This window comes from Durio zibethinus, chromosome 4, assembly GCF_047325235.1.
Source record: "Durio zibethinus cultivar Kanyao isolate XHJ-2024 chromosome 4, ASM4732523v1, whole genome shotgun sequence".
Taxonomy (NCBI): domain Eukaryota; kingdom Viridiplantae; phylum Streptophyta; class Magnoliopsida; order Malvales; family Malvaceae; genus Durio; species Durio zibethinus.
The window spans coordinates 15,791,232-15,863,320 of record NC_143165.1 but is presented as its reverse complement, the minus strand read 5'-3'; the positions used below and the strand labels follow the sequence as shown (position 1 = coordinate 15,863,320).

The 72,089-nt window shown below is 30.1% G+C and overlaps 2 protein-coding genes and 4 pseudogenes across 4 annotated transcripts; 1 reads left to right on the top strand and 5 right to left on the bottom strand.

Annotated features, from left to right (window-relative positions):
- The first annotated feature begins 7,148 nt into the window (after positions 1–7,148).
- On the top strand, positions 7,149–8,935 carry LOC111288691 (S-protein homolog 5-like). Its single transcript, XM_022879675.2, has one exon. It carries the CDS (start codon positions 8,486–8,488, stop codon positions 8,906–8,908), a length of 423 nt encoding a protein of 140 aa, XP_022735410.1. The 5' UTR covers positions 7,149–8,485; the 3' UTR covers positions 8,909–8,935.
- Positions 8,936–18,628: 9,693 nt separating this feature from the next.
- Positions 18,629–20,480, bottom strand: LOC111288949 (elongation factor 1-alpha pseudogene; annotated as a pseudogene).
- Positions 20,481–24,558: 4,078 nt separating this feature from the next.
- On the bottom strand, positions 24,559–29,278 carry LOC149519251 (elongation factor 1-alpha pseudogene; annotated as a pseudogene).
- On the bottom strand, positions 27,323–27,846 carry LOC149519252 (7-dehydrocholesterol reductase pseudogene; annotated as a pseudogene).
- A 20,817-nt stretch (positions 29,279–50,095) lies between the features above and the next one.
- LOC149519250 (S-protein homolog 5-like) lies at positions 50,096–53,026 on the bottom strand. 2 transcript variants are annotated; one of them, XM_089759780.1, is made up of 3 exons: positions 52,889–53,026; positions 52,445–52,502; positions 50,096–50,804 (listed from the first exon to the last, which is right to left on the bottom strand). In XM_089759780.1, exons 2-3 carry the CDS (start codon positions 52,453–52,455, stop codon positions 50,327–50,329), a joined length of 489 nt encoding a protein of 162 aa, XP_089615906.1. In that variant the 5' UTR covers positions 52,456–52,502; positions 52,889–53,026; the 3' UTR covers positions 50,096–50,326. The 2 variants fall into 2 exon arrangements, with proteins under 2 accessions (XP_089615906.1, XP_089615907.1); XM_089759781.1 differs by having other exon boundaries at positions 50,097–50,811.
- On the bottom strand, positions 53,027–57,281 carry LOC111288948 (uncharacterized; annotated as a pseudogene). The gene is made up of 7 exons (XR_016341886.1): positions 57,217–57,281; positions 56,980–57,105; positions 56,477–56,565; positions 54,632–55,844; positions 54,221–54,311; positions 54,019–54,079; positions 53,027–53,871 (listed from the first exon to the last, which is right to left on the bottom strand). The product of XR_016341886.1 is annotated as an uncharacterized LOC111288948 (transcript).
- Between the last annotated feature and the right edge of the window lie 14,808 nt (positions 57,282–72,089).

The following is a 72,089-nucleotide window of genomic DNA, read 5'->3' as shown; positions in this document are numbered from 1 at the left end:
ACGTTTTTAACATTGACTAAAAGTTTTTTTTTTTTTTTTTAAATTACGGGACATATTTAGATTAAACGATGGTGAAATAGATAAGATACCTTGATTTGTCTATTTCAAATTCTTCAAGTTTTAAGATATTCCATTTTTTTAACCTACTGAATGTAAATAACTGATAACCAGTCAAAAAGAACTAAGAAACACATAATTTAGCAAAATAAATATAAATAAATACTTCAAACAACAAAATAATTGGTAAGCACCCATAAGTAAGAAATTTTATTACATAGGCAATAAAAAGAAAAAAAATACATTTAAACAATTAAAAAAAACACAAAATGAAAAACAAAGAAAAATAACGAACGTCAGGCAATCAATAAGCACTCATTTGAAGTAGTTAAATAAAATGCCTCCCTTTTTTTATACCCAACAAAGACCATCAAATGCTGGAACAACCTTTAAAAAATATCAATATTAAATGAAAAAATAAATATTGAAAAAAAACAACTACATGAATCAACAATCGACAATAAATGAAATACAATAACAATGAGAATAGAGTCATTCTATACAATCAAATGATTATTAGTCAAAATAACATAAAAATGCAACACATGAAATGCTAAGATAAAATGTCCTTTATGAATTAAAAAAAAAAACCCAAAATAAATATTAAATAGACATATCAAAATGGAATAACACTAACAGAAATCATAAATGCAAAAAAATGAGAAAAGGGACGAAACCAAACCTAGAAGAAAAAAAAAAGGAAAAACTGAAGTTGAGAATGATTTAAGATGAGACAGATAAACCCACTAGTATCTATACTTAATATTAAAAGTTATCCCCTTTTTCTAATTTAATGTACACCTCATCTTTGTCCTAAAAAATAATTGGAATTTTGGAACTCATTCTCCAGACGCTTCATCTGCTTTGTCAGTGGGTTACGTCTTACCCATGTTATGGTCCATCTCTCTTAAACTACTGAAGTCATACATTGTAGCTATTCTTTGAAATTGAGATGCATCGTTTCTTTTCTTTCTTCTGGTGAGCTTGTGTTTGTTCTTTTTTGATCACTTTAGCTTTTTAGTTTAGGGCGTTTGTATCTTCTGGGCTCTTGATTAGTTTAGATCGTAAGGATGGAATTCAGACACAAGAAAGTTGGGTTTTAAGTGATGGGAATGTTAGGAAAAAATTGACTTTGCTTATCACAATTTACCAAACCAAAATATTCACTATAGTCAAATATTTGAGGTTGTCCCAGGTCCACGTATCAGTATAGCAAGCTCATGCTGATCACATTGCAAGCTTTAGTAAAAAAAATGTAACCTGGCCCATTGTCAAGTTTTCAAGGCTCTTGGGAATGGAAAATTTTTCACTCTTCATTTCTTTTTTTTTTTTTTTTGGTATATATAAAAATTCATTATATTTGAAGTAATTTGTTTAATATATATAAGTTTTAACTTTGGTGTTGTTTATAGCTTTGGGGTTGTGCTAATAGAACTGTTGACAGCCATTGATACCTTTACAATTTCATATAGCTTGGCTAATTACTTTGTTTCTTTCGTAGAAGAGAACCGCTTATAGGACAATCATAGATAGTAAAGTTCTCAGAAAAGGAAGTAGAGAAAAAAATTCAAGCATTTACAGCACTTGCATTCAAGTGTGTTGGGAAGAAAGGAAATGAGAGACTAACAATGAAAGTGGTAGCCTCTAAGCACTACTCTGTTATCTTACTTATGGTCATAAGTGGAAAACAACATGTGATCGTCTGTTTTTTTTTCCCCTCAATTTAGATAAAGCTGTCACTGTTGTTAAGCCTTAAAGTCTCTAGGTCAATTGTTAAGTCTTTTAGTTCTTGATCTTCCAAAGAATTTACTTACTGGATCTATTCCATCATCATTTGTTTCGCTAAGGAATTTAACAAGTCTTGACATTTCTTCAAACAATTTAAGGGATTAATTCCTCGACGCATCGGGGCCCTTTCGAAGCTACGAAGTCTGAATCTTTTAAACAATAGTTAATGTTTTCAATACCTTCTCAACTCGATGATCTTGATAGCGTAGTTGACTTTGATCTCAACAGCAATGGTTTGTTAGGGTCGGTGCCATGAAATCTTAGAGGGCTAAGGAATTTGTAGAGAAATGGTCTTCAAGAACAATGGTCACCGTGGATCCCTGCTCGCTAATTTATTCCCTGCTCCAAATCAGTTGCAGGTTATAATTTCGTATAGTTAAAATAAGCTCGCAGCATAACGTAGGCCCGCCAACTAATATTTATAAGTTATAACAACTCCATCACATTTTTTAGCTAAAGTTCATAGTTAGCAAAAAATAGATTTCAACGGTATGATTTACAGTAAATACTTTCTCGACATAGAAACAAATAATAATCTCTTGCTCTAACATGAGAATGGACAAGAACTTACAAAGTAAAATTGATAAAATTACCCATAACCACTACAGAAAAATTAATTTCAAAAACAAAAGAACATGAAACCTCCATTTGAACCTCATTGCAACAAAAATTAAAAGAAAAAAAATAGCATTTATCTGTTTGGATTTTAAATCCTAACATTTATAATTTCTTTTTTTATTTCCAAACTGCATCTTTCACACAAAAAAAAAGTAGCCAATACCAAACCATGCCAACTAAAAAACATATTTTCCGATAAATAAACATCTTCAAAATCACAATCGAAATAGGAAAGGACAAAAATGGTCAGCAAGGATATCAAGACTGTTAGAGGAGCAGGCTTGGCAAAATTGTAATTAGTCAGTTAAGAATTATGAACCGTCAAGTTACTGCAATTCTACTGAACCTTTGTAATTATCAAAAATAGGAATTTCAGTAGTTTAAATAAGACATGTTGTAACATGATGAGATTGATGAATGAAAATATCACAAAATTTTGCTTCTATTCTCTCTGTTTCTCTCTCATTCTTTAATCTATTTCTTCTAGCTTCTCATTCTCGGATCTATTTCTTCTATCTTCTTCTTTTTAGTAATTTGATTTCATCAGTCACAGCTAATCAGTGACAGTCGATAATAATTGCTTTTCTTATATTTAAATTATGTGGGACGAAGGAAGCTTTGTTAATAACGATTTTTTTTTAATATTTACGTGTAATATAGAGAAAAGAAATCATTGAGGCAGCAATTAATAATTTAAATGAATGATATAATTTCATGTTTCGACCATTAGATTTGGCCTCAAAGGTTCCAAAGTGGTTAATTAATCTTAGTGACATCAAAGCCTTCAAAAGGCCTCCTTACTATTAGATTTACACTAATATCTTTTGGACAATTGGGTTTACCCTAATATTTAAATTAAACATTCCTTCAAAAAATATTTAAATTAAACATGATGAGTGACTAATATTGAAGATTTTGTCCATAAGGTCATGACTTAATAGTTCTTGAAAATTTGAAATCTTGAATTTAAGTCTCATCAAGCCTCAAATTTGATAATTTATATATTTATATCGTATAAAATATTAAAATTTATGTATTCATATAATGTTTTACGTAAAAATTGCATATAATAATTCATATCGACACGAAAATATGAAATTTTTTTTATCAAATCCATATATATAGTCATTACTAAAATTTTAAAATATGACATTTTTTTTTTGTCAAATCCATATATATAGTCATTACTAAAATTTTAAACCATATCACATTTCTGTCTTTTTTATTTATCGTGTTTATATCATGTCATCATATCATGTTTTAGACTATCAAATCTATCAAATATGTATTTAGTCCAATTTTACGTTGAATTTGTTTAGTTATCGTTGGTTAGTTTATTTGTATGATTTAATTTTGTGATTTCTTTTGTAGATGGAATACTTAATTATGATGAAAACTTCTCTAATACTTATACGTCATGTTTGATACATAGGACGATGGATAGGATAGACTGATAATCATTTTATGTTATATTTAATTTATATCTAAAGAAAGAGATAGGATTGTAAAGAAAATTAATCATCTTTTTGGTATATGATAATTCAATCCTCCCAAAATGGAGAGGATTATTTTTAATCAATAGGATCGAATTTATATGTCCTATTATATCCTTAAATATTATATCAATAATTTAAATTATAAAAAACTATGAGGAAGGATAATTTTGACTAATAAATAAATTATCATATCTTAATATTTACATACATCAAACACATGATAGGATGACATTATTTAATTTAATCTTATTTATAATATCATCTTATCTTATTCTATCACAATTTTATGTACCAAAAAAATCCTATAATCTCTTATATACCTAAATTTTTAGACCATAAACAACATAGTTTAGCAAACCCATTTTCACCAGTAAATACAAAAAATTTCTATCTTGAAATTAAGAGATTTACTTGGAGTTTTTGAAAGGAAGGTTAAGATTTATAGTAGGAAGCATCAATTTTCGAAAGGTAAACAATTGTTAGAACCTATGATCCAATGAGGTAATGTTTACTTTCATTTTTTTTTGTGATATTTGCATAACTTTTATAATATTTAATTGCTTACTCTTATTTTTATATTTATTACATGGTATTTATTTTTGCATGAATTTATATGACTAATATTATATTTGTATGATTCATATTATATTTTCATGATAATTTATTTGCTTAATATTTTATTTGCATGGTTAATATATTTGTTTGATTTATTAATATATTTGCACGATTATTAATTTATTTGCATGATTATCAATTTATTTGCATGATTATCAGTTTGTTTATTTGTGTGATTGCATGACTATTATATATTTAATTGCATATTTATTTGCATGATTTATATTGTTATTTGTATTATTATACATTTAATTTATGTTTATATGCATGATTTATATTATTATTAGCATAATTATATATTTAATTGCATGTTTTACATTGTTAATTGTATGATTATATATTTAGTTGCATGTCTATTTGCATGATTATTAATTTATTTATTTGTGTGATTGTATGATTATTAATATACCTATTTGCATGATTATTTATTTATTATTATTATTATTGCATGATTGATTTATATTATTATTTGTATTATTATATATCTAATTGTATGTTTATTTGCATAATTTATATTATTATTTATATGATTATATATTTAATTGCACGATTATTAATTTATTTATTTGCGTGACTGTATGATTATTAATATATTTATTTGCATAGTTATTTATTTATTTATTATTATTGCATGATTTTATAGTTATTGCATGATTAATATTACATATGAATGATATTTAATTGCATGTTTTGATATTTATTGTGTGCATAATTGCATGATTGCACATACTATATTTGTATGATTATATTTGATTCCAAGATTATAAATTTGCATGAATGGTTATTAATATATTTGTATAGTATTTTATATTTTCATGATATTATATATTTATATGATTGTTATTATTGCATGATAATTAATATATTTGCATGACATTCTTGCATGAATATTTTAGCATAATCTAAGCATGATATTATTATATGATATTTGGTATGATTTATAATATATTTGCATGATAATTTTTGGATGGTATGATTTAATATTTATTGCATGATTGCATGATTACTTGATATTTTTTATAGAATTTTTGTATCACCATGTTTTGTAATTAAATAAAAGGATTGTAATTGATTTATTTGCATGATAAAAACCATCTTTGATTAAGGTTTAGGCAAGATAGCATATAATTAATGTGCTACCAATTTTGAGCATAAAAGAGTGCTAATACCTTTCTTGCATGTAACTGACTTCCGAATTTTAGTTTTCATGATATAGACCAGAATTTATTCTTTTTAGGGACCCTTAATTTACACTTATGACAACTTTAAAAATGATAGATTCACATAGGTGACCAATCGTACCTAGCTAAAAAGGATTTGTAGTAACTTCATAGTTTTTATGTTTAAAGGGTAGGTTTTCCCAACCTAGATTTTATGACAGTTTGACAACTACACTGAAAACATTAGAGAGTCAAGCGATTAGTTAATCATATGCTATCTTAAGCCATGCTTTGTTGGTTTTATTATGTAATTATTTGTGATTTTCATATTACGAACTTATTTGTTAGTGTTTTCTTGTTTTGTAGATTTTAATTTTTTATGTGCATTAATTTATTTGATTATTTGGTATGTCCCTTTATACACACCATATTTTCTAATGAAATCAAAGCCCACTAATATTATCACCCATTCAACTTAATTTTTTGAAAGAAAAAATCAATAATTTTAATGTAGTTGGAAGGGCATTATAGTAATTTTTTCAATGATAGTAAGAGGGTTTTTTGTAATTTTGTTTAGAGGGCATTATAGTAACTTTAGCTAATTATGGTAACAGGGGTATTTCAATAATTATGATGGGGCAATTATAGTAATTTTAATTGATTATAAATGGAAAGGGCATTACAATCAATTTACACATGTATCATTCAATTGTCACGTAATTAGAAAGACAATTATGATCATTTCTAAAGGAATTATTTTATTATTGTATAAATGTTAAACTTTACTATGTATTTATAAAAGGGCATCTTCATAGTTATGGCAAGAGGATTATAGTAATTTTAATCAATTATGGTATAATGAGTATTTTCATAATTATGTTAGGACAAGTATTACAGTAATTTTGGTCAATTATGATAGCAATGGTATTTTAGTAATTATGACAGAAGTGATAGAATAGTAATTTTGATTATTTATAGTATGAGGGACATTATAGTAATTTAGATGAAATAATAAGTAGATAGAGAAGGGTATTTTTGTAATTTTCATAAGGGATGACATAAAATGCCATGTGTCAACAAATTATAAAACAATTCAAAAGGTATTAATGTGATTTTGGTGGGGGTTTATTTTTAATTATAGTTATAGATACTAAACAAAATACTCGTGCATTGCTGCCAGTAAAATATTTTGTCATCTGTATTCATCATATATTTTTTACAAAATTGATCTAATTAAAAAAAAAAAAACGAATGATAAAAAGCAAATGGAAATGATATGTGGATATCTTAATTGGTCTAATTTTTTTATATAAATTTATCAAATAAAAAATAAATACTAAAAACATTGAAAAAGGTAAATAGGAAAAGTTAAAAAATTAAAATGAGAAAAAAAGCTCATAGAGGGATTAAGTTTAAAATATTAATTTATTAAATTAAGGTAAAAAGTTTTATTAATATAATACATACATGTATAAAATTAAATAAATAATAAAATATATTTTTTATATATACCTCAAAATAACTTAAAATAAAGCACCATAAATATATTCAACCCAAGCTTGTTTCTTTTTAAAAAAATTCAACTTGTCTCAAGGTATATTATTTGAAAACAAAATGACAAAATACCCAATCGATTCGTCTTAAGGTAAAGTATTATAAAAATGTATAAGATTTAAAAAAAAAAGTAAAAGTAAATAAAAAAAGAGTAAAGAGATTAAAAAGAAGAAAATAGCTCGACACATGACATCCCATCAGTATCAGTGAGACAAAAAAGAATCTAAAATATAAAAGTTTTGATTAAATATAAAAAATGTAAAATAATCGAAAAAAAACATGAAACATACCTTAAATATCAAATAGATCTCATAAAAAATAAATTTAAAATCATAAAAAAATTTTTAAAAAAAGTATGGTGTATAGTGGCTTCCATTTAAAAAATAAAATTTATAAAAAAATATTTACTAAACATTTTTAAAAAATTGAACAAAAAAGAATATAAAAGGTGCCACATGGCATAAATTTTAATTATGTACTGTTGATCGAATATGAGCAAACTGTTGACCATACATGACCGAAATTTATGTTATGAACAAGATCAGAAAAGTGAAAAATAAGAAAATAAAAAAAAAAAGTGCTCATAAGGGTGCTACATTGACACCCCATATTGAGTTTAAGTTAGTAAGACAAAAAGAATTCAAAATTTAAAATAATATTTATCAAATATGTAAAAATAAAAAAATAGAAATAAGACAAACATATAATATACCCTTAATATCAATTGGGTCTCATAAAAAATAATTTTAAATTTTTTTAAAAAAAGCAAAAAAAAAAGGCATGGTATAAAGTGGCTCCTATATTTTAAAAAAGCTTTGAAAAATATTTATTAAATATAAAAATATTGCAAAAAAAAAAAGAAAAAGAAAATTCAATCCCCACTATCATTATCCCCTATCCAATAAAAAAAATTATACTAGAATCTTGACATATGAATACTTTGAATTATATTCATGCATGATAAAAGAGGGAATTAACTGAAATGAGATAAGTTCAAAATTAAATGACACTACTGAGCAAAGAATCACATCCTGTCAACCAGCATTAAATTGCCATTAAGATACCCCTCATATGGTTCCAACAAAAGATCCCATATTTGCTTTTACTACCAAATTATTGGATACTATTTTTGGCTGATAGCCCTCAAATATATATGACTCTGTCGAGGTCTCCACGTATTTTACTTCAACAGAAAACATGAATCCTTCATCACAAAACTTGTTGCTGATCAGCTGCTTGCTGTCTCTAACACTGCTTTTCATCGCAAGCGAAGCAATTTTCTTGCCTCGCAAAGCGCATGTAATAATCTCTAACGATTTGAACACAGGCTCAGACCTCACCATCCATTGCAAATCATATGACGATGACCTAGGCGTCTGGGTTCTTCCTCCCAACAAAGACTACGAGTTCACGTTTCGCCCAATCATCTTGGGCAGCACCCTGTATTACTGCAGCATGCAATGGAACGGAGGCTTCCATTGGTTCGATATTTACGACCAAAAAAGGGATAGACCTCTTTGTAGTCGTTGCTTGTGGAAGGTAAGGCCTAATGGTCCTTGCATGTTTAATTATGAAACTACCAACTATGATATTTGTTACCCTTGGAAAGAGGATGCATAATCATTGTCACTTTTTACAATAAAGATTTAGCTCTTGAAATAAATTCGGCACATCTCAAATTCATTGTGTGCTATAACTTGGATTTAATTAGTGAAGTTATTTGCTCTTCATCTTGTTTATTTATATATTTTTTATTAAGATTGCTTTTCTTAAAGAATATATATGGCTAATTAACACCAATTATATCCATCTATATGCCCTGTTTTATATATATATATATCATAGACGAAAAATATATTTCAAACGGTCTATGCAGACAATACAATATTAATATATATATATATATATATATCTACATAAAGTTTTTATTAAATCTTTTAAGGTTTGTTGATCCAATTAATTTATACAACCACTTTTAAAAAATAGTATTTATCTGTTTGGATTTTAAATCCTAATATTTATAATTTTTTTTTTATTTCTGCATCTTTCATAAAATAAAATAAAAAAAGAAGTAGCTAATACTAAACCATGCCAACTAAAAAACACAGTTTCCGATAGATAAACATCTTCAAAATCACAATTGAAATATTTCGTCAATAATTTCTGTCGAAAATAGTTTTTTATGGAATTTACATTTTTTTCCGACCAAAGTATTTGTCGATGTGATGACATTGGTTAGTGAAATTGAGGGACAAAAAGAAATGGAATTATATGGAGGATGTGAAGGTGGTTGTGAAATAATTGAGCTTAAAGGAGTTGTAGCTGTGAAATGAAATGATCACATGCATAAACACCGGACGGTTCGAGGAAAGGACAAAAATGATCCAAGGATATCAAGACTTTTAGAGGAGCTTGCTTGGCAAAATTGTAATTAGTCAGTTAAGAATTATGAACCGTCAATTTACTGCAATTCTACTGAACCTTTGCAATTAGCAAGTAGAGGAATTTCAGTAGTTTAAATAAGACATGTTGTAACATGATGAGATTGATGAATGAAAATATCACAAAATTTTGATTCTATTCTCTCTGTTTCTCTCTAATTCTTTAATCTATTTCTTCTAGCTTCTCATTCTCTGATCTATTTCTTCTATCTTCTTCTTTTTATTAATTTAATTTCATCAGTCACAGCTAATCTATGACAGTCGATAATAATTGCTTTTCTTATAATTAAATTATGTGTGACAAAGAAAACTTTGTTAGTAACGATTTTTTTAAATATTTGCGTGTAATATATAGATAAAAAAATCATTGAGGCAGCAATTAATAATTTAAAATGAATGATATAATTTCATGTTTCGACCATTAGATTTGGCCTCAGAGTTTCCAAAGTGGTTAATTAATCTTAGTGACATCAAAGCCTTCAAAAGACCTCCTTGCTAGATTTATAATAATATCTTTTGGACCATTAGGTTTACCCTAATATTTAAATTAAACATTCCTTAAAAAAATATTTAAATTAAACATGATGAGTGACTAATATTGAAGATTTTGTCGATAAGGTCATGACTTAATAGTTCTTGAAATTTTGAAATCTTGAATTTAAGTCTCATCAAGTCTTAGATTTGATAATTCATGTGTTAATATCATATAAAATATTAAAATTTATATTTTTGTATTGTGTTTTAAATGAAATTATATATCACAAATCATATCGATATGAAAATATGAAATATATTTGTTATTAAACTCATATATATAGTTATTACTAAAATTTTAAATCATGTCACCTTTATGTCGTTTTAATTTATCGTGTTCATATCGTGTCATCATATTATATTTTAAATAATTAAATCCACCAAATATGTATCTCGTCCAATTTTATGTTGAATTTATTTAGTTATCATTGGTTAGTTTATTTGTATGTTTTAATTTTGTGATTTCTTATGTAGATGTAATACTTGATTATGATGGTAACTTCTCTAATACTTGTAGATCATGTTTGATACATAAAATGATAGATATGATAAAATGATAATAATTTTATATTATGTTTGATTTGTATATGAAGAAAGGAATAGAATAATAAGGAAGATTGATCATCCTTTTGATATATGATGATTCAATCTTCTGAAAGTGAATAGGATTATGTTTAATCAATTGGATCGAACTTTCATGTTTTATTATATTCTTAAAAGTTATACCAATAATTTAAATTATATAAATTTTGAAAAAAGATAATTTTGATCAATAAATAAATTATCCTATCATAATATTTGCACACATCAAACACAAAATATAATGACATTATTTAACTAAATCTTATTTATAATATCATCATATCTTATCCTATCATGATTTTTTGTACCAAACAAATCTTGTAATCTCTTATATACCTAAACTTTTAGACCACAGACAACATAGTTTAGCAAACTTAGTTTCACCAGTAAAGACAAAAAATTTCAATCTTTCAACCAACAAGACTCAGTTGTAATACACAGACACATTAGAAAAAGGCAATAAAAGATTATATTTCCATAAACCCAAACCACTTTGAATCGAACCTTCTTGCCATAGTGCTTTCTAGCCTAGAGTTATCACTATCCAAACACCATCGGCTATACACTCAGCACCCTCTGACCATCACAAGCCCACTTTCACTCCTACTGCCAACACTTAACCCTCTATCCATCGTTGGGCACAACCACTATTCTTGCGTAAATAATCAATGCCTAAAAACAGAGTCACAATGCACAGAATTCAACAAAAACACCCACAAAATAACCACATGCAGTCATCAACATGAAGTAATGAATAGCATTCATGCAATATTAAATCAACTGTAGAAATTTTATTTTGTCTAGGGATTTTTTTAAATTCATTGGGTTTTGATTTTTTATTTTGATTGTGCAAGTGAGTTTAATTGAAAAAGTGAATTTTGGACCCAAAGATCAAGCCCTAAATTTTATTTGTGTTTTAATTTTTTTTTAGTTTAATTTTTATTTTTTTAGTCAAAAGAGTCAAAGTCAATTGGTAAAAAAAATAAAAAAAGCAGTAAAAAATAAAAAAGAAAAAAGAAAATGTAGGATTTTGCATGGAAAATCTGGATTTAATTCAACTCTTGGATTCTATCTTAGATTTCAACTTTAATGCTTGAATAATTTTGAAAAGACTTAAGGCTCAATCTATTGAAAAAGAAAAGATTGCAAAGAGAATAAAATTTGAAAAGAAATCCTAGATTCGGTTGAATTAATTTCTTTCAAAACGAAAGGAATTCAATCCCTATATAAGGACTTTGAATCTAAGATCAAAAGGGGGGCCTCACAGCAATTGCTTTCAAGATCAAACAGAGGTGACTAAAAAGAGAGAAAATTTGAGCAAAGTTTTGAATCATTAAGGGAAAAAGCAATTAAGCAAAAAAAATTTGTAAGAAGATCTAATTAGAGTTTTTGAAAGGAATGCTAAGATTTATAGTAAGAAGCATTAGTTTTTTAAAGGTAAAAAATTGTTGGAACCTGTGATCCATTGAAGTAATGTTTGTTTTCATTTTTATTTTTTTTGTGATTTTTGCATAACTTTTATAATATTTAATTACTTACTCTTATTTTTATATTTATTACATGGTATTTATTTTTGCATGAATTTGTATGACTAATATTATATTTGCATGATTCATATTATACTTGCATGATAATTTATTTGCTTAATATTTAATTTTCATTATTAATATATTTGTGTGATTTATTAATATATTTTCATGATTATCAATTTATTTATTTGTGTGATTACATGATTATTATATATTTAATTGCATGTTTATTTGCATGATTTATATTATTATATATTTAATTGCATGTTTATTTGCATGATTTATATTGTTATTAGTATGATTATATATTTAATTGCATGTTTTACATTGTTAATTACATGATTTTATATTTACTTGCATGTCTATTTGCATGATTATTAATTTATTTATTTGTGTGATTGTATGATTAGTAATGTACTTATTTGCCTGGTTATTTATTTATTTATTATTGCATATTGATTTATATTATTATTTGTATTATTATATATTTAATTTTCTATTTATTTGCATGATTTATATTATTATTTGCATGATTATATATTTAATTGCATGATTATTAATTTATTTATTTGTGTGATTGTATGATTATTAATATATTTATTTGCATAGTTATTTATTTGTTTATTGCATGATTTTATAGTTATTACATGATATGATATTAATGTTATTGCATGATTAATATAATATATGACTAATATTTAAATACATGTTTCTATATTTATTGTGTGCATAATTGCATGATTATACATAATATATTTGTATGATTATATCTGATTCCATGATTATATATTTACATGAATGGTTATTAATATATTTGTATGGTATTTTATATTTGCATGATAATATGTTTGCATGATATTATATAGTTATATGATTGTTATTATTGCATAATAATTAATATATTTACATAACATTCTTGCACGAATATTTTAACATGATCTAGGCATGATATTATTACATGATATTTGGTATGATTTATAATATATTTGCATAATAATTTTTGCATTGTATGATTTAATATTTATTGCATGATTGCTTGATATTTTTTATAGAATTTTTGTATCACCATGTTTTGTAAATAAATAAAAGGATTGGAATTGATTTATTTGCATCATAAAAACCATCTTTGATTAAGGCTTAGACAAGATAACATATAATTAATATAGTACTAATTTTGAGTTTAAAGGGGTCTAATACTTTTCTTGCATGTAACCGACTCCCGAACCTTAGTTCTAATGATGTAGACTAAAACCTATTCTTTTTAGGAACCTTTAGTTTACACTTAGGACAATCTTAAAGATAATAGATTCACATTAGTGGCCAATCACACCTAGCTAAAAAGGATTGGTGGCAACTCCATAATTTTTGTGTTTAATGGATAAGTTTTTCCAACCTAAACTTTATGATAGTTTGCTGACTCCACTAGAGATATTAGAGAGTCAAGCCATTAGTTAGTATATGTTATCATAAGCCTTGCTTTATTGGTTTTATTATTTAATTATTTATGATTTTCATATTACCAACTTATTTGTTATGTTTTATTGTTTTGTAGATTTTAATTTTTTATGTGCATTAATTTATTTAATTATTTGGTATGTCTTTTTATACACACCACATTTGCATTCATGCATAAGCTTTATACTCGAGCTTTAACCTTTATTGGGTGGGAGCAAGTATCTATACTTTTGTGAGGTGATAACATCTGTGTGAGCTAGCGAAAACTCCCACTCAAATTGAATCATTTCTATGGTGAGGATTGGAATGCCTTATTAGTCTATAATGGACGATGATGTACAATTTGGGAGCCTTTAGATTATCAAGTCTTTAAACCTAGCATATACATGAACCTTAAGAATCAAAACCTAGGTTAGAGCCCTGCTTTCCTTTTATTAGAAAAAACCTAAATCAGACACATGATGGGACAGTTATTATTCTTGTAAATTTGTGTTATTCCTTGTATATATTTTTGCACACTAACCTTTTATATTGTTCTTTGTGTATATTATGCTATTCCTTGTATATGTTAACTAACATTTTTCTCTACTTTATTTTGCATGCATGAATCATTAGATTTACATAATGAGTGATTGCCATAAAACAATCTTAACAAAGAGAATCTTAATTACATCCATAGAGAACCTATCAAAGTTTCCTATAAGCCTGAGAATGAAGTCCAAGGAATCTTAGCTTAAAGAAGGTGATTATTTACCAATCAATTATGTAACTACTCTACTTGCCAAAATCCATCTCAATCTCAAATCAAATGATCTTAGCGATTTGGTTAGTATTTGGAACCAATGGAGTGTCATTACCAATGAGACTTTCCAGAAGAATTTTAGGGACCTTGCATTACTTCTTTCAGTCCCTATGGATGATCAGCTTATTGGGGCCATGGTTCAATTTTGGGACCCTTCATATTATTACTTTATGTTCAATAAGGTTGACATGGTGCCAACTATTGAAGAATATTCAACTTTCGTTCACTTGGATCTCCCTAATCCTAATAAGGTATGTTGGAAAAATAAAAAGACTGGTTACCATAAAAAGCTTACTCAAATAATGGCAGTAGATGTCCAAACTATTGATGAGTGGGTAAAAGGAAAAGGTGAAAATATTGGTATTCCTTGGTCTGTTATTTGTGACTTTATATACAAATATTTTGGCACTAAAAAAGGAATAGATTTGATGGGATCGGCTCCATATGGGATAATGATATTTTCAAAAGTAATTAGTTATAGTGATGTTGCAGTGGTGAATTTCTTTCATCAACTTGGTTACCAAATCAACCTTATTCTTGTAATTTGGCTGAGACTATTAGATCTTTAAATTCTTGTCACCAAAAAAAATAGGGTTGTTTTACAATATGTGTTCAATTGTTAACCATTTGGATGAAAAATCATATCGAAAATAATGATGGTAAATTTCATGAGCCATATTTCACTAAACACTCTTATTAAGAAATTTTGTGAAAATGAATGGTCTACACAAAAATCTAAGAAAACATGGATCTTATTTCTATGCAAGCTTACTAGCCAAGATGTAATATGGAAAACTCTTTGGATGCCTTATGGACCAGTATTATGTGGTTGTGAAGATAAGCTTTGGGTTCCTCTTTTAGGTCTTTGGGTGTAGTGAGTTATTTTTTCATCATGGTGCAAAGACAATATGGCTATGAATAGTTTATCCTAGCCATTTCTAGACTTAGGAAAATGGAGTTCTCATATGTTGAAATTGATCACTCTATAAAGATAGCCAAAGCCCTGCAAGCTTGGAATTTACCTCAAAAGAAAGATAGAAGGAGATGCTCAAATGAGGTTACCCCTGAGTACTTTGTGTGGCCTATTAAGCGAGGTAAAGATATTAAAATTCTTGAAGAAACAACTCTAAACGGCCCAATTAAGTCACCACCTCTTAATCCCCTATTGGCAATGGAAACTCTTAAAAGAAATTTCCAAGTTGAAAAATATGAATTGGAGCTTGAAAATAAAAGCTTAAAAAGGGAGTTAAAGGGAAGAATGGACAAAAAAGTTCAAGCACTTAGACAAGAAAGGGATGAAAGGAAGAATCTTTTTTCTAATCTCAACATCACATTGTCATCCACCAATCATGAGTTAGCCCAACTTTTGAAAGACAATGGACAGTTGCAAACAAAGATGAAAGAAAGAGATGAAGCATTCACCGAAGCACAAAAGCACATCCAAATGCTCAGTGGAGTAATGGTCAAAATTGGAACACAAATTGGTGTTGTTAGTGAAGAATGTGAGTAAACAAAGGAAGCATATGTGAGAAAGCATAATTACTTTGAGTGCCTACTTGATCAAATCACTGTGGCTACTTACAAAGCCAAGAACATAGTAGAAAAAGTTAACAAATAGAAGACAAAGGTGCCACTAGTGAAAGCACATGGCCAAAAGCTACTAGCTTTCCTTAATAAAGTGCAAGGCCAATATCAACAAATTAGGGATTTCTTTCCATAATAAACTTTATATTTTTCATGGATGTAATATTGGATTTGGTTGGAATTAACTTTCAATTCAATAAAAATTTTTTTTGTTAACAATTATTATGTGGTAAATCCTCATTATTTCATTCATGCATTCATGCATTCATATATTCATACATAAACATCTCTCCAAAATGTATGACAATAAGTCATCATAATTCTTAAAAGTTATGGAAAATCAAGATTCAAGGATAGCTCAATCTTCAAACAATCTAAGGTGGTACAACACTAGATATCAAGCAAAAATCATGCAAGAATAAAACATTCTTTGCCTCTAAAAGCTAAAGAAAGCATAAGAAGAACTTAAGGGGCAATTGGAAACTATTATTGAATTGTTCAAAAACATGAGTAAGGGGAAGAAAGTGGTGGAAGTGGTAGTGATACAAAATGAGACTGATCTATTATATCCCCTTGGTTTTAGCCTATATTCAACACATACATTCTATAAAGCCTAACACCAAATGTTATTCACTGTAACTTATCCTTATGTGCAAACTAACATGCTAATAACTACTACTCATGCTCCCATTTTCTTTATTAATGACATCAAGACATCTGATCCTACACAAGTTTCAAATCTTAATGATCTAAAGGAACAAAAAAACTGAAAGATAGGCTCTATTGAAACTAAAGAAAGTTTTGGTTCTTAAAAGATAGATCTCATAGAAGAAAGGCTTGGAGCCATTGAAGGGATAGATTTTATAGGTCAATGGATGCTACTGGACTCTACCTGGTTCCTGATATCGTGATTCCACCAAAGTTTAAAGTACTTGAGTTCAAGAATTATGATGAGACCAAATGTCCTATTACACATGTTATGATGTATTGTCGCAAGATGGTTGCATATGCTCATAATGAAAAGTTGCTCATCCATGTTTTTCAGACAATCTTACTAGTTCAGCTGCTAGGTGGTATGTGCAACTGGATAGATCTTGCATTCGTAGATGGAGAGAATTTGCAAGGGCTTTCATTGCACTATACAAACACATTATAGATCTGGCACCAGATCGCATGTCTCTACAAAGCATGCAAAAAAAGGATACTAAAAGTTTCAAAAAATATTCCCATAGATAGAGAGATATTGCTGTTTAAGTTCAACCACACCTCACTAAAAAAGAGACTATAAACCTATTTGTCAATACTTTTAAGGCTCCTTAATATGAAATGATGATTGGAAATGTCACAAAAAATTTCAATGATATGGTAATTTCTAGAGAGATCATTAAAAATGCCATCAAGAATGGAAACCTAGAATGTGATGATGCAAAAAAAGGGGCTATACTAAAAAAGAAAGAATGAGATACTCAAGCTATAATTCATGAGGGGTAACAGGTTGAAGGCTTCATCCCATATTCTCTTTACCTAATGTACTAACTTTACTACCCAACCATCAATAATGTCTCCCTAAGTCCTTATACTCATCAACCAATCATACAATTACCCAACTCTCGACCAGTTGCTCAACCTAAAAATTAGATGAAAAAAGAAAGAGCTTCTATAGATCCAATTCCTATAACATACACTAAGCTACTCCCTCAACTAATTGAGAACTATTTGGCCGCACCAATTCATTTAAAACCTATGAAACCTCCCTACCCCAAGTGTTATGATGCTAATGCTACTTGTGACTATCAACTTGGGATTCCTGATTCTCATAATATATAGATCCATAGACCTACCGCTAGACTTGGAATGAAAAGAAGTCACCATCAATTTTTTTGGTTAGGTTTGATTAGCCTCCTAACTGAAGCATATCTATAAAATAGAGGTTAGGGTCAAAAGTCGATTGCACACGGGAAAGGTTGTAGCACCCTCACAACGCCCATCTAAAGGTTGACACCAGTTTGATTTCGAACTATCCAAGCCTTGAATTATTAATTTTATTACATAAAAAAGCCAATAAAACCTCAAAAAAAACTTATATTTTTTTTACTATATTTTATTATTTTTTGTTTTTTTATTGAAAAGATTTTTATTTAAATATTTTTTTATTATTTTTTATTATTTGGAAAACTTTATTTGAAAAAGGTTTTTTATTTATTTCATAAATAAGTATAAAAAATCATAATAATAAGTAATGTATTTTTTAATTTAAAATAAGAAATAATAAATAAAAATAAACAAAATAAGAAAAATAGAATCAAAATAGAAAATGGAGTGAAAAAAGGAAAGAAAATACCTAGTGATCGGATAGAGTTGTGTAACGAATGGCGTGTGAATCCTATTCGAGTTCGCGCGAAAACTTTAAACTTCAACATAATAGTTCATCCTGTGTTCCAAGGTTCACAGGCTGGTTGACAAGATACACCCCTGGTGACGTGTACATGGAGGGAACTCAAACCAAGCATCCCCAACAAATATAGAACCCAGCTCCGTCACGTGCAATATCCATTATGTTCCAATAACCAGCTTTCTACTAAAAGAACTTTGTAACATACACAAGCATCAAGTTGTATTCACAAGCCTAGAATCATAAACTTTTCCATTGACTTCATCCTGTTTTATACAATAAGTGACAGCAAGAACTACCCAAGACATCCACCCAAATCTGCAAGTTGTAAAGACTTTGATGCCAAAGTTTTTTTCAATTCGTGGATACGGCTCCATATCCCAATAGATTCCCAGATGACCAATAAAACTTCCAAAGATGTGTGCCGAAAATATTTCTCCCTAAATGATCACACACAACCATGGGGTTGAATATCCCAAACCACCAAAGACTAAGATAGGTAACCAATGGCACCAAATATGCTGCCATACCATTTGCCTTGTAAATAGGTATGTTTCTGTTGGGAGACGTTAGGTCTTTTTTCTCCACACTCTTGATCACACCAACAGCAACAGTCTGTCTCATGTCCCTCACGGCAAATAGCCCAAGTGGGGGGTATTCAGAGAAGGTCTCCACAACCATGGGTTTGGTGGGAATCATTTTAACAAATCTAGCATCGCCATCCTTCGAGAACTTGGGCTCCTTCTCAAGCTCCTTACCAGATCGTCTATCAATCTTGGTCAGGAGCCCAGCAAACTTGACAGCAATGTGAGAGGTGTGGCAATCAAAGACAGGAGCATAACCATTTCCAATCAGCCCTGGGTGGTTCATGATAATGACTTGGGAAGTGAAGTTGGCCGCCTTTTTGGTAGGATCATCCTTGGAGTTTGAGGCAACATATCCTCGCTTGAGATCCTTGACAGCAACATTCTTAACATTGAAGCCAATATTGTCACCAGAAAGTGCCTCCTGAAGAGCCTCATGGTGCATCTCAACGGACTTAACTTCAGTGGTCAATCCAGAGGGACCAAACATATCCACCAAACCAGGCTTGTGGATACCAGTTTCAACACAACCCACTGGAACAGTTCCAATACCTCCAATCTTATAGACATCCTGAAGTGGGAGATGGAGTGGCTTGTCGGACGGTCTCTTGGGCTCATTGATCTAGTCTGGTGCTTCAAGGATTGTTGGACCCTTGTACCAGTCAAGGTTGGTAGACCTCTCAATCATGTTGTCACCCTCAAAACCAGAGGTGGGGACGGATGGAATTTTTTCAGGGTTGTAACCAACCTTCTTCAAGTAGGAAGAAACTTCCTTCACAATTTCATCATACCTTGCCTTTGAGTATTTAGGAGTTGTGGCATCCATCTTGTTGCAGCAGCAAATCATTTGCTTGACACCAAGAGTGAAGGCAATGAGAGCATGCTCACGGGTCTGTCCATCCTTAGAAATACCAGCTTCAAAACCTCCAGTGGTGGAGTCAATCATAAAGACAGCACAGTCAGCCTGAGAGCTACCATTAATCATATTCTTAATAAAGTCATGATGTCCAGGGGCATCAATAACAGTGTAGTAGTACTTGGTTGTCTCGAACTTCCACAAGGCAATATCAATGGTAATACCACGCTCACGCTCAGCCTTCAACTTATCAAGCATCCAGGCGTACTTGAAATATCTCTTGTTCATCTCAGCAGCTTCCTTCTCAAACATCTCGATCACACGCTTGCCAATGCCTCCAAAGCTTGTAGATCAAGTGACCAGTTGTGGTTAACTTTCCAGAGTCAACATGGCCAATGACCACAATGTTAATGTGAACTTTCTCCTTACCCATAGCAAATTTTTTACAGAAATAACTTGAAAATTCAGGAGCTGATAAATCAACAGAGGTGAGGAGAAAGTGTTCTTCTGCCTGTTTTTTTTTATGGAATCCTAGGTATAGATTTCTAGGTATTATATATGGGGCTATCTGTGCTGGCAATCGGGTGTGGATTCCTCTTTTTTTGCCCCTCCCTCTTGATTCTTTGCATGAATTATGCCAAAACAAATTTGTAACCGAATCACCCAGAATCATGCTCCAACGGATATGTGATTAAGTCACTGAGAATCATGCTTTAACGGATCCAATATCGAATCACAAATTTCCTTCCTTTTTTTTTTAAATAATAATAATAATACTATAGGACATTGTTATATTAATATACTATACTCTAATATAATATAATAGTAATAATAATAATAATATTATTATAATAATATAATATAATATGATAATACTAATGAAAATAGCCTTATTAACCCCGGACATATATGGGTGTCTACAGCTGTCCTTTTTTGCATGTTCTTATCAAACAGGGATGATGTAAAGACCTAAACACTCATTCTGTTCGAGTCAAATTAGCAAGTAAAAATGATCAGGACAAAACCACGAGTCAAGAATGAAATAATCAAGATCAAGTCGAAGTCGAAAATAAATTACCAGGATGAAACCACGAGTCATAAGAAATGATCTGGACTGAGCTAAGATTCGGTGATCGGGATGAAACCACGAGTCAAAAACAAATAGCCAAGATTAAGTCGAAGTAAAAAATAAATGATTGAGACGGAACCACGAGTCAAAAAGAATGATCTGGACTAAGCCAAGATCAAGTGACTGGGACAAAACTATAAGTCAAAAATGAGGTGACCAAGACTAAGTCGAGGTCGAAAATAAATGACTAGGATAGAACTACGAGTCATAAGAAATGATTTGGACTAACCCAAGATCAAGTGAACGAGACGAAACCACAAATAAAAAATGAGGTGATCAGGAATCAAGATCGAAAATAAATGATCGAGATGAAACCATGAGTCATAAGAAATGATCTAGACTAAGCTAAGATCAAGTGACTGGGATGAAATCATAAGTCAAAAATGAGGTGACTAGGACCGAGTTGAGGTCGAAAATAAATGATCAGTATAGAACCATGAGTCATAAGGAATGATCTAGACTAAGCCAAGATCAAGTAATCAGGACGAAAGCACGAATCAAAAATGAGGTGACCAGGATCGATCAAGGTCAAAAATAAATTATCGAGACAAAACCACGAGTCATAAGGAATGATCTAGACTAAGCTAAGATCAAGTGATCATGACGAAACCACGAGTCAAAAATGAGATGACTAGAACCGAGTCGAGGTTAAAAATAAATTATTGGGATGAAATCATGAGTCATAAAGAATGATCAGGATTGAGCCAAGATTAAGTGACCAAGACAAAATCACAAGTCAAAAATAAGGCGACCAGGACCGAGTCATGGTCGAAAATAAATGATCGAGATGAAACTATGAGTCATAAGGAATGATTTGGAGTAAGCTAAGATAAAGTGACCGAGATGAAATCACGAGTCAAAAATGAAGTTTGAAATTTCACTCTAAATTCGAAGATTCACAATTTATACAAAAGTTGAAAAGATCCCAAAATTGCAAGGATTTAAAATTTATAAAAGTTTTCAGATTCCCAAGAATGGAAAATTCGCAAGATGCAAAATATGCAAGAATTTTCAGGTTCGCAAGAAAGAAAGATTCGTAAAACTTCAAGTTTCACAAAGATGCAAGATTCGCAAGGATTTTCAGGTTCATAAGAAAGAAATATTCGTAAGACTTAAGTTTCGTAAAGGTTTCATAATAGAATTAAAGTATTCAAAAAGATAAAGTGACCAAGACTAAGTTGAGGTCAAGAATGAATAACTAGAATTATGCCGCAAGTCTAAAAATGACCTAGCCTAAGCCAAGACTAAACAACTGGGATAATGCCATAAGTCTGAAAATGATCCGAACTGAGCCGAGATTAGAAATGAGTGATGTGTGAAGATGCAATGATACAAATACATGTCATATCTAGGATGCAAGTGCAAACACAATGTATCAATGCCATGAAATTTCAATTGTGGTAGCAAAGTTCTCAAGACTCCACCAATCCTTCTTAGCTTTTCAGTATTAATAATCTCAAAGTAGATTTTATTAACTGATCCATGTCATTCTTCTCATCTAGTCACAACTCATAGTCGTATCTATCACTGAATTCATCATTGGGTCACCTTGTTTGCCTCTTTCTAAATCATTTTCTCATGCTTCTTTCTATTCATCTCATCCTAAATTTCTTTCAAAAGAATGGAAAACTCTTTATGAAAAATGTCATTCATTTATTTGCCATCATTCAAATCAGTTACAGACATGATGCATTTTCTTGGTTCATTCAAAGAATGTTCATTTGGTGAAGGGTAAAAAAATGAATCTTTATTGTTGAAAGAATAGAAGGTAAGGTTAAAAATAACTTAAGGGTGAACAAAGGTAAAATGCTATGATTTATTCAAATAGGACATTAATCCCAAAATAATGATTGCTCAAATAATTTTAAACTCAAACTTAGAATCATCCTTCATAAAACACATTCCATTAAAATCTTCAATCTTGAGCTAATCATCATCCTTATTTAGAGGACCTTCACATGAAGTTATTTTTTTCAAGTTTTTATCTTCATTAAAACTGCCCTTTCGAGTTTTCAATTTAAGTCTTTCTTTTTCCTCCTTTGCGTCTTTTCTTTTTCTTTTTCTTTTATTTTTTTATTTTTTCTCCTTTTTTTGTTTTTTACTTTTTTTACCTTTTTTTTTTTTCGCTTTTTGCTTTTCTTTCTTCTTTTTTCATTATTTCATTACTCTTTCCTCCTTTATTCATTAATGACACTTTGATCAAAGCTTCACACAATCCAATGGCAAACTTACCCCTATTCAATTCATGATTCTTCAAATCAATATTCACATTTGATCAAAATAGACTTTTAAAGGACATAACATAGGGTAGGGTAAAAAGGTGCCAAAGAAAAGGATAAAACAAACCTAAATTGTATTTAAAAGTTAATTAAACCAAGGATTATTTCTTCATGTGGAGCACTTTGACATTTTACCCCATTAATTTTTTCTTTTCCCATTCTCTTTCTTTGTTTTTTCTTTGTTTTTTTTTTTTTTTGTAGAGACATTAGCACTTTGCCCCATCAATTTTTTTTCTTTTTTTTTTTGGTGGAGCACATTAGCATCTTACCTTTTCAATTTTTCTATTTTTTTTATCAGAAAAACTTGATCATAAAAGGGTTTTACCCTTAAGGATGAACAAATTTCTCAAACTTTGCCCTTAAGGTGGGGGTGATCCTTGATTAGGGTTCTTTAAAAAAAATTTTAAAAGGCTTAAATGAGGTAGCAAGGGATGATTTTTTCTCTTTTTTTTTTTTGTTTGGAAGGATAGAAAAAAGATGATCATTTCTCATTTCAAACATGAATACCCTTAATGGAGAATCTTTACTGATTAAGAGTAGACTTGTGAATGAGTAAAAATCATATGTTGCATTACTTTTGAAATTTTTCCCCTAATTTATCTTCATATTCAGTAGTCCTAATGAATTAATAATCTTCATCTATCAATCAAACCATCATGAATGATATTTTCGAAATTGAATCCTGAATTATCATCTTGATTGTTTAAACATTCATTATTTAAAATTAAAGAATGGATATGGGAAAAGGTATGATAAGGTAAAAGTAAATAATGGTGATTCACACAAAAAAAAAAAGTCGTGAAAATGCATCAAGCATGTCACTTTATTAAAATGATGAAAAATAAGATGAAATCCAAGTATATAAAAGAAGATCCACATTCTCAAAAGATCCAAAATGATAGGCAATTCCAATCAACCTTCTAAAGTCATGCCCTTAGATGATTGAGCAAAGAGTCTTTATGGCTATTCAGCTCTTTCAATTCATTGAAGCTCATCAAGTCTGCTCGAATCAAACTTTGCACTTTATGCTTGAAAGTAGGGTAAGTTTCTATGGAGTGACCCGTATTCCCGATATGATAGTCATATATGGCATTAATATTGAACTATTTGGGATACAGTGGCTTCAATGGTTCCAAAAAGATTAGGGATACCAGGTCATTCTTAACCAATTTTAAAAATAACTCAATATAGGTTATGAAAATAAGATCAATAAAAGTTCTCTCATGGTTGCCCTTAGATATTTCTGAACCACTCGCTTGATTGTTAGGCCTTGAAACTAGTGTAGTAATAGGATTAGGCTCACATGCATGTGCTTGAAAAGTTTGTTGATAAAGACTTAGAGTGATGTTGTTCATGGTTGGGATATAAGGCTGGTAAAGAACAGGATGAACATATAGTGGATATAGGACAATAACTTCTGGATTGCTGCCCCTCAAAACTCACTACTTGGGATTCATTTTCTTCTTCCTTAGGCATCTTACCCTTCTTGGCATTGTCAATCTTTTTTTCTTCAAACTTGCCACTCTTGATGGCATTTTCAATAATCTCTCCTGAAATCATCATGTCAACAAAATTTGTAGTCGCATTCCCTATCATCTTCTCCTAGTATGGCGACTTGAGAGTGCTTATAAATAGCACTATTATTTTTTCTCTATTAAAAAGGGTTGTACTTGAGCAGCTATATCTTGCCACCTTTGGGCATGTTTGTTGAAAGACTTAGATGGTTTTTTCTCTATACCTTGTAATGAAAGGCGATCAGAGGCCATATCTATGATGTGACAGTATTGGTTGATGAAAGATCGAGTCAAATCCTTTCATGACTTAATGGGAGTCCTATCCAACTGGACATACCAACTTGTAGTAGACCCGGTTAAGCTATCCTAAAATACATGCATTAGCAGTTTCTCATTGCTAACATGTGTTGCCATCTTACAATAATACATTGTGATATGCATAATGGGGCACTTGGTACCGTCATACTTCTCAAATTTTGATACCTTGAATTTCAAAGAAATCACAACATCTAAAACTAGGCAAAGGTTGGCAACGTCCATGGATCCATAAAAATCAATGCCCTCTATAGCCCGCAGTCTTTCCCTAATCATGCTCATAGCTTGATCAGTCTTAGAGTCTTCTAGGGGTACAACTATCTGTAGCTTTTCTTTTTTTTTAGTCTTATCTATTTTGAGAATTTGGATTGGCTCATCTGCTTTGTCAGTGAAGACAAGATTGGTATAGCTTTAAACATTCCCTTGATTAAAATTTGGCAACATATTTTGTTGTTAATGAAAGCTTAGAATGGTCTGAGTCTGATGTGAACTAAAACCTAGAGGATATGCTAATTTAATAGCTTCTTAAGAGATATCTTCTTCTATTGCCTTTCCTCTATTTCCCTTTTCTAAAGCCTTTAGGATTTTGCTCAATTTTTCTTCAAGTATCTCTTGGGCATTTTATATTTTTTCAAGCCAATTTACGTTGTCTTGCTCCATTTTTCTGACTCTAGCTCGAGTGTAATACTAGTGTTGATCTATCCTTGAACCTTAATTTTCCATAATTATGCGCAAATTTAGAATGATGTTTATGGATTTATGAGATTATGCATGAGAATGAATGTAATGATTACATGAATAATGCATACACAATAAAGAAGTTAGTAAGCATGATATTTAACCTACATGTTTGTGTATGAATATGCACAAGAAAAGAAATAAAAAAAAAAAGACAAGAAAATCGATTAGTTATCATAATAAAAAATAAAGCAAGCAAAATAACAACATGACCTTAGATTTAGGTAAACTATAAAGGGTGGAAGAACATGGCTCTATCTATGGTTAGGCTCTTAAAGTTAACTATATGTGACTTGGGTTAATTATAAAAGGTTCCCAAATTATTCCTTACATCATGGTCCATCATAGACTAGTAAAGCATCCCAATCTTCACCCATCATAGGCTATAAGCGGAAAGGTTTCAATCTGGGTGGGAGTGTTTCACAGACCTATGCGGATGCATGAAATCTCATAAGGGCATAAGTACTTCATTCCCTCCAAAAGGTAAAGCCCAGGTAGAGAGCTTATGTTATGCACATATAAATGAATGACAGATATAAATAATAAATAGATAATTAGGCAAATATAAGCAGTGAAAAATAAATAGGTATACATAATGAAAAGGAAAATAAATAATAATGTAGATATAAGCAATAAAAGGAAATAAAATAATTTCAAACTTATTAAGTAAGGCTTGAATAATAAGAAATCATCTACTGGCTTGACTCTTAATATCCCCAGTGGAGTCACCAAACTATCATAATGTATAGATTCATGGACCAATCGCTAGATTTGGAATGAAAGGGAGTCGCCATCAATCTGTTTTGGTTAGGTGTGATTGGTCACCTGATTGAAGCGAATCTGTAAAACAGAGGTTAGGTTCAAAAGTTGATTACGCATTGGAAGGTTGTAACACCCCTACAACGTTCACCTAAAGGATGGCACCAGTTAGATTTTGAATTATCCAAGCATTGAATTATTAATTTTATTACATAAAAAAGACAGTAAAACCTCAAAAAAAATTTATATTTTTTGTTGTTTTATTGAAAAGATTTTTATTTAAAGATTTTTTATTATTTTTTTATTATTTGGAAAACTTTATTTGAAAAAGGTTTTCTATTTATTTCATAAATAAGTACAAAAAAATCATAATAATAAGTAATGTATTTTTAATTTAAAATAATAAATAATAAATAAAAATAAACAAAATAAGAAAAATAGAATCAAAATAGAAAATGGAGTGAAAAAAAAAATACCTGGCGATCGGATGGAGTTGTGTAACGAATGACGTGCGAATCCTATTTGAGTTCACGCGAAAACTTTAAACTTCAACAAAATAGTTCACAAGCTGGTTGACAAGATACACCCCTGGTGACGTGTACATGGAAGGAACTCAAACCAAGCATCCCCAACAAATATAGAACCCAGCTCGGTCACGTGCAGTATCCATTATGTTCCAATAACCAGCTTTTTACTAAAAGAACTTTGTAACATACACAAGCATCAATGCTGTACGCACCTGGAATTAGAAACTTTTCCATTGACTTCATCCTGCTTTATGCAATAAGTGACAGCAAGAACTACCCAAGACATCAACCAAATGTGCAAGTTGTAAGGACTTTGATGCCAAAGTTTTTTTTCAATTCGTGGATACGGCTCCATATCCCAATAGATTCCCAGATGACCAATAAAACTTCCAAAGATGAGTGCCGAAAATATTTCTCCCTAAATGATCACACACAATCGTGGGTTGAATATCCCAAACCACCAAAGACTAAGATAGGTAACCAATGGCACCAAATATGCTGCCATACCATTTGCCTTGAAAATAGGTACATTCTTGTTAGGAGACGTTGGGTCCTTTTTCTTCACTCTTGATCACACCAACAGCAACAGTCTGTCTCATGTTCCTCACGGCAACTCGCCCAAGTGGGGGGTATTCAGAGAAGGTCTCCACAACCGTGGGTTTGGTGGGAATCATCTTAACAAAACCAGCATCACCATCCTTCAAGAACTTGGGCTCCTTCTCAAGCTCCTTACCAGATCGCCTATCAATCTTGGTCAAGAGCTCAGCAAACTTGATAGCAATGTGAGAGGCGTGGCAATCAAGGACATAAGCATAACCATTTCCAATCTGCCTTGGGTGGTTCATGATAATGACTTGGGAACTGAAGTTGGTCGCCTCCTTGGTAGGATCATCCTTAGAGTTTGAGGCAACATATCCTCGCTTGAGATCCTTGACAGCAACATTCTTAACATTGAAGCCAACATTGTCACCAAGAAGAGCCTCCTGAAGAGCCTCATGGTGCGTTTCAATGAACTTAACTTCAGTGGTCAATCCAGAGGGACCAAACGTAACCACCATACCAGGCTTGAGGATACCAGTTTCAACACGACCCACTGAAACAGTTCCAATACCTCCAATCTTGTAGACATCCTGAAGTGGGAGACAGAGTGGCTTGTCGGACGGTCTCTTAGGCTCATTGATCTAGTCTGGTGCTTCAAGAATGGTTGGACCCTTGTACCAGTCAAGGTTGGTGGACCTCTCAATCATGTTGTCTCCCTCAAAACCAAAGGTGGGGACGGATGGAATTTTTTCAGAGTTGTAACCAACCTTTTTCAAGTAGGAAGAAACTTCCTTTACAATTTCATCATACCTTGCCTTCGAGTATTTGGGAGTTATGGCATCCATCTTATTGCAACAGCAAATCATTTGCTTGACACCAAGAGTGAAGGCAAGGAGAGCATGCTCATGGGTCTGTCCATCCTTAGAAATACCAGCTTCAAAACCTCCAGTGGTGGAGTCAATCATAAGGATAGCACAGTCAGACTGAGAGGTACCAGTAATCATATTCATGATAAAGTCACGATGTCCAGGGGCATCAATAACAGTGCAATAGTACTTGATTGTCTCAAACTTCCACAAGGCAATATCAATGGTAATACCATGCTCACGCTCAACCTTCAACTTATCAAGCATCCGGGCATACTTGAAAGATCTTTTGTTCATCTCAGCAGCTTCCTTGTCAAACTTCTTGATCACATGTTTGCCAATGCCTCTAAGCTTGTAGATCAAGTGACCAGTTGTGGTTGACTTTCCAGAGTCAACATGGCCAATGACCACAATGTTAATGTGAACCTTCTCCTTACCCATAGCAAATTTTTTGAAGAAATAACTTGAAAATTCAGGAGCTGATAAATCGGCAGAGGTGAGGAGAGAGTGTTCTTCTGCCTGTTCTTTTTATGGAATCCTGGGTATAGGTTTCTAGATATCGTATATGGTGCTATCTGTGCTGGCATTCGGGTGTGGATTCCTCTTTTTTTCCCTCTCCCCCTTGATTCTTTGCATGAATTATACGAAAACAGATCTGTAACCAAATCACCCAGAATCATGCTCCAACGAATCTGATATCGAATCACCAATTTCCTTCTTTCTTTTTTTTAAATAATAATAATAATAATAATACTATAATACATTGTTATATTAATATACTTTACTCTAATATAATATAATAATAATATAATAATAAAGTAATATAATATGATAATACTAATAAAAATAGCCTTATTGACCCCGAACACATATGAGTGCCTACACTGATCATTCTACAAAAAACTACACAGCTTTAAAGTATAAAGTGCAAAGTTTGGTCAAAAATGGATTGGTGAATTTTGATCAAGAAGCAGGGACATGTGTCATCAAAAACCCTTTGCTTAACGACACTGAGGCATAATTTTGAAAGAGTATTTATAAATGCCCGTCATCTTTGGAACTTTAATGATAATACAAGTTTGAAAATTTTAAGTCTTTTGTGTTAATCTTTTATTTATCTTTCATTATTTCAATAAAGTGACAAATTTATTTTCATTACATTTCCTCATTTGTTGCATTACTTTTATATATACACCTTTCATATTTCACCCATTTCTATGTTCTAAATAATGAATGTTCAAACAATCATGACAATAATTCATTATTTAATTTTGAAAGCATCATTCATATCGATGGAATTTATAAGTTGAGACTCTTAATCTATTGAGATCATTGAAGTAAGAAAAGACAGGTTTCATGAAATGAAACTAACATGCGATTTTGCTCATTCATAGATAAAAGTGTTGTAGTGTGTGATTTTTTATGATGGCTCGCTCACAAGTTGCTCTTAGTCAATAAATATTCTTCATTAAGAGTATTTATATTTAAAATGAGAAATGGTCATCTTTCTTCTACCCTTCACACAAGGAATAAAATTACCTATTTGCTATCCCATTTGAGTCTACTAAATTTTTTTGGAAGAAACCTTATCCAATGATCACCTTTCACACTAGGGGCAAAGTTTGAAAAAGGCTTAAGCACAAAGAGAATAACAAAGAAAAAAAAAGTGAAGTTCCCTAATGACTTTGAGGGGAAAAAAAAAACTCTTCATGCTTAGATTTTTCTTGAAAAAGGATAAAACATGCAAATTGAAAAATTATGACAAAAAAGAAAAAAAAAAGAAAAAGAGAGAATCGATCAAGAATGGGGCCAAAAACCAAGCTGCTTCATATGATAATAAATGATCCTTTGGTTCATAACCCTTCGAATTAATTTTGAGCCTACTTTATCCATTTATTTCATAACCTCTCACCCTAGCATATGTTACATCCTTTAAAAGTCCATTTTGATAAATGTGAATGCCCAAAGTGGAAAATTATGAATTAAACTAAAATAAACTTGTAATGAAAATGTTAAAAATTTTGATCAAAATGTCACTGATAGATTAAAGGAAAAGGTAAAATATGAAGAAAAGGATGTGCAAAACAAAAAAAAAAAAACTTAAACTGAAAACCCAAAAGGGTAGTTTAAGTAACAAAAAAGAAACTTGGAAAAATAGCCTTAATGAAGATCCTCAAGAAATAGGATCATGTTTAAATTGATAAAATACCAAAAATATCAACGGAATGAGCTTTTGAAAAAGAATTCAAAATTAATTTACCTAAAATTGTTTGAATATTTATTATTTTAGATGTTGCGTACTCTTCCCAACATTTATCTTAAAGATTCATTCTGAAATGATTTCTTTACCTATTTATTCTTTATCATACTTGTTCTTATATTGAATACCATTTCTTTGATTTTTCTTATTCTTCACCATTTATTTATTCCCATAATGAATTAAAGAAATGTGATGGATTACATTTCAAATTGAATTGAAACAATGATGAATGAATAAATGACCGTTATGAAAGATCCTTGCAGTATTTCAAATAAATTGAAAATGATTGGGGCATATTGAAAATAAAATGTGAAAAATGAAAGAAGTTTAAAATGATGTTGATCTTTATGGCTTACAAATGAAAAGAAACATTCCAAATGTTGAGATCAAATGATGAAGCTAATGAAGAAGAGTTTTAGATCATAAATCAGTTGGTACATTTTCTGGCTAGTTCTAAAGAAGTTGAAGAAAAACATGATGAAAGGCTGAAAAAAAGACATGAAAAAGAGTCTTAAGATCCCATTAAAAGAAGGAAACTTTAAATTTAGATGATAAAATGGATGAGACTACTTAATGATGCATGATAGCTCTTGTTGAAAACCACAAGTATTGAAGAGTTAAAGAAAGTGAAAAGATAAATCAAGAGTTTTGAGAAACCTCTGATTTACCATAATTGAAAAAATAAATGAATTGCATAGCATACATTGCATTCGCCACATGCATTACATGCATGCATCCTACTGAAAATATTGCAGTCATTCATGGCATTCATCATACATATTTAAAAAACAAAGAAGAAAGTTTAAAGTTGGAAATTGGGTAGGAATTTTGCATTCATGCATTGTACTCACTACAGTCATTACATGTTGCACATATCATTGCATTTATTGCACTCATGCACTTCTTGTTTAAAAAAGAAAGATCAAAGTTTAAGTTAGGATGGAATTTTGAAAAATCTTTGGCTCATTCATTCATTGTATGCATACATTGAGCTCATCATATTCATCCCACGCATCATGCATATTTGAAAAGAAGAAAAATTAAAATTTGACTTTTGAAATTGAATTTGAGAATTGTGGAGAATTTTTTCATTCATTGCATGCATTCATTGCATATTTTTAGAAAGTATGAAGGAAAAACTAGATGAAGAAACAATTTTGAGAAAAGACATTGGAAGACAATAAATGATGATTCAGATGATATGCAAAAACTTCATTTAAAGTAAGATTTCTTTTAAGTTTCAATGCCTCTATCAAGGAAGAGCTTTTTCAAAGGTAAGAATAATCTCATTTTATTTTTCAAAAGTTCCAAAGCCTAGGGGAACATTTCACTTTTTCAAAGTTCTAAAGCCTCAATTGTAAGGAGCATTTTATATTTTCAAAGTTCCAAAGTCTCAGTTGTGGGGGAGCATTTTACTTTTCCAAAGTTTCAAAGCCTTAGTTGTGGGAGAGCATTTTATTTTCCTAAAGTTTCATTGCCTCAGTTATGGGGGAGCATTTTATTTTTCAAAAGTTTTAAAGCCTCAGTTATAGGGGTGCATTTTAATTTTCAAAATTTTTAAAGCTTTAGTTGTGGGGGAGCATTTTATTTTTCAAAAGTTCCAAAGCCTCAGCTACGGGAAAGCATTTTATTTTTCAAAGTTTCAAAGCCTCAAATATGGGGAAGTATTTTATTTTTCAAAAATTTCAAAGCCTCAGTTGTGGGGGAGCATTTTTCAAAAAACAAAAGTTTCAAACCTATAAGGAGAAGCCTTTTCAATTTTCTTTTTTGATTTTTCTTAACCCAAATAAAATGGATGACTTTTGTCTTTGTACAATTCTTATTTTACTAAAAATGTACAAATATTGACAATTATAGATACCCTATTTTGTCTGAGGATTTTTAGAAATTCATTGGGCTTCGATTTTTTATTTTGATTATGTAATTGGGTTTAATCAGAAAAGTGAATTTTAGACACAAAGATTAAGCCATAAATTTTATTTGTGTTTTAATTTTTTAGTTTAATTTTTGTTTCTTTTAGTCAAAAGAGTCAAAGTCAATTGGTAAAAAAAATAAAAAATGAGTAAAGAAGAAAATATGGGATTTTGCATGGAAAATCTTTGATTCAATTCAACTCTTGGATTCTATCTCAGATTTCAACTTTAATGGTTGAATAATTTTGGAAAGACTTGGCACTCAATCTATTGAAAAAGGAAAGATTACAAAGAGAATAAAATTTAGAGAGAAATCTTAGATTCAGTTGAATTAATTTCTTTCAAATCGAAAAAAATTCAATCCCTATAAAAGAACCTTGAATCTAATATCAAAAGGGGGGCCTCACAGCAATTGATTTCAAGATCAAACATTGGTGATTGAAAATGAGTTTTTGGAAGGAAGGCTAACATTTATAGTAGAAGACATTAGTTTTTGAAAAGTTGTTGGAACATGTGATCCATTAAGGTAATATTTGCTTTTTTTTTTTATTTTTGCATAACTTTTTTAATATTTAATTGTTTACTCTTATTTTTATATTTATTACATGGTTTTTATTTTTGCATGAATTTTTATGACTAATATTATATTTGTATGATTCATATTACATTTGCATGATAATTTATTTGCTTAATATTTTATTTGCATGATTAATATATTTGTGTGATTTATTAATATATTTGCGTGATTATTAATTTATTTGTATCATTATCAATTTATTTATTTGTGTAACTGCATGATTATTATTATTGTACATTTAATTCCATGTTTATTTTCATGATTTATTTTATTATTTGTATTATTAAATATTTAATTTATGTTTATTTGCTTAATTATATATTTAATTACATTTTTTACATTGTTAATTGCATGATTATATATTTAATTACATGTCTATTTGCATGATTAGTAATTTATTTATTTGTGTGATTTTATGATTATTAATGTACTTATTTGCATGATTATTTATTTATTATTATTATTGCATGATTGATTTATATTATTATTTGTATTATTATATATCTAATTGTATGTTTATTTGCATGACTGTATTTTTAATTGCATGTTTAATTACATGATTATTAATTTATTTATTTGTGTGATTGTATGATTATTAATATATTTATTTGCATGGTTATTTATTTATTTATTATTATTGTATTATTTTATATTTATTGCATGATATGGTATTCTATGTTATAACATGATTAATATTATATATGAATGATATTTAATTGCATGTTTCTATATTTATTGTATGCATAATTGCAAGATTGTACATAATATATTTGTATGATTATATTTAATTCCATGATTATACATTTTCATGAATGATTATTAATATATTTGTATAGCATTTTATATTTGTGTGATAATTATATTTGCATGACATTCTTACATGAATATTTTAGCATGATCTATGCATGATATTATTACATAATATTTGGTATGATTTAGAATATATTTGTATGATAATTTTTGCATGGTATGATTTAATATTTATTGCATGATTGCTTGATTTTTTTATAGAATTTTTGTATCACCATATTTTGTACATAAATAAAAGGATTGGAACTATTTTATTTGCATGATAAAAACCATCTTTGATTAAGGCTTGGGCAAAATAACATATAATTAATGTGGTACCAAATTTGGGCATAAATATTTGCTAATACCTTCCTTGCATATAACTGACTCTCAAATCTTAGTTCTAATGATGTAGATGATAACATATTCTTTTTACGACCCTTAGTTTACACTTAGGATAACTTTAAAGGGGATAGATTCATATAAGTGATCGATCACACCTAGCTAAAAAGGATTGATGGCAATTCCATAATTTTTGTGTTTAATGGGTAGGTTTTCCCAACCTAAATGTTATGACACCAACAAAATAATCACAAAAGCAATTGCATATCATGGATTAGAAGTTGGCAGTAATGTTTTAGTTTGGGGATTGTTAGGTCTTTAAATCAGTGTTTAGTTAAGTTAGAAAAAAAAAAAGGTTGCTTTGGGTATAAACAGTTGTGGTTGATGGTGGCTTACAATGGTGAATGGATTTTAGGAAATCCAAAAAAATGGGAGTGAAACACAGAAGAAAAGGAAGTACATATTAAAATTTCAAGACAATCGAAGTGGTGAAAGGCTAATTTTTAGAGGTTCAAGTGTGGCTTCAAAGTTAGATCTAGGTTGATCTAAGAGTTTTTTTGGGAGCAAATAGTGGTTGAGAAGTGAAACCAATGGTAGTTAAAGGGGACAAGGTTGAGGTAATCAATTTTTGAGTTTTTTGGGTTTATTGGCAGCTTCATTAGTGAAAGAAATTAGAGAAACAAAATAAAAAGAGAGAAAAAAAAAGTAAAAAAAAAAAAGAAAAAGAAAATTTTGATTTTATAGCATAGCTAAAATAATAGCATTTTGAGACTAATGAATGGAGCAACCCGTATGTTGGCTAGTATTTGACCTGGTTTTCATGTGTTTTCTTTACTCGTCTAGTATTTTTTATTTTTGTTGTTTTATGTTTTACTAGGTTCCAAAAATCAAGATTAAGTCAAAAGTATCAAGATGGTGCCTTTTGGCTTTGTGAAATTTTTAAAATAAGAGTTGGATGCAAAAGTTAAGATTAAGTCAAGAATATCGAGATAAAGTAGAATTTTTTTTTTAATTTTACATTTGAGAATGCAAGTGAAGATAATATGATATTATGTCCATGTTGGAGGTGTGCTAATATTGATTGGCAAATAAGTTGTTTTGGAACATTTGGTCTATATCGGATTTCTCTCAGGATATGTTAATTGGTATTTTCATAGAGACCTTGTACCATCAAGGTCATTGACTAGAGTTTTTTTAACTTCAAGGGTTCCCCAACAATAATATAATCCTATTAGACAAGATGACATGAAAGGCATATTATGGGACCTGTGGAAAATGACGAAAACCTAGTCAAGGAAAGTTGGAAGCATTTTGTTGATGGATCCACCACGAACCATAGTGAGGATCCAACCTCATTCTAATTATCCTGAAAGGACTGTAGTATCCATATGCCTGGAGATTTAAGTTCAGGGTATCTAATAATGAGGAAGAATATAAAGCATTGATAGCTAGTTTAAGAATGGCAATCGAGCTGAATGTTCATATATAATCATGTATAAGGACTCTTAATTAGTGGTCAGCCAAATCAACGAGGAGTTCGGAGCTAAAAAAAATCAATTTGAAAATATCTAGAAAAAGTGTTGGCCCTAGTGGTCAACTTTAAAAAAGCTGAGGTAAAGAAAATACCATGGTTAGAAAACTCGCTGACAAATTCCTTATCTAAGTTAGTTTCAAGAATAACACCAGAAATTCTTGACCAAGTCTTGGTAAAAGAACACATACATAAAAACATCGAGAAAAGGCTTGTAAAACATATCACCAAAAAAATAGCCTACATGACACCAATCAAAACATATCTAACCATAGGAACATTACTTGAAGATAGGATCTGAGCTAAAGTATTAATGAAAAAGGCTTCTTGATACATAATGATTAAGAAAAAATTATATAAAAGATCTTTTAGCCTACCTTATCTAAGATACATTGATGAGGAAGAAGTAGACTACATCATATAAGAAATCCACAAAAGAATATATGGAAACCACCTTGGATCTCAACCATTAGCCTACAAAGTGCTTAGGCAAGGCTATTATCGACCTACCATAAAAAAAGGATATGATTGAACTGGTTAAGAGATGTGATAAATGTCAAAGGGTTACTCATGTGCAGCATTTTCCCTCGACCAAGCTCACTTTTATCATTAGCCCATTACCCGAAATGCAGTGGGAATGGATGTCTTTAGACCATTCACCTTGGCCACGATTCAGAGAAAATTTATTTTAATTATGATATACTATTTCACGAAATAGCTCGAAGCTAAGGCTCTGGCTACTACTATAAAGGCTCAAGTGGAGAAATTTGTATGGAAGAATATAGTTTGTAGAATTGGTCTAACTCGGCCCATAATAATGGATAATGGCAAACAATTTAAAAATCTGAGGTTCAGGGAATGGTGTTTGAACTTTTACATCAACCTGAGATTTATGTCGATCGCCCACCCTCAGTCCAATGGATAGGCCAAAGCAACTAACAAGACAATATTAAAAGCCTTGAAGAAGAGACTAGATATAACGAATGAGAAGTAGGCTGACAAACTACCAAGGGTGCTATAAGCCCTGAGGATAACTACTAAAATACTAATAGATGAAACCCCATTCCATTTGGCATTTGGAATAGAGGTTGTGATACCTGTCGAGATTGACCTTTCAAGCTTAAGGGATGAATTGGGGTCAGAATAAGAAAATGAAAAAGAAATTAGGCCAACCTAGACCTCGTCAAAGAATAAAAAGACATCTCCCTAACATAAATAGTGATTTATTAGCGTGTCTAGCTATTATAACAAAAGGGTTTCACATAAGCACATCGAGAAAAGTAACATGGCACTCAAAAAAGTTGAAGCCTCATGAATAGATAACCGAGGTGCCAAATTAGCGCCGACCTAGGAAAGACCATATATAGTTAAATAGATCTTCCATGACTCAACTTATAAACTGCAGGATATAAATAGCAACATCATCCCAAAGACGTAGAATGCAAAAAACATAAAGGTCTATTATCAATGCTTAGACCAAACTGAGCTTAGACTTGTACTTTGTACTTGAATATATAAATCAAATTACATTTAGCCGATGACGCTTATGGTCACTCTATGCTCATACCCCAACCTACCTAATAAAATTTAACCTAGCTCTTAGATGGATTCTAAAGGTAACTTAATTTAAGTGATCAGGTAAACCCTTAGCCCATTTAACTAGGCTTGATCAAATTAATCTCTATTAAATCAAACACTAAGCTTAGACTTGTGCAAATAAAGAAAAAATTATCGTGATTATCGTGATTATCGTGATTAACCAAGTTTAAACTTGTGTGAATAAGGAAAAAAATTATAATATAAGAACTGAGTTAAAGCTTAAACTAAACTGAACAAAATTTTATATCTAATTTTTTATTGTTACAAAAGTTGTTAGCAAATGCTTCATTAGCAGATCATTCCTATCTGAGGTCATCACAAAAACTAACCTTATACATTAGCAATTTTAAAACAAAAATTTACAAAAGTTAAAAAAAATTATGTGTCAGCAACATTAACAGCAGCAATGACAACGTAGCATCCTCATCAATAGAAGTAGCAACAATGACCTCAGCCCCCCAACCTTATTCACCTCATGATCAAGCTTTAAAGCTACCTTGAGCTCGGTGTCTATGGCTTCATTATCATCCTCTTTATTTTATTTCCTCTTTTTCCTTTTACTTAGGCTGACTTAGAGGAGGTCTCGATCGATATTATTGATATCAATATCAGAGAGATCGAGGTTGAGGTCAAAAAATATAAACTACACCTTACCCTTGGCTAGATCAAAGACACTAAACACATTGACTTGAGAGAACTTTATTTTTAGATGAAAAAATTCGCTGGAAGCCTTGAAATCCTCAACAGCTTTCTTTTTCAAATCTTTTTTCCCTTAACCTCCAACTTAAACCTCAGTTTCATTATCTAAACCTAAGCATCATTGAGTTTGAGCTCAGCTTACTCCTTCTTAGAATCAACTTAGGCTTTCTTAACTAGTATGGCCTCTAACTTTGTTGTCAACTTATCATTTTTCTTCATTTGCTTGACCTATTTCTTATGAGACGCTTTAAAGCTAGACTTAACATTGCCCAGAGCATCCGAGCTCTTTTTATGCTCTTTAGTTAGGTTAGCCACATTCTTCTCGACCTTGAGTAGGTGGGCTATAGCAAGATAAATATGGTAAAAGGCCTAGCTAGTATTGTCTAAGGGCTAAGATGAGAGCTTTTATTAGACTACATGGGAAGAACAATAAAAAAACTGAGCTAAAGTCAAATAGTACTTACCAAGAGAAAGAACCCTGACCTTGTAGAACTTTCTCACCACGTCAAAGTTCTCGGTGGGGTTATTGGTGAAAGTATAATTCAATCTTGTGGAAATCCTCTTTGAGATGGGCTTTAATAACCTCGCTTCAGGATTTTTCAAGGTGAAAATGAAAATCTTAACCCTTAGTTTTTTTTATAGGAGTTGCTACAAATAACTCCCGATGAGCTAAGAATTTCATTTTTGAACTACTAAAGAGCACTAGGCTAAGAGATTGATAAACTTGTCCCTCCTACAAGATGGAGCCCTTAGTTGAATCTTTTTTTGGACCTTGTTGGGCCTAGGTGCATATTAGTACAAGGAAAAGTTGAAGCTTTTGTTAGCTGACATTTTTGCAAAACTGAGCAAATAGTTAGATAAAAACCAGGTTAAAATAAAATTTTATGAGGTTACCTATAGTACTTTACTCATTTATTCTTCAAGGGAAGTTAACTTATGGACATCAATAACGAGCTTCCCCTATGGGTATACTCCATTATTTTGTCCCAATTTGTTAGATCCAGCATAAAAAGGGCCACTGGTACATCCAAAAAAACGTTGAGCCCATTTATTATCTCCCATGCCTTAACCTTGATAATGGCGTCGGACCTTGATCTCACTATATTTATTTATTTTTTATTTTTGAAGGTAAAAGAAAAGCAACTTCCAATTCTTTATTGAGTTCGGATAGTCAACAAATAATTTATTATTGGGCTAAACTATTACATAATACCACCTTAAGTTCTTTTTAGTCAAAAAAATTCCTAAATAGAAAAAGAGTGGGAAGAATGTTCAAATGTTAAGCAAAAAATGATAAAATCTACTATATACCATATAAAATTAGAAATAATCTAAGTGATAGTCAAATTATAAGAATTAACAATTGAAATAAACAAATAATGAAGTGGAAACCTCGAATCAACCATAAATGAATCCCAATATACATACAGCTAATGTGGATGCAGTCTATTAGTGACTCGATCTGAAAAGTTCAACATTAATACGCTATATCCCTTTCTTGGAAGAAAGAAGGTCATCTCCAGAGCACGGATAAAATGAACTAAACATATGTTAGAATAGTAACCTTACATTTTAATTCCTTCAGCACATCCTTAAGGATCATATTGAGGTCAAAAAAAGTATATACAGAAAACGTGGCCAATTCATCTTGCTTCATAAGATCCTTCTCTTCACTGTCATTTTCACCAGCCGTAATGCTCCATTTTTTTTGTTCCTTCTTAAAACCCTCATCATCATCAGAATCTTCATTGCCAGAAGACTCTGACTCTTGAGCAGGAGTAGAATTATGAGATTGAACCATGGCTGAGAGTAACATAACTCTAGAAAAAGAAAGATAACATGGAGACCTTTCAAGAAAAGAAGTAATCTCAATAGGAACTAGCCAAGATGGAATAAAAGTGACAATAAGAGCATCAATAGGTGAAAGAGTAGAAGTAAAAAAAAATTGATAAGATCAAATCCCAGAAGAAGGGACAATAAAAAATGAAAAAAGGTCAGCTATAAAAGATGGACCAACCTGAGAGATAAGGAAAGAAAGTAGATTTTATAAGTTAAAATCTATCTAAGCACATAATTTTTCTATGCTTAAGACCCATTCTCTTCTTACCCGAGCATTATCCTTCTTTTGTTGCTATCTTTCTTTAGACATCAAGTTGAACCAAAAGGCCATTCTCTGACAATCACAACTTTCAATAACTAACAAAATCAAGTTATCATCATCCTGCCTAAGCTGACTTTCCCTAGGTTCTACCTTGAAACTTTTGGCCTCCCCAGAACTTAAACTATAAGACATAGTTGAAAATATGTATCGAAGAAAATGAAGAAAAATGGTTGATAAGAAAAATAACTTTAAGTTCAGAAAGCTTTTAAGATCAAAAAATTCAAATCAAACAAAGAACAAAGAAAGTAAAAAAGGTGAAAAACAAAAACCCCAATAGCTCTTTATATACCTACGCTACAGATCAGATAAACGACATAGAACACGCCATGTGTTAAAGCGAAAATGGAAAGATTTTTTCTTATTCCTTCTTTAAATTTTTTCAATCAAACTACCTCTCTCCTCATTTAATACGATCAAACCAATTAAATCGAATGAACCTAGGTCAGATCAAACAAATCTTCGGGACATATCAGACACCCGATCCATTGTCAAAGTTCAAAATAAAGGCTCGACTCCTCTCCCAAGTAATAAAACACAAGTCTTACGTTGACCATACGAACTCTGACACTAATCTCGGATCATCCCGAGCAATTAACACCTTAACAACCTTTAAGCCAACTATACACCCAACCCAAGACATACGTGCAATATCAGACCCCTATAGGTCAGACCATTACTTAAGGCTACTTGTCTCCCAATGCTGATCTCTTCTATGATGTTTGCTATGAAGAATCAAATTTTACGTCATCTTCTTTTGTTTATATACCTTACATGGAATGTGTCGATCGAATACTCAGACTACTTGATAGGGAGGCAAAATGTTTAGGGCATTTTGTGGTCAAAAGTGTATAGTGGTCTTTTTTCATGTTAGAAGCTTTCAATAGACAATTAAAGGTAATTTTGACATTTGTGCGAACTTGAGATGTCAAGTTGGTCTGATATACTTAATGTCACATCAGTTCAGCACTATCTTTATTATCCCCTATAGTCCTTTATCACTTATCTATAAATATGAAGGTCCAAGCACCATTAAGTTAAGTTCATTTTACTCTTAATTCTCTTTTTTACTCTCTTTCCGACCCCACATATTTTAACTTATACGTCAAAATGCAAACATAAAAAATACTTTTTGTCTTTGTCTCTAACCATCATTCTCTTCTATCTTTTTAAAAATACTCTAAGATCGAAACTCAACACAAACAAAAATGTTAAAGAGAAAAAACCAAAAGGAGATTGAAATTTCAACCATTAATTTGTGTACACATTTCAGAGTTTAAACTAAAGGATTTTTTTACTATTAAAGCTATTCTTTCAATCAATAAAATGTACAGCGCATCCGTATATCTGGTTTGTAAATAGTACTTGCAAAATGGTGTACATGGCAACAAAGACCAATTTTATCTATACTTGTTCTTCTTTTGCCCTTGTATTTACAGCATTCGTGGCTTTAATTTACTGCGCAAGGAGATTCATCTACGAAGATACCAAATAACTATATCTCAACTCTTTTTTTTATCAAATAACATCATCTTATACTTTATTCATTTGGTTTCATTTTTCCCCAAATTAACATTGTCTTAGGAGGATTAGTATTTATTCTTGGAATATACATCATGTCGTGGGGGAAGAGTGCTGAGACACAATTGAGAATAGATGATTTTTTATCTCGAGCGTGGACATGAGTGACTATATGAGTGTGTATATTTTCATATATGTTACTCATCATATTAGGTATCATTGTTAAAATATCATATCTTTTTATTTTGTACTTGTACGGTATATTACTTTTTATGAGTGACAATTGAGAATAGATGATTCTAGTTGGATGCTTGTTATTTTTCTCTAAGAACGTTGTGCATGTAATGAAAGAAATAATTGAAATTTTGAGTTTTATTTTATCGATTATATTAAGATTTGAAGCTCAATTCATTTAGTTAAAAGGGTACCAAGCTCTTTCCTTGCTTTTCTCTTAAACACTGAAATCTCCCTATCAATTTATTTAATGCATAAATTATCCTATTTCACTCTTGTTACCACAATTATCACTAATGATTCATCTTACTTGTCTAAAAAAATGAGTTTCAAAATCACAAATGTCCTATATTAAGTTGGGAAAGTTTTAATATAAAGATATTGATTTCCTTTTTGAATTATTTATTCACATGCATGACTTTATTCAAAATATTAAACTAATGACAAAAGGATCAAAAAATCTCCAAACAAAAAATTAAATAGTTATTTAAATCTCATATGTTTTGTTATAATCATTTTTTTTTTCGGATTAATTGAATCTTTAAAATATTTACTTTCACCCAACTAAATCTTTAAACATATCTTTTCACTAACTAGATAGAAATTTATATTGTTGGTTAACCAATTTTAATTTAATAAGAACTTAATTAATAAAAATAAATATATAAAAATTTAATTAATTGTAATAAAATGATAAGTGTTTAAATTATTATTAAATTTTTATTAAAAAACTTTTTTTAACTCTTTAGCCTAAACTATTAAGTTCGATTGAAGTGAAACTACAGGCCCATCTCAAGTAGCTAGCTAATGGGTAGGCCAGACTATTTCGGTGGGATCGGGAGGGTTTCCTCGGGCCTTTAGATTGTGGTTCAAACTCCACAGTTGAGTTCGAGTAGTGTGAACAACGGACATTCCCCGGTATTGACCCAAAAGAATACTGTAGCCTAGTCGAAATATGGTTATATATATTATACTTAAATTTTGAAATTTAGGGAGGTCTAACTAAAATTTAAAGGTAATTGAACATCCATTAGAGTTGTAAATATTTTCAAGTTTTACTAGAACTAAGTTAGGACATATATGAATAAAACATTCACTATTATCAAAGAAAATAATAATAAAACATTCACTAATATTAAGTATATATGTCATTAGAATGTAGAAATTATACTATTTATGGGAAGGGATAAAAATAATATTTTAAAAATTTAATTCTTGAACTTAATAATATCTTCATGATTATTATACATATAAATATTTACATCACATCGATCTAAACTTTTTTTTAATATAGTTAATTATTAAAGTATTTACAATTTTTGAAATTAATTTTATATTTTTGATCATTTTAAAATTTAACGTGCATGATTTAAATAAAGAAAATATAAATTTTAAAAATTAAAAATTAACTGAAAAAATAAAATTGCAGAGCTTTACAATCGAGCTCTTGATTTTTTTTTTTTATTATATTTTGATGAATGTAATAGCTGTAATTAACTCTCCAAAAATATGAATACTGATGAAGAGTACTTTATTCAGAGGTCATCAAGAGGATCATGTGCAGCACAATGGGCGGCTTCTAGCTAGCCTTTTAATGTAGACCATATCACGTTCAAAGTGTAAGAGAACACTAGAAAATTGCAGTGACCAAACAAGTACTAAGAATATAATGGCAGCTACTTGCAAATGAGTCAACGAGTGGAGCTATTTATGAGTTATTAATTTCTATTCAATAAATATTTGGATTTGATTATTTCTTTATCCGAACAAGTTCAAAATCAAGTAATTCAATAATGAATCAAATTATATTTTAATATTTTAATATTTAATTTAAGAAATATACAAATTTAATTAAATTTTTATTTTTTAAATATATTTTAATATATTTAATATTATATTTAAGTGAATGAAAAAAATATTTAATATCTATATTTACAATTTTATCAAATCTATCTAATTAAGTTTGAGCTATTCAAGTCAATTACCAATCAAAATCAAATATTAAAAATAAAACTCAATCAAATTTAGAATAAATTTTCAAATTTTTAATTTTTAAATAAAGTAAAGCTCTAATCTGAAATTGAATCAAATCAAGCCGGCTCGATGACACTTTTAAATTGATACCTTCTATATATATCTTCTTAGTATTAGCTGATGAATTAGTAAAAAATTTTGCAAATCACTATTAAAGAAAAAAATTTTGATGGTTTGTTTTAATTTTCCACAATTTGCACTCTTGAATTCAACACCTTTATCTATGAATATTGCTTACATGGATATGAAAAAGAATAAAATATATGTGCTGCTGAATAAACACAGGAATTACGTAGTGAAGATGCCTACAACTTCATCCTGAGATGATATATATAAACTGCATGGTGAATTTTTTTTAAATCATTTTCTTCTTTTCTAATTAATTTTCATTTATTAGAGTACTCGAATTTTTGTTTGGTAAGCATATGCAAATTAGCCTTGGCTTGGAGTCTTGATTTTTTATGATAATCATCAAAAAATTCATTGATTTTGCCTTTGATATATACCTAAGATGTTCTGTAATTAGTTTTCATCTCAGAAAGTACAAATAAATACCAACTTTTAGAGATTTTTCTTTTAGTTTTTGTTGATTGAAATAATAAAAAGACACTTTCATACTATATGCTAGAGAAAGAATTAGATCCATCTAATTTGGAAAAAAATTTGAAATGAAGAAGTGATGCATTTTCAGGGGGAAAAAAAAACTATTTGCCTTGGGAAAAAGAAAACATAATATTGTGAATAGCAACAAGTTTGATAAAATATTAAACTCTTAATTTTAATAATTTTAAATATATATTATCCATCATTTCTGGTTTACGGAAACAGAAAGAGATTCGTGCCATCGTGCTATATATGTTTTGTCACCATCTTTGAAGGCTAGATATCTCTATTAATTGTTTCCTCATTGACTTGCTTTTTGGTTGATGTAAATTGAGCTTTTTTTTTTTTTTTTTTGGGTGCCAAAATGTGAATTGAGTAGATGAGACGAGGGTGTGTAAGAGATTTCCGTTTGGAATTTGGATATTGCTTTTGCTCTTTTACTAAAGATAGGATGCAAGTGACATTGTGTAAGATAAATCATCATCATGCTACTTGAATGGTGGCTTAAATAAATTGACTGCCACTACTCAACTTGAGCTTTCTCTTCCCATATCAAGGAGTTATCTGAATCTGAATTCTCAAGAGAAAAAACCATACCATCATATCAAAATAATCCTTATTTTAAAAAAAATTAGAAAAAAAAAAAACAATGAAAATTATAAATTGAACTCCACAACGAATTTGTAAGATTGTTACATATTCAATAAGCTATAATTATTAAATTCATAAACTAACATAATTATTAAATGGACATGACACATCACTCCTTAAGTATATAAATTTATTTATGAAATTTAAAAATTTTACGTCTGTATAAAATAATAATCCACATGATAATTTTCCTTCAAATGATAATCAATAAAAAGTCATTTTTGTTTTGAAATTAATTATTTTCTTTCTCTTGGTATTTATTTATTTATATAAATAAATAAAAGAAAGATAAACATAAAAATAAATAAAATTACTAAATGACAATAAAATAAAAATAGAGATAAATAACTAATAAAAATAGATACATAAGAAATAAAAACAAAATATTAAACAAAATATTAAACAAAATTGGTTTGGGTTTAAAAACCTAAAAGGGACCAACTAATGTCCAAAACCAATATAGCCTTAAATTTGAACAAGCTGTTTCCAAAAGCTCAATTTAAAACTACAGACTAATTGAAATATTTACAAACAAGTGGGCTAAATTTCGAATTTAAAAAAATGAAAAAAATAAGTGTGATGAATCAAGTGGAAAATACAGCTTCATCTTTTGACAAGTTGCCGCATTTTTTTACGGTATTAAAGAGACATGCACTTGAAGGTGGCATCAAAGACTCATCATGCACTGTTGGGGCCAGGCTAAACGAGTTGGATCAACTTTGCGGCTTCATCAATAATTAAAATGTTCAGTGGAATATTCCTCTCCCATGTCAATAATCAATTAATGAATTAAGGATTTTTTTATGAAAAAATTTGAAATAAATAAATTATTTAATGTTTCAAGTTAAAATAAAATGTGTTATATTTGATAATTTAAAATAGGTAATTATAAGTCGTACATTTGAAATGATCCCAATGAACGATCATTATCAAAATTCAATCTAAAACCTTTTTATTAAAAAGAACAAATTTTAACCAATTGAATCAACTACTTATTAATAATTGTTTAAGGATTTTTTTTTGTTTGAACTGAATCTCCGAATTTATTTTTGTTCCATCACCATATTTACAAATTATTCATGAGATTTCTTATCCTTACACTTCTTTGTTATCTTTGAATTTTGGATTTAAATCTACTAAAAACATAAGATTAGCAGAAAATTAGATGAATAATGCCGCTCAAAAAATAAATAAACATCTACACAATGGAAGATAATTCTTTCTCCTATAAGCTCTGCTATCTTGTCTTAAAATTTTAAATTTTATTTTAAATTTGAAAATTTCTCCAATAATTTGATAATATTAAATTCAAAAACTATTTTTAAACTTATAAATCTTTTAATAGTTTGGTATGATTTTACTTCTCAAATAAAATTTTTTAATAATTTGAAAAGATTTAATTTTAATTTTTTATTTTAAATATCTATGAAATCTTCTACTAATTTGATAGAATTTATGAGTTTAAATTTGAAAATTATTTTCTTTTTAAGTCCACAAAAATCTTCTAATAATTTGATCAAATTTATGTATTTAATTTTTTAATTTTATTTAAAAATATTTAATTTAAACAAACAAATAAAAAAATAAAAAAATACCAAAAACTACTTTATTTCAACCCAACTCAAAATATGACAAGACTTAGCTTAAGACTCAAAAAGTGACTCAGCTGTTTGGCTTAATTGTTCACCTTCATGACTCAACAGAAGAAAGATTTTCAGATCAAGGGGACTAGATTTGAGTCAAGTTTGACACATAAAAATAAATAAAGATATGTAAAAATATAAATAAAAAAAAAGAAGGATAAACATAAAAATAAATAAAAATAACTAAATGAGAATAAAATAAAAATAGAGATAAATAACTAATAAAAATAGATAAATAAGAAATAAAAACAAAAAACAAAATATTAAACAAAATTGGTTTGGGTTTAAAAACCTAAAAGGACCCAACTATTGTCCAAAACCAATATAGCCCAAGCCAATCTTAAATTTGAACAAGCTGTTTCCAAAAGCTCAATTTAAAACTTCAGACTAAATGAAATATTTACAAGCAAGTGAATTAAATTTCGAATTAAAAAAAATTTATAGAAATAAGTGTGATGAATCAAGTGGAAAAGACAGCTTCATTTTTTGACAAGTTGCCACATTTTTTTACGGTATTAAAGAGATATGCACTTGAAGGTGGTATCAAAGACTCATCATTCACTGTTGGGGCCAGGCTAAACATGTTGGATAAACTTTGCGGCTCCATTAATAATTAAAATGTTTAGTGGAATATTCCTCTCCTAAGTCAATAATCAATTAATGATTTAAGAATTTTTTTTTTGTGTAAAAAAATTCAAGGTAAATAAGTTATTTATTGAAGATAAAATATGCTATACAGATAATCTTAAGTTATGCATTTGAGATGATCTCAATAAACGATTATCGATAAAATTCGAATTTAAAATTTTTTTATTGAAAAAAATAAATTTTAATCAATTGAGTCAATCACTTATTAAAAATAATTTGAAGACTTTTTTGTTTAAATTGAATCTCTTAGTTTAATTTTGTTCTATCACCATATTTACAAATTATTCATAAGTTTTCTTTTTTCATACACTTCCTTTTTATCTTTGAATTTTGGATTTAAATCTACAGAAAACATAAGATTAGCAGAAAATTAGATGAAAAATACCGCTCAAAAAAAAAAAAAAAAAAAAACATCTACACAATGGAAGATAATTCTTTCTCCTATAAACTCTGTTCTCCTGTCTTAAAATTTTAATTCGATACTTTCAAATTGGAGTCACAAATGCTAACCAAGTTGTCTAGGTTGTCTCCTCAGTGACTATTGCACCATTACCAAACATTTTAGTGCAAAAATGAATTGTGACTAGCCCCTTTTGCTGCACCATTTTGGCTTGTCTGATACACTTATATGTAGGTATGGCAATTCATGTAATATTATCGTGTTTGTGTCATACCAAGAATGTATGAAACATAAAAAATTTATTATGTTAAATTTGTATTGATACACTTATACGTCAAATACTAAATGTATCTTTGAATTTTTATTAAATTCATATAACTTTTATTAAAATTTTAAATCATATTATTTTTATATTATTTTTATATTTTTTTCATACCATATTTAAAATTGTCTTGATTATCTTACGTAAGTTTTTCATAAGAGTAATGTTATATCTACTTTTCATTTTATGTAAAGGTAATAAATGAACCGATTTGATTTTAATTTTGAATATTTCAAATTTAAATCATTTTAAATTTGGGCTTCGATTTTTTTTTTTTTTCAGATTAAGAGCCTTTCAGGTTCGGGTTAATAAGTCATGTTTTAGAAGTTATAAAAACTTATAACCACTTGAACATGTTTTGAGTTAAGTTTGAGTTCAAATCTATTTTTTTAAGAGATCAAATAATTTGTAATTCCTTTCCCAAGAAGTTTCACTTTCAAATATGCAAAAATTTGCATTGTAAACAGTTTGTAGAAACAATTGTGGCTGTAAACTGTTGATGTAATTATACAATTTATTCCATTTGTTAAATGAGTGGATCCAAAATCTCTATCGAATCAGGCGGAGACCCACGAGAACTGGTGAGACAGTGTAGCGATAAAAAGCATGTTAAACCAAGACCAAAAGTTGGAGATAAAAGGTTTTACTATCAAACAAGAGTTGCTTTGCATTTGCAATAAAATTATATAACCCCTTCGTTTATGATCATTGGGCACTTCCAGGATTTCCTTTTCATGATTCTTCCTAAGAAAAAAGGTGCTCTGTCAAGCTATCGAATCTGCTTCATTAAAGATCTTATTGGTCATCTAGGCAGTTTAATTCCTGACCCTTTGTTTTTTTTCCTAATCTTCATTGCTTTTTTTTACTATTTTATTTATATCTGTAATTCATGTATTTATATTATGTATGTTTATATCAAATATATGAAAATATAAAAATTATTGTATTATAATTTGTATTGACCTACAAAACACAAAAAAAAAGTTTTTTTTTTTATTTTTATCAAATCCACATGCAACTTATCTTTTATGAATCATGCTATTATATGTTCACGTGTTATATCATATCTAAAATTATTAAATCTAATTTTATTCCATTAGCTACGTATGATTGATCTCATAAATTCAAAGGTAAGGTTCATAATTATTCTTTTAGCCCTTATTGTCTTAAACTAATACTTTCTTTCCACTTAATAATAATAAGCTAAGGCTAGTTGTTAATCACCATGGACGTACCAAGATTTTATTCTTCCTAAACCTTTTGTTGTATTCTTCAATTTATTGTGCAGTGGAGTTCATGCCCAAAAACAAAACCAATAATAAAGTTAGTACAACGTAAGTACAATATATCACTACAAAGATTCTGAAAAGGACAATGATCTTTTGTTTTTAACTTTCAATGACCTTTAATAACCAAAATTTGAAATCTATATATGTATGTAGTATAATTCCTTGAGGTAAATCCATGCCTGAGAATTGAATCAAAATTTTTTTTTTTTTTTTTGGTCAAGGCCAAGCTTGCCATCAAGATTTCAATAAACAAAACTGTTCTGCTCATATAGCACTAGCAATAGCAATAGCAAAAGCTCTGTTTGCATTGATAGAAAAGATATAGTTTTTATCATTACCCGACAAACGTTTGCTCACTAAACTTTAACCTGCACAGAAAGGATAGGTTTCCCATGCAAATCAATACCAGGAGAAGTCTTTCTTCCAGTTGACTTCATCACTGCTGAAGTAGAATCCATCCTCTTTCACCAGCCAGGAACATTTCTTGAGAGGAGCACACCGCTGACTGTCCCTACCAAACTTAAACGCATAAAAACTCCTCCTCTTGTCATCCCATTTCAGGGTACACAAGTAATTAGAATTGCCCCAGATATTGGTCTTGAGCCTCCATCCGAAATCGTCACCTTCCTGGAGGGCTCGCCCGCCCATATCTCCATCTTGCTGTGATATGCACCAGATGACTAAAGGCAGTGATGAGTTGTTGGAGAAGCCATTGATCACACGAACTTCATATTCCATGCCAAAAAAGTGTTCTGGTTGACAGACAGACATGAAGATGATGCCTAAAGCAACACAAAACACTAGCAGAACACCGGTGGAAATCTTCATGTTTGGTAAACACTGATGCTGCTGCAGCCTCTTCTTCCACAACAACCACCTAAATACTAAGCAATAAAAGCTATAATAGGAATCCTCATTAACTAGCAAAGCCTATATAGGCACTATTAGTGCTTTACCAACCTTTGGCCCTTATATGGTAACTCCAACAGATATATATAACACAATCTATGCCAGCACAAATTCAGGTAACCATGGATTTATTGCTTTCACTACAACCTTTGGCATATGGAGGAAAAAAAAACAAAATTGTGTCATGACAAAAAGCCAGGTGCCTGAGTTGTCATATCAGAATATAACCAAGACTCCAAGAGGGCCACAATATATTACATGACTTGGATTTATGTTCTAGATTTTCTTTTATATTACAGCCTCCTAAAAGTGCAGAAAATTTTCTCTTTTTACCCTTCTGCGTTATCCTTAGTTCCATTCTGCATCTTGTCTAACAAAGTATTATTCTGCATTTTCTTGAACATAACTAAGGTAGCTTCCAAAAATGGCAGATGTGATTGTAAGATTCAGAGAGAAGAGGATTGTAGCTAATACTTTTCAATAATTCAAGAAACGTTATGCATGCGTAGAATAATAGAATCATAAATGAAAGGCATTTATAGAAGTATTATTTTACTAATAAGCAATTTACTTGCATTATGTCCCATGACAGCAAAGAGTAATAATGGGGCCTGAAAAAAGGATCCATTAAATTAAGGTCAAGTGGTTCCCAGAATGGACATACCAAATCAAGCTTATAAATCTAAAATAGCCACTCCTTGCAATTTGTAATTCTTAAAACAGATATATGTACTTGTATATGGATACAATCCAACTGGGATTTAAGAGAACTTAGAAGACAAAAAACATTGAGAAATAATCCACATATCTTATGCTTGATCTTCTAATTTTCCTTTTCCTATAGAACTTTAAGTTATCGTCATTAGTATTGCCAACGACACAGCAACATAAACTCTCTGTCAGTGCTCCATAAAAAACAAAACATGAACTTTCTATCAATTTCAAGTGTTCCAACTTCAACCTTGGTTTGTCCTTGTGAAGCACAGTAAGAAAATCCACAAATTAAATACATTATAGTAATTGATTTTCCTCAACAAAAGTAATTAGACCTCACTAGTTTTTCATGTGATTACCATGATAAGATATCAGCTTAATTACAAAGTTCTGTATCAGTTCCAGCAATTAATGCATTCAAGTCCACAAAAGAAAACGCTTAGCATTGAATCTGGACCTCTCTACTATTGAAGAATTCCCATTTTTTCTTGTTTAACTCAGATATTATATTGGGATTCTTAATCAAGGAGAGATTAAATAGAGGAATATATGTACCTGAAATCAGCCTCTCTGCTACATATGTGTAATGTTTTGTCTTTAATGACAGAATCATGAGGATTGATAATGCTATGCAGAGAAATCACAGACCATGAATTGATGATTTAGACATTGATTTTTGGCAGGTACATAACTGATCATGTTGTAAAATAGTTAACTATGACAGGGAAAGTTACCACTCAACAATAAGTTAAATCAAGACTGTCCTACTAAAAATTTTGTTTCAATGTACGTTGATGGCAAGACAATTATGTTAAACATTAAAAAGAAAGAAAAAAAAAATAAACCACAGGTTTTCAAGGTCTTTCTTCTAACAAATAATGAAGAGAGAATTACCTTTCCTCCATAGGCTGGACTAAATTCCCATAAGCATTTCTTTTCAGGAGGTACACATCTACAAGTCCTCAAAACAACCAACCACCATAGTACTTTATCAGTTAAGCTATCAACTAGCATTGAATTTTAAATATCAGTACTATTTCTCATGGAAAATGGACATAAAAAAAACCACAACTTAAGCAGACGCAAGAAAATATATATAAATAAATAAATGCAATGGAACTCCTACAAATTGATTGCAAAACTCACCATAAAGAAAAGGAGACATATTATCTTTTGACCACAAATTTTCATCCTTATTAACATGACTACAATTACGGTTTAGGTAGAGAATCAACTTTGTACATGTCCAATAACACTCGGAAATGGAACCATATCCTGCCAAGATGAAAATTGCCAAAGCAAAGGAGTAATTGATGAGAATGAAGTAAACACTTTTACCTGCATAGGACCCATTTCAGTCATCTGGTCACTGCTATGCTTCCTATACAATTTGAATTCAGCAACCCAATACTTGTCAAGTGCTCTGAGCACAATACCCTTGCATGCAAATGATGACTTAACCACTGCCACTAAGAGCTAGCAAGTGAGTAATGACATTTCAAGGCTAGAAAAGTGAGTCAAGAACTTGTCACGGAGTTCAGCAGAATATGTTATCCGGTTGCCACTGGTAAGACTATCACTAATAACTTTCAAGCCATATTGCAACAGTTCCACTCCCTTGTTAATTCCATCTGGAAGTTTCCTTCTATTGTTTGATTGGTTTTCATCATCAATCTCCATGCTATCACATTCTGCAGCTTCTGTATTGATATTTGAGATATTCCAAACGTCTTCTTTTAGAGCAAGACCTTCCTCAAGAAGTAGCCACTGTTGCTCTAAGCTGGCTAGAACAGCAGGAAGAGCCATTTCTTTCTCAAGAAAAGCCTTAAACTCAGACATTATTTTTTCCCCGTTGGCATCATTCACTAGGTCATACAAAAAAGCTGCATCTTGGGGCACAAATGTCCATAGCTGATTGCAATTAGTACAAGCAGCAAAATATCCAAATGCTGGAATGCTTAGATGAACAAGTGCCCTGTGTTACTCTCTCAAAAGCATGTGATACAACTCCCACAAAGCTATGCTTTTAGCACAGTTATCACTTTCTGACATCCCAATGTTACTAATTCCAGCCACAAAAAGTGCCAGTCCATGTTTGAACTGATACAATATAGCATCTGAAGCAGCAGGCCCTAAAACAAACAGATCGTGAACCTCCAAAATGACCTTCATTTCTTCACATGCATATAGGTGACCCAAGTTTGAGATAATCCCTAACATTTGACTCAAAAGCTTACAACAAACTTCCCTCTTTACGTTGTCCTCAGAATGCCTATAACCTCGAACTTCAAGGTCTACAAATCAATGTCAGACATGGTGACCTGACTGTATGAAATAGTAATTTCATTCAGTATTGTAACTCAAGAAACAATTAGATATGTCAAAAGTAGAATCAAAAAGTTGTTAGAAGAAAAGTTTTGAACAGAACTTTATGACAGAAATGAATAAAGAGTACAAAACTACATTACCTGCAAGCAAAGCATGTCAAATGAGGGGATGCAGAATTCTTTATATAAAAAATCACAGTACCTGCAGTTACAATGAAATGTATTCTTATTCAGCACGCAAGAAAAGTGTTAAGAACTTCTACAAAACATTGCTACTTCTACTTTCAATTTGAATAAAACAGTTAGTAAATCATTACTGAATAAACAGAGTGCCAGCACTTACAGTGACTGCAACGAAGCAGATAGTGCAAAAACTGGAACCCTATATTCAGAACTAACAGTTAATAATTTGTCATCAAAACCATCAATGAAACCTAAATAATCAGTAATGTTTTTTTCTTTAGCAATACATCTCATATTTAGTGATAGCAAAGTTTAGTGGAAAGCCTTTAAAAGCAGGGCTGCATATAAAACTGATGATAACTGAGATCTATCATTACCCACCACAGAAAACATAATCCACTACTGATATGGTGTGCGAGAAGCATGCAGAATGATCTCACCATTTTTCTGAGAGTAGAACCTGGAACAAGAACTGATTCCAGAGATGCTACTAACTTTGTTAATGCACTTAGCTCAAGAATGATGCCATTCACCAACTCCATCTCAACATTCCAAACCAAAAATAATCAAAGTTTCATTATGATTTCTGAGCAAAGAAAATGAGGATGTGAGTTCTTAACCAGGAAAGACCCCAACTCCTCCCAAGCTAAAGTGCAAGATCCCACTATCATGAAAGTTTTTAAGACCTGTAAAAGAGCTGAAAACGTGGGCTCCCAAGTTAATTCTAAAGTTTTTCCAGAAACATACAATAGCAGAATCTGCAAAACAAGACTGGAAGAAAAAACCTCTTCATCAATTATTATTTCCAAAAACTCAACATTTTGCATTGAACAATGTTTTTTAATCTAAAGTCTAATATGAAGGTTGTGCAATTGACACCTAGCTAATTGCTGATCTGCCACATAGTCAGCAAATTCCAGTATCTAGTAATGCATGCTTCAGTACTAAATTTATACGGAATTATACCACATTGGAACTACCTTTCCAAAGGGAAAATTTTAACATATATCTTTTCTCCAGGATATTTTATCTCTCATATGAAATCATACATATACTGGATAAAACATACTTTTAAGATGATATAGCAGCTCAGCTCCCCTATGTGAATGCTCCATGATGATTAATGACAAAAATAAAAGGCAAGAATTATGTACCTTAGTTGCAGATATTACATCTTTTATTACATTCAATTGTTCTAGAAATGAATTTTTCAACAACCACCATTGATGCCTTTTTAATCAAAACAGAGAATCTTGTCATAGATGAAAAGCTAGAAGCAAAGAAGCTCAAAAAGCCTAGTAGCAGCTGCAAAATTAAGCTTACCAAGTCAATAATGGAAAATCTATAATACAAAACGTCATTTGCAGTGAAGAGAATCTAAGAAAAAGCAAGCATTTCAAAGAAGACAAACACAAGTTTCACAACAATCAACACCAAAGGCAAACGTCTTAAATTTTTCCTCTGAAACGAAATGATATTTGCCATGGAAAGAAGAAACCTTTAACACTCAAGCAACAGAGAGACAGACTCAAGAACAGTAAATGAAGTAGTGTGGCATGACACGCATGCTCAAATAAGAGATAAGAGTAACCCTTAGGACCTCAAAGTAGCTTCAATTGCATCACTATGATATTCATATTCTACCTTGGGCTGACTGCCTTCTAGCAAGCAGACAAATAGAAGAGCTACCTTTATTCTGGCTTGACATTATTAGGCCTCCAGATTCAGCCATGCAATGCATGGTTAATTGTAAGCAGAACTTATGCTCAACTTCATGTTGGGTACTATTTAAATCAAATAATAAATCATCAGGCATGCCTTAAACATCAAATAATAAAAATATAGCATAATTTATTTGAATTCAGGAAGTTAGCAACAATCACAAAAATCTAAGACGCTACCATGCAAGTAGTTTCAAGACTAATAAAACTTGAAAATAAGTTCTTGGAGGAAGATAAAAAATAAAAGGGTTAATGTCATGAATGGCTCCTAAACTATAATGAAATGTTCAATGTGGTACCTAAACTTTAAAAAATCTCTAATGTGATACCTAAAATACGAATTTGTCAACTAAAGAGATACTTGGAGGGTTGTTTGTCTACCATTAGTCATCATTTAAAGCTAACCATGTTAGAGGTGAGTAGCACATTGGTTAATAGATTCATAGTTCAAGTACCACGTTAGAGATTTTTAAAGTTTAGGTACTACATTGAACATTTCACTATAGTCTAAGGGCCATTCATGACATTAACCCAAAAAAAAAAAAAAAAAACAAATGACAGTGTTCATACTTTCACATTTTGCAAAGATGAGCCGTTGACCATTTGATCAAGAAGAATAGAAGAGAAAATGAAGTGACAACCAACAACTGCTCTTCACAAGAGAATGATGCTTCAAACTGTCAAGTATCAAGTACCTGTAAAAGAGGCTGCAATATTCTTCTTCTGGAGATTCCTCAGTTCACATAACAGTCATTTTAAGATGCTCAACACACCATATGCTCGCCTAAAACACACATAACATGCTTAAGAAACTGGTATTGAGTCGTATTTAAGCAAGCACTGTTGGTATATCAACATATAAAGCAAATATAAATAAACATACCTATGTTCCAAGTAAAAGAAACAGTAATAAACACCAAGAAATATCTGAATCAAGATATTTTGCAGCCACATGAAAAATGGTCTTGTTTAACATGCACTGTGACACATCCAAGTAGGTATAATCTTCCCAAAATATGTATTCTCTTGTCAAGAGAAGTAACATAAGATGCTAACCCAAGGAGACACTCAAATCTTATTCAAGAAATTCTACCTAAATCGCATGAACTTAAAACCATTCCCAGCATTCTTCATCTCTGGATTGCAAATATTTAGGGAAAGTTTTGCATAATTAAAATAGAAAAACAAAACTATTTACCTGGAAAAAAGTACAAATTAGAAAAACAGCAATACAGTGGATACAGTCAGAGATTCAACAAGAGATTTCAGAAGATAAATTTAAATCTGCCAATTTAGCAATCAGTTCAGTTCGGCCTTCAACCACCTGCAATGTACAATATCAAAATTTTTTTCACTGTAACATTTCCTCAATAACCAAACAGAACTTTACCATGAAAGATAGAGATTGATCGAAGGAAAACAATTTTTTTCTCACCTATTTAATTTGACCTTAGTTAATTTAATGAATTACTGAGCAAAAACTTAAAAGAAAAACTAAAAATAAAGTAACGAAATGTATTGTAGATTTACGTCTGAAACTTTCTGGTTTTTTTAATATTTCAGGTTTTTTAGGACTGTTTGGATTTTCGATTTTCCCCTATTTTATTTTTACTTGTTGCTTTTGCAATTCCCGCCCAACATGGAGCAAATAGAAATTTAGATTTCGCCCCTTCAAAGTTGCAGTATTTGTATAATTTTCGCCCAGGTTTTATGTGTCTTTAGATTTTTGTCATTTGAAAACTGACGTGGCAATAAGGCTGTATAAGACAAGTTTAACCGATTTCACTTTATGCCTTTAAAAAAAAAGTAATTTCACTTTATAATTTTTTAACCATTTTAAATTTCAATGAAATATAAGTCATAAAGATTAACGATACAACCATTCAAATTAGATATTTTTTATATTTAAACTAAATTATGACTTGTGCGATATATATAAAATAATTTTATTTATTTAATGTGTATATGCATATCAATAAGTATTTTTTTAAATTATATTCAAAATTTTAAAATTTATATGTTTGATTAATTTGTCATAAAAAATAAATTTTTTGAAAAAAAAAGCAACAAGAAAGTGACATATTTTCACTTTGTACAATCTTTATATGTAATAATATATCATACATATTTATATTTACCTAAATTTAGAAACAAAGAGAGAATTTGTTGTGATAAGGTAAAAATTTAATTATACAAAAAAACATAATTTAATACAATAAGGTCATTTTTAGTATTTAAGATTCTGATAGGATATGATAAAATGATATTATAAAATTAGATTAAATAATATCATCTAATTAGAATAGAATAATTTATTTATTTGTTAAAACTATCATTTCTCAAATTTTATATAATTTAAATTATTAAATTAATTTTCAATGGTAGAATTGAACATATAAATTTAATCTCATGGATTAAAAAAAATCTTTTTCACTTGAGCAAAATTGAATAATCATATACCAAAAGAATATTAATCTTCTTTACAATCCATATTCTTTTCTTTAAATACAAATCAAAGATGATATAAGATAATTATGATTTTATCTTATCAATAATCATATGCATCAAATATGACTTAAGAATAATAATATAAAATCGTATAAATCACTTAATGTACAAGATAACCCTTGTACAAGTCAAACTTTCCACACTATAACGAATGATAATATCAAAATTATAATTAAAACAACTCTGACTCTAATCCAAGGGAGAAAATTGAAATTGAAAGAATCAAAATCTTATTTTATTTTTAGTGTTGTTTTAATTATTTTCCAATCATTATTAAAATTATTTTTTTTAGCTGATTTAGTTTATGATTTAGCTAGTAGCAAGTGACTTACCCATCCTTAATACTAAAACAAATCTATTGAGTTTTTTTTTTTCTGGTTTGTCTATACATCATAATAATAAAAAAAGACATTGCCAAAGGTGTACTATAATAAGCATATTTATAAAGATGGAAAAAAAATTAAAGTTAAATTGAGCTAATTGAATGAAGAGTCAAATGTAAAGATAAAAAAATCTACATACAGCACCTACAAAATATAAGAATAAATGTTATTATAACTTTGCACTTTGTAATATATATATATATATATATATATATATATATAAAGAATAAAAGTTGTAGATAAATGACATATCGTAAATACCTATAAAAAATTATTTATAAAAGTTACGCTTTGTAATACATAAAGAAAAAGAGGTACAAATAAAGGTGAAAAACTAAATACCAAATAAAATTTCTGTTAAATAATAACTTATTTTTAAAAGATATATATTATATAAATTATCAAGAAATTAAATTTTATTTTTTTGAATAATAAAAATTATTATGAAATTATTAAGATAAAAGTAATTTTGATATTTTTAAATTTAAAAAGAAAGATATCTAAATTATTAAAAAAATTAATTTTAAAAGATAAAAAGATATATATTTAAATTATATATATCAAAATTATTAGAATATTAATTTTAGATAACTAATAATTTTTTAATACTTTAATTTATTTGATAAATATAATAAAATTATTAGTAAATTAATTTTAGAAGATAAAAAGATATATATTTATATTATAATAAATTATTAGAAAATTAATTTTGAATAAATAATAATTTTTAAATACTTTTATTTATTGATAAATATCATAAAATTATTAGAATTTTAATTTTATTCGATAAAAAGATATATATTAGATTATATGTATGTAAATTATTAAAAATTAATTTTGAATAAGTAATAACTTTTAAATATTTTTATTTAGCTGATAAACACTATAAAATTAGAAATTGTTCGCTAATGCAAGGGAAGTACTAGAAAATAAGATTGTATCTTATCAAAAAATTTAAGCATGTATATGATCTAAATAGTGTATTCATGAAACATTGCTTGATAAATTTTTCATAATAATTAACTTTTGTTTTTTTTTAGATCATAATAAAAAAATAATTACAATTGGTGGGTTATAAGTAGATTTAAAATAATTATAAACAAATAAAAGTTAAAACTGAATTGAAAAAAAAAAATTACCTGATTTAGTGAAAGGTTAAAGGTAAAAATAAAATATCTATGTACAGCACCTACAAAATATAAAAGTAAATATTATTATAACTTTACACTTTGTAATATATCAAATGAGGAATCAAAATTAAAGACAAATAACTTACTATAAACACATACAAAAGAAAAAAAAGAATCAAAGTTAAAGGTAAATGACTTATCATAGACACCTATAAAAGCAAAAAAAAAAAACTTATGTAACTTATATTTTGTAATAAGAAAGATGAGGATGTGCAAACAAAGTTGGAGAACTAAACACCAAATAAACTTTATGTTAAAGAATGAGTTATTTTTAAAAGATCTATAAATTTGGTCTTTTTGAATAATAAAAGATTATTCTGAAATATATTGAGATAAAACTAAATTAAATATTTTTAAATTTAAAAAGATATAAATCTAAACTATTAAAAAAATAATTTTAAAAGATAATATATATATTTAAATTATATATATCTAAATTATTAGAAAATTAATTTTGGATAACTAATCATTTTTAAATACTTTTATTTATTTGATAAATACCGTAAAATTATTAAAAAATTAATTTTAGAAGATAAAAAGATATATATTTAAATTATATATGTAAATTATTAGAAAATTAATTTTGGATAACTAATAATTTTAAAATATTTTTGTTTGTTTAATTAATTTTAAAAGATGAAAAGATATATATTTAAATTATATATATCTAAATTATTATAAAATTAATTTTGGTTATATATTTTTCATATTTTTAATTTAAAAAAACATATCTCTAGATTAATTTGTTTTGCAATTATAATTTAAATAATTTTTATAATTGAATAAATTTAGAATTATTCAATTTGTAATTAAAAAACCTATACTTTTTTAAAATCTATTTTATGTGTCATTTAAAAAAGTTGTTTACATAAACGTTCATAAGATAAACTTTATCAAGTATCTATCTATATATATATATATATTATAATATTATATATATATGATTAGTTAGGTTTATAATGGCAAAATTTACAAGAACTCATGTGAAAAAATGTCTTGTAAAATAAGTGAAACAATCAAATAGAAAGCAACAAAAATGATTGAAATGATTTCATTGGGAGCACCTAAAATTGTCCTAAAGGTTGCCACAAAAAAAAAAAAAAAGATGAAGATTAAATTAAGCATTTCTTTTTCTCAAAATTTGACCTTTTTATAACAAAAATAACAAGATTAAAATATATGTAAAGTTGTCATTGGCATGTAATATATGCTTGTAAAGATTCTATTCTTTTTTATGTGTTTTTTTAGTATTGATGGTATTTTGAGGTTGTCTTAGCTGAAAGGAAATAAGTGAGATTGAAGGGAAGGACAACTTGAGCCTAGAGCTAAAGAACACTATCAAGGGGCATCGAAGTTGTTGCTCCAATGTGTATTTCGATGCTCAAGTTAGTATAATATCAGAGGTAAGGTAAAGTAAAAAAAAGAGAAAAAGGTGATGAGGTGTGTAGAAGAAGCTTCAATAAAAGGAAGCTCAAAGTATATAGTAGGGTTATGTCTTCTTATTACATATTTGGTCTTCCAATTAGTTTGTATATGAGACCAAGAGACGGTGACCTAACTGTGACAATTGATAGTTGATGGGATGTCTACGTGGAACTCGAGAAGGGTTCATGTGGGTTAATGTGAGTTGCATTTAATGATTCTAAGTAGGTGTAGGCTACATTTAATGGTTTCAGACAAGTTGGATACCAAGTGATTAGTTTTAAAATGATTATTTTGATAGGTTATCAGTAGTATGTTGGGTGAATCCTTCATTGGGCAAAAGGCAAGCCATTTCCCTATAGCAAATGATGTGGTTGTCTAGATGTGCCTTATCTAAATGACTCCAAGGTATGATTGTGTTAACCAAGCCTTAACCAAGCTGACTATTGACCAGTTGATTTAGGCATAACAATTGCCCCTAGGCTTGAAGGAGATTGTAAAGTGATTGCCCTCATACTGTTGTTTGAAGCCTAAAAAAAAAAGAAAAAAAAATGCTTTGGCGAGGGGTTCTTATGGCTTGGTGAGTAGTGTGATGACATGTCCCTTTAAGGTGAGATGAGCATTTTTTGGTCAATAGATATGCTAAGGCATCTCTATAAGCAAGAAAAATGTGCTTCAACAAGATTGATTGATGACATATCACATAGAAAAGTGTTAAGTGTACTCTGATGAACTAAGGAATTAGCAAAGTAACAAGGAGCTGTATGTGTGCACAAGAAAAAATTTATTTAAAATGGTCTTAACCATAATATTTAAAAATGATTCCATCAAAATTTATTTTTTGTGAAAATCTCTTTTCCCTTTTTTTTAAACCTTTTATTTAGGAATAAGATGAAAATCTTTAGTATTGAAACATTTTTTTATTCTCCAATATCTAGGCAGAATTTCAAAGAATATTTATTTACAAAAGATTTTCATATTAATTCCTCAAAAATTTCACATAATATTCCTTTATAAAGAATAATTATTAAGAAGACTTCCAATATTTAGGTAGGATTCCAATAATTATTTTTACCTAAGACTATTAGTTTTTTATTTTTAAACAACTCTTTTCAAAAGGGCTCACCATTTGTTGATTTTTGAAATGCAATAAAATGCGGATAAATATCATGTAAAGCATATGTGTGATACAAATGTAATTTAAATGTAAGCAGTCCATTAAATTCATCTAACACATATTTAAATTTAATTTTTTTATAAAAAAAACCTTTTATTGAATAAAAGGATGGAAATCTTTAGTATAAAAATATTTTCCTAATTCTCCCATATTTAGAAAGAATTTCAAAATATATTTCTCTACTTAGAAATCTCACCACATTTCTTAAAAATTGGTGTAATATTCTTTCGCAAAAACTAATTATTGAAAAACCTTCTAAAATTTAGGCAAAGTCTCAATAATTATTTTCACTTAAGCATATCAATCATTTTCCCTTTTTTTATATATAAAAACTAATTTCAAAATCATCTAAATACCAACTTATATTTTATTCCATGACATGATGCAATACAAGATAAATAAATGATGCAAATGTGATCAATTAACCAGCATGATCTTGTCTTATATGTACTTAATCTTGTTATTGTTATTAATGAAAGAAATTCTATTTATTTATTTAATAATAATAATAATAATAATAATAATAATAATAATAATAATATTATTATTATTATTATTATTATTATTATTATTATTATTATTATTATTATTATGTGAAAGAAAGCTTTCTTTAATTTCTCAATATTTAGGTGGAATTTTAAGAAACTTTATCCTTCAAAATATGATTTAGATTCCCTTTAATATTTAGGCAAAGTTTTCACAAATCATTCATTTTTAAAAAAACATTATTATATTTTAATTTCCACAACCCTCTTTTTTTTAAACATTTTTAAACTAAAATTATGCCATTCCCTTTTAAGAAATTTTATTTTATTACCGATTATTCTAATTCTCTACATGAAAATTTATTTTTTAGTAATAAAATGCGTTAAAAATAGATAAATAAATAATAAGTAAATAGTAGAATCAAATAAAGTAAAGAATTGTACCCAAAAACAATTGGACTAGACCTAATTTAAAGTTGAAGGTTGAATTGGTAGGTTGATTGGGCTTGAACTAGGTTAACTGTGGTGCAGACCAGGGATGAGTTTGAGCAACAATGATGGGTCGAGCTTTTGAACTTAAGTTGGGTCACATGCATAGATCCAGTTCGATACAAGGTTAGTTCAACAGTAGATAGATGGGTCGAGTTGACCTCAACATCCTCTTTTTCGTTTCATTTTTTTAAAACCCCTAACTCTAAATGCATCGTTTGGTGCATATTTAACTCTCAACAATTTTTTTATATCATTTTCTTTTATTTCACAAAAACAAAATAGAGATCCTTCCACATGGAGATTTTTAATCACCAATCTCGATGCCAGTGCTGCCACTACTATCGGCCAGTGTTGGGTGGCTCCTAAATTTCATCAAAATGAAGTTCTCCTTCACCTCTTTCACATTCTCTAATTAGATTTTTTTGAAAATTTCCCCCGAAGTTGTAGATTTAAAACTTTAGCCCAAAATTTTAAATCGTAATTTTGTCTTTATTCGCTGTCTGGTCTAGTTGATTTTTTAGTATATTACTCTCTTTTCCACGTTATTCACTTTCATCATTTTCGATCTCCCCAAATCCCACATTATTGCTCACACCATTTTACTACCCTGTACCTCTCCTATCGTCGGCCATGAGCTTTATTTCTCATCTTTTCTGACCTATTTTCTTCTATTTGATGGGCCTTGAAAATCCTAGAAAAGACTCTAAAGCCGAAACACCTTTATCCTATTTTTTGATTTTTTTTGTTTTATTTATTTTCCTAGCTTGATCGGGTTCACGGCATTATGGCTTACTCTCCTTTTTATAATTTTTTTTGCAGTGGCTAGGTTCCTCACTGAGTGGACTATGATTCTTTATTTCATGTTTTTTAGTTGTGAATGGTGCTGGTAGATTATCAATGGGTGGTTCGACTAATGGTAATTTTGGTGAAGGGGAAAAAAGCTAGTAGAAGTAAGCTTTTTTTTTGTGATTATTAGTGCAATTTTGTTTGGTGAAACTGATGGTGAAGAGAGGCTATAGGTTTGGCTAGGGTATGGTTTTGGGTTTGTGAAATGGAAATGGTGGCTTGGGTACTAGTGAAAAGGGATTTTGGTTAAGGGTTTAAGAGACTTTCTTACCAATTTTCTACTATCAATTTTTGCTGTTAGTTGGCCCTCTCAAAATCAATGGTGGGTAGGCTTAGGCAATAAGGTTTTCAAGTCTTCATGGGGAATTTAGCAGTAGAAAGTGGCTTAGGACTATTGGTTCTGAGTTTTTTTTTCCTCTCTTATTTTTTTACCGAATAGTGCTATTGGTTTTTTTATTTGTGAATAGGTTACAACAGTCCCAAAAGTTTAATAGCTCTCAAAGCTACAAGCAGTGGCCAATAAGGTAGTGAAGTAAGGTAATGGCCAACAAGTTTAGGGTGGTGGTTGTTGGCATAGCCTATCTTTTTACTTTTTTTATTTTTTGTTTGCTTTTTATTTCTTGTTTAATTAAAACAATTAAATAAAATTGGGTCTAAATTTTGGGCTTTAAAAATTGAGCCTTAAAATCTAAACTCAAAATTGATTTAATAACTAAATCGATCAATCAAAAAATGATTAATCTGAAACAAAGCTTAATTAATCTCAATCCAATTAAAACGCGTAATTAGCACATATCAAAACATTTGAATCAAGTATAGAAATTGAACAAATTCGAATTGATCCGGATAAAATTAGATATTTACATTTAGGAATTTTTGTAATCTTCACATTTGCCTATTATTTCGATTGTATCTTGTATTTTCTTACATATTCTAAAGCTTATTTCTTCAATTTCTATGTAAGGTTTATTTGTTTTATTCTTTCTATTTATTATTTTGGTTTTAGGTTTTGTGAGAGAAATAGTAAAATGGCACCAAATAGAAGGATTGTTATTGATGGTTCTAAGAAAGAAAGGGAGTCTATGGTTCTGGCCACTAAAATTGGTTGCCAAGTTGAGGGAAGAAGTACATAAAAGGCCCAAAAAAAGGTTAAAGGTAGTGCTAATAGAGGCCTTGAAGGCTAAAGTGATCAGGCTAGTGGGAGCCTTGATGGAAACATAGTGATCAGGGATGGGGGAGTCCCTAATGCTAGTGTTGGTGTTGGTGCCCCTATTGTTGGGCATGGCCAAAACATGGGGAAAGAAGTTGTCATGAATAAGCTAAAGCATTTGGCACCAAGTTCATAACCTCCAAATGGTTATGTTTACTATGCCACTCATATGATGATGAAGAAAAATTGGATCGTGTGATGTTCAACTACAATGATCCTATGTATGAAGTCTTTTTGCCTCTTTGAGGGTTTACTATTAAACAAGTGAGGGAGTTCAAAGGTTTTATAAGGTTCTACCTACACAATTTTTACCATGAGTTTCACTTACTATTAAACTTATTTTTTCATCTTTTGTTGGCCACCTTCAATATAGCCGCCAACCAACTCACACCAAACATCTAGGCCATCCTAATGATTTATCTATTTTTCATAAGTTAAAAGGATGGATGCCTTTGATGAATGTCATCCTGACATTATACATGCTATGAGAGATTTTCTGGGTGGCTATATTTCTTTTAAGCATGGATAGGTCAGTCATTGTAGACTTACCTTCTAACAGCCACTCATATTATGATCGATTTGTGGTGGCATGCATTAAGGTAAGAAGAGTAAAGTTCCCTTTTAAAATAAAGTGGTCATATGCCAATCCCATGACGAAGGAGATGCCTAAATTAAATGATGATAAGGCCCAAAGATGTATAGTTTGAAAAGCTCAAAAATCTTCTACAAAAAATAGGCCATCCCAAGGAATATTCACAGACATTATGTAGTGACTAATGAAGATAAAATCTTGGTGCCACTATTCAAGAGGCATTGGTTAAGGAGAAGGCTCAAAAAAATGATGTAGCCCAAGGCAAAGATGCAAAGGCTTACCCTAAAGGCCAAAAATATAAGTAACATGTTGTTAAACTATTGAATTTGAGTTTGGAGTTGTGTTGTATTGATACTATTGTAATTATTGACTTATGTGTTTGTTTATGATTAATATTGTTTTTGTTGTAGTGAAGAGTATGGTTGTAAAACCTAAACAACTTAAAAGGCCAAAAGCCCTTCCATAAAATGCTCTTGCCATGGTTGTTGATCTAGCCCTTAAAATAATTTCTACACCAGTTCCTACACCAATTCTTGCATCAATTCCTGTACTCAAGGTTAAAAGGGATCAAGGAAAGTAATAGGGGTGAAATGTGGGAAGGAGGGTGAAAGGAAAGAAAGTGTGGGCATGCCAAGTAGCAATAGTCCCTTTGAGAGTAACTATTATGTTTGCTTATTATTTCTATTATTTGTGAACTGGTTCTAATTGTTATGCTTTTATTTTATATAGATGGATCATGTATCTAAAATGCAAAGGGTAATTGGTCTAAAATGGTAGAAAAAGAAAAAATCTTTAGTTGCCAGTCTTTTTTTTGCTAAGAGGCCTGTAGTTAGAAGGTTTGGCTTCTTTATTGCCACTATTGTTGTTATGCCAACACCACCACCTTCTTTGTTACTACTGTTTCAAGGTATTTTTCAATCATTATAGTGGTCCTCGTAGTTCTTATCAATGCACCTACTGCTATGTTTGTTACTCATCTACCATTAAGGGTTCTTACACTAATGCCCGCCAATACTACTTTATCAGTTTCAGCTGTTTTTACCCTTACACCAATTATCATACCATCCTTAGCTCCTTTACCTTCCTTAACAACAACTAATGCCATAAATATAACTTTAAAGGTTGAGTTGAATGGGTTTACCATGAAATAGTTCAAGGTGAACCACATAATGGTTGCCTTTACTGCTAGTTATGCTATAGAAAGGCTAGATAAAGTAAGTTTTGCAAATTTTATTGTAATGTTTGAAAGGCCTAGGACTTTATTCCTTGCCAGTGCCTCCTATGTATAGGTTGTTACCAGTGTGCCCAAGTTTGCCAAGAATAAGGCTTAACGATTTCCATTACTTATTAATTTGCAAAATGAGCTCTCTTTAGCTGTTAAGGTAATGCTTATGTTGTTGAAGTTATATATTTATTGTGTTTCATGTAAGGAGTGGCTAGAGGCCTATAATGGCTCTTTAATAAGGAAAATAAAGGTCATTGAGGCCAAGATAAAAAAAATAATGGGAAAGAACCAAGCTTTCCAATTGATCATGATAACTTCAATTCTTACTTCATAGATGTGGATGAGGAAAGAAATAAACTGAAGGTAAAATAGGCAGGCGTTGTTACTTAGGTGAACCAAGCCCAAAAAGGAAAGGAGCAGGCCCTAGTAAAGAAAAGGTAGGCCATAACAGATAGGGACCAAGCTTTGGCACATACTCTATAGATGGAGGAAAATTTAACCATACTGAAGGTTGAACTGAAAAAGAAAAAAAGCAAAGTCCTCTAAAAGAGTAAAATAGTAGAATGCTGAATAGATTGAAGTTTGCATGAGCACTAGTCTGTAGTATAAACTCTAGGCATTTTATCAAGAACAACTGCATGTAAGACCATTGGACTTAAAAGAGATAATTTTTTTAGAAATGAAGGAACCTCTTGAAGACTTTAATATGAAACATGTTGAACATCTAGCCCTGCTAGAGGGGTTAAGGGCCTTTTTAAAGTTTGCTATAGTTGTTCAAGGTCCAAACTTGAACATTTTACCAGTTTCTATTGGTGATGCTAGGGCTAGCAACTCTACTGTAGAACCTACCTCTGTTGGTGCCTAAGCTAGTGTTGATGCATTTGCTTCTATACCTTCTAATAAGCTTATTTCTTTAACTAAGGAGCCTATTGCTGAAGTCTTTATTGCTCTTACTAATGTTGAACTTACCTTACCTGTTGCCCAAAATGATACTATTGCTAACTCATAAGGTTTTTTTTTATATTTTTTATTGTAATTCTTGAGTTATGATTCTCTCATATTTTTCACCATGAATATAATTTATTATCATGAATAAAATGAGTTCTTCATAATTTCTTGTCTTATTCTACTTTACTACTTCCATATTTCAGTATCCATTGTTAATATGACTTGGCCATGAGTATGCTTATGTAAAAATTGACAAAGTTAAGAACATGCAATTATCAACTTCATGTAAAGTTGATAAAGTAAGACATTTGATACAAAATTTGCTAAGTTAAATCTTTGTTCAAGAATCATGGTCTTGCATTATACTAGTTTTCATCAAAGATTAAGTTGTAAAGTAAATACTAGTATTAAGATTAAAATTCAAGAATTCGTGCAAGTTAAACTAAATAGTGTAATCAACATTATAAAGTTCACGTACAATCAGCCATGTTACTTCTTAGAGTATAACAAAGCAATTGTAATATTAACACTATGAACTAAAATTTTCTTCCTCAAGAAGATAGCATTTTTTGTTTAATAATGTAGCGTATTGGCTAATCTTAAGGATTGTTGAAAGAGATGTTCATTAGAGGTGTTGATTGCCTTAAAATTCTTAAGTGCAATAATATAAATAAAATAATTTGTTAAAAATAATAAGTATGCGTACCTTGTAGTGAGGTATTTCATGTTGTCTTTTTCCTTAGTGTATTAGCCTTGTGATAGCTTTGTTGGTGTGATGATTGTATTAGTGAAATGGAGAATGATGCATAGAGCATATTGGGCATAAAGCCTTAACACATAGATAAGAATGGTGCATTGAGGCATGTTAAATGTGTTAGGGTAGAGCTAATAAAAGTTATGCATAGGGGCCCATTGAGCATGTTAGCATGAAGCCTTAACACAATAAAAGTGGTGCACTAAGCTATATTGGGGGTATTGGCATAGAGCTTTAATGTAATAAGAATGATGCATTGAGGCACATTGGGCGTGTTAGCGAGGAGTTTTAACATAATAAAAGTGGTGCACTAGGGCATGTTGATATGGAGTTGTAATGCAATAAGAGTGACATATAGGGCTTGTTGGATGTATTGGCATACATCTTTAATGCAATAAGAATGATGCCTAAGGCGTGTTAGGCATGTCGACATAGAGCCTTAATGCAATAAGAATGGCATGTAGGGCGTATTGAGCATATTGGCTTGGAGCCTTAACACAATAAGAATGACATGTAAAGTGCATTGAACATGTCTACATGACACCTTAACATAATAAGAATGGATTACATGACATATTGAGCATGTCGGCATAGAGCCTTAACACAATAAGAATGGCTCGCATGGCATAAAGCCTTAAGACAATAAATGTGGGAGTTGTAAGATAAATTTTGAAATAAGGCAATAGGTGCCATTAATCTTCATTAAGATTACTTCCTATACAAAATTACCTACAAAAGAAGGCAGTAAAGGCCAAATGTTTAATATTTGAAAGAAATATAAATACTAGCAAGTAAATATAAGTATTCAAAAATGCTTTGAAAATATAAAAGACCTGGTAATAGCTAAATGTAGTACTTATTTAGGTGAATAGCGTTCCAAGTCCTTACTATAGGTTTGCCTCTTATGCCCTCCAATCTGTAAACTCTAAATCTATTGACTATTGTAACTCTCTATGGTCTCTTCTAATTAAGTGATAGTTTTTTTTTCCTACTGACTTATTGGCTTCGTAATTTTTGAATACTAGGTCGCTAACCTAAAAGTGTTTGTGCTTAATTTTGGAGTTGTCATATTTGACGACCTGTTGAGCCTTAGCAACCATTTTAACTTTAGCCAAATCTTTAGTTTCTTGCAACAAATTCAAGTTGGCCCTTAAAGCTTCTTTATTTTGGTTAGGTTTAAGTGTGCTAACCTAAGTGTGTTCACGCCTATCCCAATAGGTATCACTATTTCTGTCCCATACGTCAAAGTAAAGGGCATTTCCCCCATCGTTGAATGATCTGTGATCTTGATCACTCAAAGTATTCCAAGGGTTTCCTTTACCCTTGCCCCATTTTGCTTTATCCAACTTTTTCTTTAAGTGGTTATAATCTTCTAATTCATGGACTCTACCTACCCATTTGTTTAGTGATGGACCATTAACCTATGTACCAAGCTATTTTGAAGTTTTGGTAAAATTGTTTCAACTTGTTAACCTAAAATTATGTTTCATTATCTCTTATAATGATGTGAGGGTTGCCAAACCTTTATATGATGAACTTTTAGACAAAGACTTTTACTATCTTAAAAGTGATAGTGGCCATTGGTTCTATGTCACCCACTTCGTAAAATAATCGCAGGTCATTATCATGAATTTTTTTTGGGTGATCGCTATAAGAAATGGTCCCAGAATGTCAATACCCACTATGTAAATGGCCATTGACTGAAACTCTAACTAAGGGCTTTTATTGGTTGCCTAGGGATTTTGGTAAACTTTTAGCATTTGTCATAATTTTTTAACTAACTCAACTGCATCCTTTTTCATTATAGGTTAGTAATAACCTAATCTCAATGCTTTCTATGCTAGTGCTCCCCCACCTATATAATGGCCACACACTCTTTCATAGATATCTCTTAACATATATTTTACTTTAGATGAGGAGATGCACTTAAGAAGGAGGTTGTGAAAGTTTTATTGTATAAGTTATCTCCTATTAATACAAATGATATTGCTCTTTTTTATATCTTCTTACACTCTATAAGATTATAGGGGTACTACTTTTTGAGGTACACCTTAATAAAGATCATTTAACTATCTCATTTTTCTATACATAGGACATGTGTGGCTTACAAGTATCTAGGTGTGGCACATGCTCTAACAGAATTTTTTCATGCTCTTTGATCTCAATAGATGCTGCCATCTTAGACAAGTAGTCAGCTTGGTGTTATTAGCATGAAAGACCTACTGCAAGGTCATTATAGTGAAAGGCTAACTAAGTTAGTGAACAATTGCATGACATTTGATGAGCGTGGGATCCCTAACCTTATATTTGCCCTTCACTTGATGGGTAATCAACTAAAAGTTTATGTATTCAATCAAGTCATTAACTTTCAAACTTGTTGCCAACTTTAATTCTACATCTAAGGCTTCATACTCAACTACATTATTGGAGATAGAAAAATCAAATGATAGGTCATACTGCCACTTTTGCTCTATTGGGCTTAATAATAAAATTTATGCACTAGCACCATTTTTTCCTAATGAACCATCCACATGTAATTGCCATGTGTGATCTGGTAAAGGGCTTGCCATTAGATGGCATTAAATAATCTAGGGTGAGGTGTGAATGGCTCAATTATTTTGTCTATCTTTTGTGTCTTCTATGGTTTTGTTTGAGATTGTTCTATCTAATGGTATGAAGGTATGGGTAGGGGTTGAGTTTGGGGTTGGGATTTTATGGTGTGTTGCTGTTGGGTTTTTACCTTAGGTGTGAAAAAACACTCGACAAAAAAGTCTGCTAGAGTTTGGGCCTTGATGGTTTTCCTTGTACTTGATATGGAACTCACTAAACTTGACACTTTTCTTCATCATTCTTTTTGAGGTGTCTATCTTATGCAGGTCCTCCTTTAATGGTTGGTTCGTTAGCACGACTATGGCATATGCCTAGAAATATTGTCTTAGTTAATAAGTTGTCGTGACTAGCATAAACATTATTTTCTCCAATCTCATATAATTAATTTCCCCATTTTATAGAGCTCTATTAGCACAGTACACTTGTACTTGATTCCCATTTGCTTTCTTAACTATTACTTCTACCA

What these genes read in the sequence shown, in the direction of transcription:
- LOC111288691 (XM_022879675.2), top strand. Translation starts at nt 8,486, where the DNA reads ATGAATCCTTCATCACAAAACTTGTTGCTGATCAGCTGCTTGCTGTCT.